At 41.9% G+C, this 71,808-nt stretch overlaps 4 protein-coding genes across 5 annotated transcripts; 2 read left to right on the forward strand and 2 right to left on the reverse strand.

Moving 5' to 3' along the window:
- The first annotated feature begins 699 nt into the window (after positions 1-699).
- LOC144706622 (Mo25 family protein) lies at positions 700-25,798 on the forward strand. The gene is made up of 11 exons (XM_078579615.1): positions 700-1,097; positions 2,574-2,738; positions 2,818-2,936; positions 9,863-9,937; positions 22,135-22,228; positions 22,302-22,361; positions 22,440-22,505; positions 22,584-22,682; positions 23,373-23,417; positions 25,135-25,237; positions 25,601-25,798. Exons 1-11 carry the CDS (start codon positions 972-974, stop codon positions 25,663-25,665), a joined length of 1,017 nt encoding a protein of 338 aa, XP_078435741.1. The 5' UTR covers positions 700-971; the 3' UTR covers positions 25,666-25,798.
- An 8,076-nt stretch (positions 25,799-33,874) lies between these two features.
- Positions 33,875-36,706, forward strand: NDF5 (NDH-dependent cyclic electron flow 5). Its single transcript, XM_078579877.1, has 3 exons — positions 33,875-34,513; positions 35,290-35,742; positions 36,417-36,706. The coding sequence occupies exons 1-3, from the start codon at positions 33,959-33,961 to the stop codon at positions 36,609-36,611; spliced, it is 1,203 nt and encodes a 400-aa protein (XP_078436003.1). The 5' UTR covers positions 33,875-33,958; the 3' UTR covers positions 36,612-36,706.
- Positions 36,707-39,051: 2,345 nt separating this feature from the next.
- On the reverse strand, positions 39,052-41,303 carry LOC144706387 (fructose-bisphosphate aldolase 1, cytoplasmic). The gene is made up of 2 exons (XM_078579306.1): positions 41,146-41,303; positions 39,052-40,220 (listed from the first exon to the last, which is right to left on the reverse strand). The coding sequence occupies exons 1-2, from the start codon at positions 41,171-41,173 to the stop codon at positions 39,172-39,174; spliced, it is 1,077 nt and encodes a 358-aa protein (XP_078435432.1). The 5' UTR covers positions 41,174-41,303; the 3' UTR covers positions 39,052-39,171.
- Positions 41,304-48,389: 7,086 nt separating this feature from the next.
- Positions 48,390-53,320, reverse strand: SFGH (S-formylglutathione hydrolase). Of its 2 annotated transcripts, none has more exons than XM_078579670.1 (8): positions 53,182-53,320; positions 52,839-53,047; positions 52,001-52,118; positions 50,937-50,984; positions 50,553-50,749; positions 49,363-49,461; positions 49,223-49,288; positions 48,390-48,681 (listed from the first exon to the last, which is right to left on the reverse strand). In XM_078579670.1, exons 2-8 carry the CDS (start codon positions 52,998-53,000, stop codon positions 48,499-48,501), a joined length of 873 nt encoding a protein of 290 aa, XP_078435796.1. In that variant the 5' UTR covers positions 53,001-53,047; positions 53,182-53,320; the 3' UTR covers positions 48,390-48,498. The 2 variants fall into 2 exon arrangements, with proteins under 2 accessions (XP_078435796.1, XP_078435797.1); XM_078579671.1 differs by having other exon boundaries at positions 53,134-53,244.
- Between the last annotated feature and the right edge of the window lie 18,488 nt (positions 53,321-71,808).

Below are 71,808 nucleotides of genomic sequence, written 5' to 3' on the forward strand. Positions count from 1 at the left end.
TCATCATAATTCACTAAGTCCGATCATGTATTCATGGACTTCATTATGAGCATCGCACGTGCACTATAATGAATATGTTCTATTAATGAATATGGAACGAGATGCGGAATGTGTGATTGGCTTGCCGGCCACATATATTTCCATCAAGCGGGAGGGATGTTGAACTAGATGTCACAAACATGCTATTTGATATTCATCATTACCGATATCCAGATACCGAATGATGATATCAGATGTTGGTTGCAAAAGTACGAGTACCTGATATTGTTATCCATACTGATATCCATATCCGTCTTTGTGTCAAGGGTTGCAAGAAAATTTTGGATATCTTTTTTTAAAAAATTAGACATATAAATAGAAATACATTTTACATAATTTACAAATGCATAATTAAGCTATAGGGAGAAGTTTATATATTATGCTGAAGCATTTTTTATATTTCTTAAAGGTTTTCAATGAATATTTCGTACTTAGTCTAGCCTGGTCCAAGATGGGCCCGATAGCATATATAGTGAGGTCCAATATATGTCTGACAATATGTGTACAATATGGTCCCGCAAGAGAAATAGTGAGGGAAAGAGTGGGAAAGAGAGAGAAATAGCAAGAGAGAGAGAGGGAGAAATAGTGAGAGAAACAGCGATAGAAATAGTAGAGAAAGAGTGGGAAAGAGAGAGAAATAGCAAGAGAGAGAGAGGGAGAAATAGTAAGAGAAACAGCGATAGAAATACTAGAGAAAGAGTGGGAAAGAGAGAAAAATAGCAAGAGAGAGAGGGAGAAATAGTAAGAGAAACTGCGATAGAAATGGTAGGAGAGAGACATTAATGTGGTCTTTTGGCGAGTTACAAATTGACACCGCAGAGGGGGTTAAGTTGTGCATGGTTGAATTGTTTCTGACGATCAGCAGCGGCGAAATTTTGCGTTTGGAGAGGAGAACAGGCGGATTGTTACGGCCAGATTGGTCGGCCTAAACCATGTCTTTTTCGTTCTTTAAGCCCTCCAAAGCGAGAGTAACGCCGGTGGAGCTCGCGAGGGCTTTGAAAGAGAGCCTTCTATGCCTCGACCCCGAAACTGCACGTGATCCGAAATCGCGCGAGAAGGTTAGCCGGCGTTTTTTTCGGCTTAAGTTGATCCCCAGAATTCGTGATTCTCGCCGGTTTCGTATTGTTGCGTAGGATTTTTATGATGGGTATTCGAATTTCCCATAAAAAATGTAGCTTTTGGTTTCTCTAATTTTGTTTATCATGAGCATTTTTTTTCGTCCACCGCATGGTGTTGTCTTACTCGTTGGTAATTTTCTCTTCATGCATCTTAATTTTGAAAATTTATTCATCACTGGAGTACCTTTCAACGATCACCATTAAAAATACAACTTTTATTATCTATTGGACTTATTTTATAGTTGGTTACTCTCCTTAGTGTAATTGAACTATTGTCTCATACAGATTTTCCTACCAGTGAAAAAAATGTTTTGGGCGTTCAGTTTCGTCTGTTTCTATAAGTGGAATCAGTTTGAAAATTGGATGTGAAGAATAATGGAAGCAAGGCAGACAGTAGGACTTACAAAGTTCTGGCAGATAGGTGAATCAGATCCAGATCAACTTGCATGTCTTTTGCCGAAATAGAATTTTGTAAAAACATATGCCACTGATGCAGTTTTTTATCAGTTCTTTCATTGTCCTATTGCTGATATAATGGAATGACACACGAAGGAAGGGGCTGAGGATGGAAGTTTCTAGTTTTTCCCTTCTTTTTCTCTTCATATTTTCATCCATGATTTTTATTTTGCTTATGCTCTGTATCAATCACCTGCTTTCGTTCATCCTCTGCTAATCTCGATGCTCAACATAAAGAATTCTGTCATTCATAAACAGCTGAATCATCTAAGGGAACTGTTTCCGTTGTGCTGGCTTCATCAAGCAATGGAAAATGTAACCGGATTTGATTACCTTTTTATTGGGATTTCAAAGGACGATGCATCCAGATGGCATATGATATCTGCATGCCATCAGTAGTATATTTTTTGGCCTTTTTGACTCATTGAATTCCGATTCTTCTTTTATTCCATTAATTTATTTTTCCTGGTTATTATTTGCCTTTTTAAAAAAGAACATGGGAAATTATGTATGTGTTTATGCACTGTGGCAGTAGAGTACCGTGGTGTATTTCTAAAAATTATATTATGTGTTAATATTTACTGATATTCCAACTTCCCATTAAAATTTCTTGCGAAACCTGAATCTCCCTAACTGCACTTAAACATTTGGTATATTATCTGTTCTTAACTTTTCTCGATCCCGTGGAAGAAAGATGCAATTTTTTTCTTGATGAGATACTCATCCATATCTCTGAAATGAAAAAAGTAAAGGCTTAACGGAGGATCCCTCATATCAGATAATTAATTTGGTTCATTGCCTCCATGGCCTAATCCTGGACTCTATTAAATTAGTCATAGCCTTCTATCATTTCTTTCCATGTAGTTTGCTTTGAGTCTCCTCTTAATTAACTTTATTGCCTCTTAAGGTTGTCAAATTGAGTAAATTAATTTGTCTTGGCATAACTTTCTATTTCATAAGGCCCGTGAAGATGTTGACAAGATCATTGTAACGATGAGGCACTTTCTCTCTGGGGATGGGGATCTTGAACCTAACCAGGAGCAAATTTCACAGTTTGTTCAAGAAATCTGCAAGGAAGATATCCTTTCTCTATTTGCTTTCAAGCTACCAGTTATAAGTTGGGATGTAAGTCTCTGCTTGTGAGCTTATTAATGAGTTTACTAAGAATATATCTCTAACATCAGAGATACCACCTTGGAAACAGGCTAGGAAAGATTTAGCTCATTGCTGGGGAATATTTTTGAGGCAAACGGTTGGTTCTCATCACTGCTGTGTCGACTACATTGTGGACCATGCTGACCTGTTAGATTTTGTTGTGGGTTGGTGAGATCTCATTCTTTTGGTTAATGACTGCCAGGAATTTTGTCATTTCTTTAAGAAAAAACTACTGCGTATCTCAGTTAATTCCCTTCTATTGCCGTATGATGTTTCTTTAATACCAAAAAATATGTGCGTAAGTTTTTATATTTATTGAGAGCCCACAAAAGTCATTCTTGCTTGGTTCTCGTCACTTGTCTTCTGTATTTTCACTTCAATTTTTTCTTCAAACCTTTGGATTCGTCATTTCATCTCTGACAAATCCTCCATTGCTTCCACTCTTGCTTCAAATTACTCGACCGTCATCGTGTGCCAGAACTGTGCCTCTGACACCAATGATACATCTCAACCAATAAAATCCGAGTATCGTAGAAAAGAACCACTCACTGTGTTGCAAAATCAGTTTGCCCCTCCAAGAACAAGCCCAATCCTACAGTATCTATTGGCCGAGATCTGCAGTAAATGCAGCTACCGCTCCTGGAGTCATGTTCTCATGAAACGGCCAACATCCCATTCAATCCTTTTTCTTTCCACTCTCATTCGTATCTGTTGACAGGAAGTTAGTTAGGCCTCTTTTTCTCGTCAGATGACTCATGATCCCACATGTGACTGTTTGCTTCCTTTTTCTGAGATTTAGGGTGCCTGCTTCTTTCTATTTTTCAATCTTTTCGTATGTTAGGCAGACATGGCATTGTAACATCATCCTCCCCCAAGGCTTGCGTTGACTGATAAAGGGTAGAGACTACACTTGAATGATGCTGAATATCGAGCAAGATGGGATTTAAGGCTTCCATTTCAGAGGGAATGAGGAATTTGGCCATGGGCACCACTGCTATAGTGAACTCAGCATCATGATTATATGAGGACAAAAAAGGATCAACTCTTGAGCAAGGAAGAAGTCACCTGGATGCAAGTTAATGAACCCTTTGTACCCACCGGTCCTTGGCTGTGTTGCAATGTCACGGTCGATGAGCTATTGGACACATTGCATGTGTTGAAATAGGCTGTAGCCTATTGATGTCTTATTCTCCTACTTTGCTTAATGGGCAAATCGTTAGAACTTTGTTGGCTTCAACATCGTCTGTTGTCTCGTTCTGTGCCATCCACCATGTCCCAACTACAAGCTGTCTGTAAGTACCAGCATCACAGACTGTGCGCCTATTGACGCTACCTGCCCTGCCTCATCCGCTGTTTACCAGTTCCCAGGTCTTTTGTTTATTGTTCATTTATACCATGGTCTTCACTGACTTGAACGGCTCTTCTGACATTCAGGCTCCTGCAGCTCCAGCTCCTGGTCAGTCTAATTCGTTTGTATCATCGGATTTTGGTGGTTGGCGTTATCCTCTCCCATGGATTACCCCTGAATTTTGACTCGTGGGATTGAGTCTACTGCAGTGGCATCAATATGTGCAGTGGATTACAGGGACGCCCACTTTATGCCATCTGATCCATCCTTTATTGATCAGGGATATATACTCCAGCTTCAGGTGTATAGTTTCTTATGAGACTTAATCCAGAGTACTAATATCACAGGGGAAGTTTATTCATTGCCAAAAAAGCTTAACCTTCAAAGATGCTCTCAGTATTTTTGATTCTGAGTCTACATATTGTTCATTCCAATCTGAGGAGTCACACCTGCATATTTTCATTCCTAGTTTTCATCGGCTATGGCAACATCACCATCCCTCACCTGGTCAGGTTGTTCCCTCAGCCACATTACCGTCCCCTTTGAAGTGTGTGGCTCATGGACCAACCGTCAAAAACGATCTCTCGTTATTCTGAAACTACTGCGAGACACAGGGCACTACACGGAGGAATGCCTACAAGTTGTAAAAGAAGGCAATTCATCAGGCTCGAATTGCTGCTATTGTCTCACCCTCTGCAATTCCACCACCTGCCTTCTCTACTACGGAGTCTACTCCGATGCTTCTTTGGACACTTTTGCCTCTGACGATTATTTGAAGCAGGACAAGATTGAGCGGCTTTGATGTTTATTCGACTCCACTGATGTAGGTTCCGCTTCCTTGGCTCATGAAGGTATGAACCCACTTTCCATTGAGATGCTTCTTTGACTTCTCCTCCATCATGGATTGTCGACTAAGTTGCAAATGTGCATATGGCTCCCGATTCCTTCCATTTTGTTTCCAATGATCATTCTCCCTGCAGTCTTAAACTCCACATCACCTCGGGTGATTTACATACAATGGTGGGGTTGGCTTTGTCCGCCTCCCTTTATGTACCATTATCACACACATCCTCCATATCCCTTGGCATACAGATCGTCTTGTTTGCAGCTCTTGTGTAGTCGAGGACTTGGGTCGCAACCTTATGTTTAACCCTAATGCCTGTTTTTATCATGACAACGTATTGGAGAAGTCCACTACACTTGCTGAGGCACATGGTTTTCTCCACCATATCCGGTATTATCTTGCTTTTAATGTGGACCCCACTTCCTTATCTGCCTCTCAAGACAATTTGCAGCTTCTCCATCACCCTTTAGGCCATCCTTCTTTTTCTATACTTGAGTTGATGTTTTCTCGTCTCTTTCATGGGTGCTCTGCGGAGGGTTTTGTAAGTAAACCTTGTTGGCTTGTGAAATATTGTGAAGACCCTGATCATTGGAGCAGAGACGGTAGATCGTGGAGGCATTGTGACTTACAAGCAACAGACTTCCTTATTCCTTTTTCCACTTTTCTTTTGTTTCTATTCCTCTGTGCTACTGCCTGGGACATTTGCCTTGGATATGTCATTGAGTTTGATTGTTTGAGAAAGGAGAAGGGTCTAAACATATCATCACATAACTTATCCCTCTTATACTTCTAATTCTTGCAGTACTCAATTTTCAACTGCTATTCGATGTGTCCTCTTCACCAACGTTTGAGTCAGTTCCCACCTCTCTCATTTCTTTTAACTCATGACATTATTCATGAGACTACCTGTGCTTATACACTACAGAAAAATGGGGTGGTAGAGTGTAATTTTAGCGCATCTTTGTTATGAATATGTAATTTTACCTGTATCCTTCTTTTTCATATGAATATGTCAAAATATTCTGGGGCGAAGCAGTCTCTGCCGTTGATCTCCTCAACCACCTCCCTTCTTGGATCGTTCATATTTTAGCCCCCTTGGTTGTCCCGTGCATTCTTTTCCATCAATTTCCTTGAAAACTCATCTCACCCCTTTGGGTGCGTCTGCTTCATCACCAACCATCACCTTGTCGAGATAAACTTGGTTCTATGGCACTCGGGTGTGTTTTTGTGGGTTACCCTCTCCCAGAAAGGTTATTCATGTTACCATCCCTCTACTCTTTGCTTCTATTTTAGTAAATCTCTCTTCCAGGAAAAAAACCCCTTTAACTTTCCTTCCTGCCCCTTCCACACCTCAGGAGTTCTCTTCAGATACCCTTGACTTTTTTCTCCCTCATTCTCCTTTGGAGCTCATTTCTTCTTCTTCTTCTTCTTCTTCTAATTCTTCTTCTAGTTGTCTTGGCGGACCCAACTATGTTTGGCATCCACAATACGTCCTCCAAGTCCTGTCCCTCGTCCACTGCCCATTAACCTTCATGCTCCTATGGCCTTCATCGCTTCTTCTTCCCTTGATCTTCCCATTGTTCTTCACAATACTACTCGTTCTTGTACCTCCACACCTTTTTAGCTCCTGGCAACTTCATATCTCCTCACCATCTTTCTTCCTTCAATCGAGCTTTCCTTACTTGCCTTGATTCCAATTTCCTCACTAAGATGGTGAATGAATCCGTAGCTTCTCGTGGCTGATGCCTTGCCATGGAGGAGGAACTTCAGGACCTTGCCTAGAATTGCACTTGAGATCTGGTTCCTCTTCCTCTGGGAAAACATTCAGTGGGCTCTCTTCAATGGTCGAAGCCTCAATTATTGGTGAAGTGCCATACAAAGAGGTTTGGGGTCGTTTATCTGGAGAAACACTGTCTGGGTCCTTCCTCTTGTGGCCCACCACAGTTGGCTTCTGCGATAATTTGATTTTAAGAATGTCTTTTTCTTTGGGGATCTCAACAAGGAAGTTTTTATGACTGTACTGCTGGGATGTCTGCTGCTATAGTCCTCTTCTCATCCTCTGGTTTGCAAACTAAAAGAGCTCTGTTTGGATTGAAGCAATCTCCTTGGACTTGGATCGGCTGCTTGACCACTTTCATGAAGCTGTTTGGGTACTCTTGGTGCAGTGGTGAGCATACCCTGCTTTTTGTCATTCCCCATTGGGGGGAGTGACCATGCTGCTTGTGTACATGAATGTAGTATTGTCACCAGGAGTGACTATTCAATTTTGTCATATCTGTCAAATATCTTATGAGTAATTTTGACGTCAGGCATCTCAGACCACTGCATTTATTCCTTGGTATTTAGGTGGTCTACTTGTGTACTGTGATATTTCAATGCTAAAAGAAGTAAATCCTTGAGCTCCTTCACAACTTTAGGAAAGAAGACTCACAGCCACTCCCTTCTCTGAATTAGGCCAATCATTAGTTATCCTCAGCTAGTGAAAAAAATCAATCTGTTGACCAGGCATGGTATCAGAGGTTTGTTGCCAAGCTCATCTATCTAACTTATATGCACCCTGATATTTGAGATAACACAATTTTTCTCAGTCACTTTATGCATGCCTAAGGAGGATGTCATATGCATGTGGCTCATGGGGTCTTCGTCATCTGAAGGGTACTATTGGCCACGGCCTCATGTTCAAACGTCCAGGTGGTCTCTACTTGGAAGTTTATACATATGCAGATTATGGTGGGTCCCTCGAATTATTGCTGTTCAACAACTGCATTGAGCCCTGTGGATTGAGAATCTCCAGGCTGAACTGCATCTGTCCATGGATCCTCCTGATACAACAAATCTACAGTTATCATTGCTTGTGATCCAGTGTAGCATGATGGCACCAAGCATATTGAGGTGGACCATTAAGCTGGACTCAAGATAGTTCTGTACTCCATATATTCATTAAGGATCTCTCATCGGCAAGCTTCCAGGAGTTGTGGCAAGCTAACTCAGGACCTTCACATTCTGTTTCATGTTTCCCTTTCTTCTCCTCCTGCAGCCCTTGGCTTCTTCAGCATGCAATGACTTGTTTGTCCAAGTTGAATCTTAAATCTGGCGACTCTGATGTCTCGAGTAGGCTTCATAAAATGACATTATCTACCAGTGCAGGATAATTCCTGGAAGAGTGTATCCCAGGTGCAACAACAATTCTCTGACTTTCCTCTTGCAGACAATGAGAATACGGATGGTGGCTGTAATGATATACTTCCATGAAAGAAGGCACTGCTGAAAGAAGACTTGGGGCCACATGGCCCATATAGAGATACCTATCGTAAGCAAAATCAGATAGGGTTATGAGGTGGAAAAGTAAAGAACTTGGCAATCTTCCAAGGCCCTATAGAGCCAATCTGGTATTGGGTAAAGTGATTCAAACCTCCCTAAGAGGTACCTGAGGAGGTTGAATGACAGGAAGACGGCACACATAGGGTCCTATTGGGGGGGGACCTAGGCCTTTCAAAAAAGAGGAGAATAATCCTCTAGTGGACATTGGGTATTTTCGTACCTGAGTTGGTGGGAACAGCTGAAGCAGAGGAGACCCTCCGAATTCCAGAGGGGAGTTAGCTGATCAGGCGAACTCTTTGCTTAGGGAAAGGCAAATTTGGAAAATTCTGGTCATGTGGCATTTTTACTTTCATTTTTTTGTCTGTAGAGAATCCTGTCCACATTCTTGAACTTTGATTGGAGCATAAGGCTCACCAATTTGGATTTTCAGTCATATGGTTTGAAGTTTCATTCTCTGGACTTGATACAATTGGGTCGGATTTTTGGGAGATCTGCACCATAAAGCTCTCTCTCTCTCTCTCTCTCTCTTGCCCTCCCTCTTTGTTTCAACCTTGTGCCAACGTGGTATTTTGGTGATTCATTTGAAGGAAGTTTGATCTCATCAGGTGTCATCCATTGTGCATTTAAATAAGAAAGACAGTAGATTTTTAATGCTGATAAATAAAAGCGCCATTCTTGGAGACATGTCGTCTCATCCTAGGTGATAATATTATTCTTATAGCTATGTCCTCCAACATCATGGTGTTAAAACCATAATTCTCTGACTGAAGATTGTCAATAACAACGCTGATGTTCACGAATACCCCTCCGAGAGAGAGCGAGGAGGGGGAATGGTGTGGAGTGAGGAAGAGATGGAGGGAGAGAGAGAGGGAGAGAGAGGGAGGGAGGGGGAGAGAGAGAGAGACACAGAGAGAGAGAGAGAAGGGGGGAGAGAGAGGGAGGGAGGGGGAGAGAGAGAGAGAGAGAGAGAGAGAGAGAGAGAGAGAGGGGGAGAGAGAGAGAGAGAGAGAGAGAGAGAGAGAGAGAGAGAGAGAGAGAGAGAGAGAGAGGGAGAGAGAGAGAGAGAGGGAGAGAGAGAGAGAGAGAGAGAGAGAGAGAGAGAGAGAGAGAGAGAGAGAGAGAGAGAGAGAGAGAGAGAGAGAGAGCCGGCGGAGTGGACGACGCCGGGATGGAACGATCCTTGCTCCTCGCGTGCAGGGACAATCAACTGCGAGAGGAACAGTGAGATGGAGTTGAGGAAGAGGGGATGTGCGGTAGCACTCACCTGGGAACCAAAACTACTCCATCCCATGTTGTGGGCGCCCTAAGAGCTGTTGTGGCCTGGCCTGTCGTGGGCTGGGCCTTTGACCTCGTGTTTGGGCCAATGCCGTCTCTCGTAGATGCGCTTTAGGATCGCATCACATGGTCATGTTTCTATCTTTCAATGCTCTCTATTTATGCTTTCTTATTAATTATGCATTATTGTTCTTACGTCTTCTTTCTTATCTGATCCTATATTAATAATGTTTTCACTCAATTCAAAAAATTGATTAATTCCGATTTCTGTATTCTAATATTCTATCATAAATTCATCTTGTACAGCTACAATAACAGAGATGTTGCGGTGAGTTGTGGAAATGTTTTGAGAGAATGTATCAAATACCCAGCACTTGCGAAGTAAGATATCTCCTTTTTTATTTGCTTATCTATGATATGCTCTATCTATGTTGACTATATTCTGAGCTTATAAAGGATTATGCTTCTCCTTAATTTTAAGTTTTTTCGGCTAAAAATGGTTCATATGTTGCCATCTCTCCCCTTAGAAATATGATGCTAGCTCCACCCAGCTTGAGAAGAAGGAATTTCTCTTTAGGGATCCTGAGACATGGTTAAGGGAGAATGAAGGGCAATAATGTCAACACTCCCCCTCAAGCTGGAGCGTGGATGTTTTCCACACCCAGCTTGGAACAGAGCTCCTCAAACCGAGGGGCATGAAGCCCTTTGGTGAAGATGTCTGCAAGCTGTTCAGCTGACGGAACATATGGCGTGCAGAAATTTCCCGACTCAAGCTTCTCTTTAATGAAATGTCGATCGATCTCAATGTGTTTTGTACGATCATGCTGGACGGGATCATGAGCAATGCTGATAGCCGATTTGTTGTCACAGAACAGCTGAACAGGGGAAGAAACCGGACATGTTGAACTCCATGCTAGGGCTTGGAGGAAGGAGAGGAATGAATTCCTTAACTAGAATGTACATGAGGAGGGGTATATATACCCTAGGAGAGAGAGAGAGGAGAATATGAGTTAGTGATAAGTGAGGGGGCCTAGTGGGTTTATAGAACATGACCCACTAGGAGAGGCCTCTCACTAACAGCCCCCCGCAAGCGAGGTATGGATGTCATCCATGCCAAGCTTGGAGGTAGCACGAACAAGGAGAGGATTTGATAATCCCTTCGTGAGAACATCGACCGCCTGGTCGGATGACGGCACGAAAGACAAGTCGAACAAGCCCTCGTCCATCCGCTCCTTGAAGAAGTAGCGGTTGATCTCCATGTGCTTGATGCGACCCGTCTGGCCCGGATTTTGAGCCAAGGCAATAGCCGATTTGTTGTCACAATAAAAGTGGATCGGACGGGTGTACTCGGCGCGAAGTTCGCGGAGCACCCGTGAATCCACTGAGCCTCGAAGGCCCCATCCGCAAGTGCCCGGTATTCCGCCTCTGCACTCGAGCGGAGACACGATCCTGCTTGCTGCTTTTCCAGCTCACAAGGCCCCGAAGACAAAGATGCAAAGACGGTGGTAGACCGGTAGTCCACAGTCGAGCCTGCATAGTCAGCGTCTGTATATACCTTCTGATCGGCTCTGAGCTCCGGGGAAGAGTAAACCCTTCCCGGGACAGCCCTTCAGTGCGCGAGCACCCGGTGAGCTGCCTGCGATGAATCTCATGCGGAGCATGCATGAACTGACTGAGAAGGCTAACTGCATAGCTGATGTCGGACGCGTGTGGGTCAGATAGAGAAGTTTCCCCACCAACTGCTGATATTGATGGGTGCTGACCGGCGGAGAGTCACCCCGGCGCCCAACTTGAGCGTCGGGGTCGATGGGGTCTTCACAGGAGCACAGTCGGTCATACCCGTCAAAGTCAGCAGGTCCACCGTATATTTCTGCTGGCTGATGAAGATACCACGAGCGAGTAGGCCACCTCGAGCCCCAAGAAGTACCGGAGCTGACCAAGGGCCTTGATCCCGAACTTCGCGGGCAAGGGAGCGGCTGAGGCGTGAAGCCGGCAGTGTCCGACCCGGTGATCAGGATGTCGTCCACATAAACGACCAGGATAGCGACCCGGCGGGCCGTGGCGGAAGAAGAGTGGCTTCCCCATTGCTCTGGGTGTACCCGCCACGCGCCAGCGGAGCTGAAGCGGCGAACCACATCGCGGTGACTGCTTCAGTCCATACAAGGACTTCCGCGGTCGGCAGGCGGTCCCGGAGGCCGAGAGGGTAGCCGGAGGATGATGCATGTAGACCTCCTCGGTAAGATCGCCATGAAGGAAGGCGTTCTTAACGTCGAACTGGCGAATCAACCACCCATGATGGCGGCCAGCGCCAGGAGGAGGCGGGCGGTGTCCATCTTCGCGACCGGAAAAGCGTCTCGAAGTAGTCGGCGCCGTAGGACTGAGTGAAGCCACGAGCCACGAGCGCGATTTGCGGCGTTCCAAACCATCGGCATTGTGCTTGGGGTGTGAACCCACTTGCACGAGGCGGCCGTCTTCCGGGCGGGAGAGGAACCACATCCCACGTGTGGTTTTGAGCAAGCGCGCATCTCCTCATCCATCGCCGCTTTCCAATGAGGACAAGCGATAGCATCGGTTAGCGGCGTGGAGCGAACAGAGTCGATGCGGGTCAAAAACAGGCGGTAGGGAGTACTCAACCTGGCGAAGGAGCGATAGTGAGAGAGGGGGTAAAGGGGAGTGCGGGTGCACTGGCGGACCCCTTTACGCAAAGTGATAGGCAAGTCAGGGGAGTCATCGTCAGCAGGAGAAGAAGACGACTCGGAAATGGCTGGCGGAAGAGAGGAAGGCGAGGACTCAGCAGACGGGGAGGAGCGGAAGCAGGAGGCGAGATTGGGGAGGAAGATAATGGAGTAGGCGCAATGGGTGAGGAAGGAAGGCCGACCGGTGGAGGAGAAGAAGAGGAGGGTGGAACGACTGTGGAAGGAGAGACGACGGTGGGAGGAGAGACGACGGTGGGAGGAAAGGGAGCAGCGGGCTCCAGAACCAGATCCGGCTCCAAGTGGGGGGCCGGAGGAGATGAGGGAGAGAAGAAGGGTTGAAATTCAGAGAAGGTGACATTGGCGGAGACGAAAAACCGGCGAGAAGAGGATGAAAGCATTTATACCCTTTCTGAAGCGAAGAGTAGCCAACAAAGAGCGCATTTGGCGCCGGGCATCCAGCCCGGACAGGGAGAGGCGTCGTGTCATGAACATATGCCGTGCAGCCAAAGACGCGGGAAGAAGGTGAGTGCGGAGCTGCGGCGGGAAAGGCAGCCGACAACCGGTCAAGCGGAGGCTGAACTGGAGGGTCGGGGTGGGCAGCCGGTTGATGAGATGAGTACTCGTCAGAACGGCTTCCCCAATAAGTCCACGGGGCGTGGTAGTCCAGCAGAGAGTGCGGGCGGTCGGCGTGACATACCCAATACGCCGCTCGGCAAGGCCATTCTGCTCGGGCGTCGCCACGCAAGACGTCGTGGAGAATCCATGGGCGGTGAAATCGAGGTCAACTCCTGGTTGGCGTAGTCCGCGCATTGTCGGACCGGAACCGCTGAATAGTCCGGCCAAACTGAGTCTGAAGCATGGTGCAGAAGGCTTGAACAGTCGAGAGCGGCGCTCTTGGGCGGCAACAAGTAGGTCCACGTGTAACGGGTGGCCTCATCAACAAAGATCAAGAACCACCGGTGTCCCTTCACGCTGGCCTGTCGCGGCGGACCCCATACATCGCTATGAATGCGATATAAGGAACATCACTGTGAGAAGTCGACGGAGGGAAGGAGGCCCGGCGATGCTTCGCCAGTTTGCATGCATCACAAACAACAGAAGAGAGGTCCAAGCCAGTACACAATGTCGGAAAAAGTCTTTTCAAAACATGGAAAGACGGATGCCCGAGCCGCTGGTGAGTGAGTAGAAGCCGCTGCCGGCGCTGGTCTCGACCGTCAACAAGCACCGCTGCACCGGGGTCCCGACCGCCCTCTCGTCCAACAACAGTAGGCCATCCGGCGCCTAATTGCAAAGTCTTCCCCACCTTGTCAGTCAAAAGATCCCATCAGACTGAATGTGGAGCGAGCAATGGACCGCATCAGCAGTCGCCGCGGTGACATAAGTAAGGTCTGAAGGGACGGAACATGAAGGGCGTTGTGAATGATACCAAGGCCATCCACATGGATCGACCCGATACCAGTCACGCGGTCGTCCCCACCAGTGTGGACAGCTCGACCACCAAGGTGCCGCTCGTGGGACAGAAACCGGTGGTTGAGCGGGGTCATATGCTCTGTGGCCCCGTGATCAAGCACCAGGTGGTATCCGAAGCGAAGGGAGCTTGGAGGGCGAGTGTCCACAAGACCACTGATCTGACTTGGGAAGGAAGAACGCACGAAGTCACTGAAGTGAGCCACGGTAGGCTGCGAAGAAGCGCGGTCTGCAGGGCAGCCAGCTGGGAGCTGATACGGGCAAGTTCGGCAGTCAGCTGGTCATTAGTCATGGCTGGATGGCTGGAGCTAGAGGCGACGGGGCGGTGCCTGGGCAAGGTGGGCTCTGGCTGCGGGACGGCGAGGCGGCGAGGCAGGAGCTGATGGCGGCGAGGCGGCCTCGGATCCCGGGTACTGTCCAAAAATTTCTTGATGCACCGGGCCTCAAGATGATTGACTTGCCGCAGTGAGAACAAACCACGGTGCGGAGCCCGAAGAAGGCTTGGGCAGCAAGGAGGTTGCTCCGTGAGGGCGGGACAGGAGGGCAGCACTCTCGCCGGGGGACTCGGCAGGCAGGTCCAGCAGCGGACGTTGACGACGAAGGCTGCTTTCAACCTCCGTCAACTCCTTAACCAGACCATCGAAGTCCGGAAGAGGAGTTTGGGAGTGAAGAGCCCAGCGCCGGACATCCGCATATTCCGGATTCAGCTTGTCGAGAAATGACATGTAACAGAGCTTGAGAGCATGGCGGCGATCGACGCAATTCGGATCCCCCACCGGCATGTAATAGTCCACCTCGCGCCACAGGGTTTGGTGGGCAAGGCTATAGTCCATAATGGACATGGTGCCATGTCGGAGTGCACTCGCCCGCTCGGCCAAAGTAAAGATCTTCCAGTCATCAGCATCATGCCCGCAGTAGCGACGGGCGTGCTCCCAGATCTCCCGCGGAGTCGTCAGGTGGAGGAACTTGTCATAGACCTCCCGAGAGAGAGTGTGAGTCAAGAGCCAGGAGTGGACGAAGTACTGCTTGGCACTCCAGGCCGGGAAATGCGGGTCCGTGACGGGGAGGGGCTGGCAGGTGAGATGTTTCTGGAGCAGACGGCCGCGCAGAGTGTACTCGACGAACTTCAGCCACGACATCAAGTTCGGAGCATTGAGACGGCAGTTATCCGGGCGGAGGAGAGGAACACCGATTTTTCGGCGGCCGGGAGTTCCCCAGGCAAAGTCAGCGCGGTGAAATCTGCTTGGGTTGACGTCGGGACGGTGGATGCAGACGGATCACTGCCCATGCTGGAGGTAGTCGACATGACGGCAAACAGCAGCAGCGGCAGCGAACGAAGAACCGAACACGGTCCGACACTGCTGGCGGACAGTAGTTGCTGGCGGGCGCGGCACGCAGGCGGGAGACAGCTGCTTGCAGGCTGCTGGCGGGCGCGTCGCGCGGGCGCTCCGTGCGGGCGCTGCTCGCGAGCGGCAGTGCGCGAGCGGGTGGTGCTGGCGGGCGCGTCACGCGGGCGCTCCTTGCGGGTGCTGCTCGCGGCGCTGCTCGCGGCGCTGCTGCGGCGCTGCTCGCAGGCGGCTGCTTGCGGGCGGCGGTTCGCGGGCGCTCCGTGCGGGCGCTGCTCGCGGGCGCTGCTCGCGGGCGGCTGCTTGCGGGCGGCGGTTCGCGGGCGGCTGCTTGCAAAGAGCAGATTGAGAGGGTGATGGTGAAGAAGAAGGGAAGAAGAAGAAGAAGAAGAAGCCCGCACAAAGGCTTAGGGCTAGAGATGGGGATCAAGAGCTTGCTCTGATACCATGTTGAACTCCATGCTAGGGCTTGGAGGAAGGAGAGGAATGAATTCCTTAACTAGAATGTACATGAGGAGGGGTATATATACCCTAGGAGAGAGAGAGAGGAGAATATGAGTTAGTGATAAGTGAGGGGGCCTAGTGGGTTTATAGAACATGACCCACTAGGAGAGGCCTCTCACTAACAGGACACCTTAGTTCACGAAGCAGTTGGGTAATCCAAAGTGCTTCACAAAGACCATGCGCAAGGGCACGGAACTCCGCTTCAGCACTTGATCGAGAGACCACTTTCTGTTTCTTACTCCTCCAAGTAATAAGATTGCCTCCCAAGAAGGTGCAGTACCCAGAGGTCGACCGACGATCTACCACAGATCCTGCATAATCGGCATCAATGTAGACTTCTAGACGCAGACCACTGTGACGACGAAACATTAATCCACGGCCAATGGTGCCCTTCAAGAAACGGAGGAGGCGATGGGCAGCATGAAGATGACTCATTCGAGGGTTCTGCATAAACTGACTTAGAACACCCACTGTATATGCAATGTCGGGACGGGTGTGGGTGAGATAGAGCAGTTTGCCCACAAGTCTTCGATATTGTCCGGGCTCAGCCGGATCTTCATTCTCATCCGCACCAAGTTGATGACTCACATCAATCGGTGTCGAAATAGACTTGGAGTCTTCCTTTCCCAGCTCGCAAAGAAGATCCACTGTATATTTCTGCTGACAGATGAAAATCCCACTCGAAGAATAAGCCACCTCAATACCAAGAAAATATCGTAATGGGCCAAGATGACGTATGGCAAAGTCCGACGACAGATACATAGCCAGTTGAGTAATGGACTCCGTATCATCACCCGTGATGATAATGTCATCCACGTACACGAGAAGAATAGCCACTCCCCCGGACGTGGAATGACGGTAGAAAAGCGTGTGATCTCCATTACACTGACGGTATCCCCGGTTCTTCATGGCCATGGTGAAACGGCCAAACCAAGCACGAGGAGATTGCTTCAAACCGTACAACGCTTTCTTCAGGCGACAAACAACTGAACTCGGAGTAGACGGCACTAAGGAGGCATATCCAGGAGGTAAGGCCATATAGATCTCCTCAGTCAAATCACCATGAAGAAAAGCATTCTTGACATCATATTGCTGCAATATCCAGCCCCGATCTGCGGCAAGAGCCAAGAGAATCCGGACAGTGTTCATCTTGGCCACAGGGGCAAACGTTTCCTGATAATCAATGCCATACTGTTGGGTGAACCCTTGCGCCACAACACGTGCCTTGTGCCTTTCAATAGAGCCGTCGGAATTGTGCTTTACAGCATAAACCCAACGACTGCCAACCAAGTGCTTGTCCGGCGGTAGTGGAACCAGATCCCATGTGTCATTTAGGGCAAGTGCTTGTAGCTCCTCCTCCATTGCCCGGCGCCAATGAGGAAGAGAGAGGGCTACGTCCACCGTCTTTGGAAGGGAGATAGTGTCAAGGGAGGTGAGAAGAGCGTGGTAGGATGGGGAAAGACGATGAGATGAGATGGATGCGGCTAATGGATACAATGGAGAAGGATGAGGGCAAGACACAAGTGCTAATGAAGGATTTTCAAGAGGAGTGGATGAGGAGGATGAGGGAACTTCAGGGGTAGGAGGAACACGAGGCTTGCGACGAGCAAGAGTGATACCATAGCGTTTTTCTGGCGGGCAACGGCGTATAGGTAAAGGGGCACAACATAGTGGGATAGAGGGATCCGATGGGGACTCTGCAGGAGGGTTCGATGAAGCAGAGGATGGATCTTTAGTAAGGACAGGTGGATTTGGGATTGGTGCAGGCAGAGGATCAGAGGACAAGGTGTTCATGGGAATATCAGATGGAGGCTCTTCGAGAGGAACAGGCAAGGAAGGACTTGGGACTGGTGGCGAGGAGATGAGTTAGGAAGAATAAGAAATTCAAGGGGATCTGATTGAGGTGGTAAAGAAGGAGAAGGTGGAGAAGAAGAGGGTAATACTGAGTGAATTCGTCAAAGGTAGCATCCTTGGTGACAATAAATCGACGAGAGGGTGGATGATAACATCGATAACCCTTTTGAGTAGAAGCATAGCCGGCGAAGACACATTGGATGGCCGAGGATCAAGCTTGTCACGACCAAGATGGTGGTTAGGAGCAAAGCAAACGCACCCAAAGACACGAGGGGTAAGATTGGTTCGGAGAGAAATGTTGGGAAGGAATGCTGGAGACAATCAATGGGAGTAGAGTAGTTAAATGCGAGACGGAAGACGGTTGAGAAGATGAATGGCAGTTAGGACAGCTTCAGCCCAAAAATACTTTGGCACATGCATGTGAAATAAGAGGCTCCGAGCCATTTCAAAAATGTGAAGAAATTTTCGTTCTGCAACTCCATTTTGCTGGGGGGTGTAAGGACATGTGGTTTCATGGATGATGCCTTTTTCTTGGAAGAAAGTACTTAACGTGGAATTGACATAGTCTCGGGCATTGTCGGAGCGGAAGCGACGAATAGAAGTGCAGAATTGAGTTTGAATGAGAGAGTAGAACTGAGGAGTAACAAGGGAGATCTCTGATTTATTTTTCAAGAGATAGGCCCACGTGAAACGAGTAGCGTCATCAATGAATATACATAACCACCGAGCATCGGACGTGCTATGAACAGGGGAGGGTCCCCACACGTCGGTGTGAACGAGAGCAAAAGGAGTCGTCAAATGGGAAGAAGAAATAGGATACGTAGTACGATGATGTTTAGCAATTCGACAAGCATTACAAACAAAGCGGTCCACAGAGTGGCCTTGGAAAAGTTTTGGAAATAAACGATAAAGAGTAGCAAAGGATGGATGGCTGAGGCGTCGATGGAGAAGCCTGGCAGCTCATGAGGCGCCGAAGGGGAACTGCAGCGGCAGCAACAGCGAGGAGACAAGGAGATCGAACAAGATAGAGGCCCTCATGCTCCTCAGCAATGGAAATCGTCCTCCCCGACACCTTATCACGATAAAAACAGGTATTAGGAGTGAATGTAAGATCTTGGTTCAGATCACGAACAAGGTGGGATAAAGAAAGAAGATGATGAGCAAGCCATGGAACATGAAGGACTTTAGTGAGGTTCATCGAAGGAGAGAGAGACACGACCAATCCCAGCCACAGTGAGAAGATCACCGGAAGCTGTTTTAACTTTGGAGGAGCCGGAAAGCGGGTTCATAGGTCACAAAAGCTCTAGGATTGGGTGTCATGTGGGCAGTGGCACCAGAGTCAAGAAGCCAATTGGATGATGATGACAGCGGAGATGGTGAAGGAGAAGGAGAAGGAATGGTGGACATACCGCGTTAGCTAGAGAGCACGAGCCCACGACTGGAGGGTCAAGCAATCGCCGAAGACGTTCCACATCTTCAGGTGTAAAGCCGGGAAGAGAAGCACTCGCCGAAGACGCTCCACTTGGAAGAAGACCATAGGACAGAGGCACTTGACCAGGCATCGGTACTTGGTTGACAGAAGGTGCAACCGTAGCGAGATTGCTCTGTTGTGTTCGCTTCCGTTGAAGCTTAAAGCACGTCTCCTTGGGACCCGCTTTTGCAGTAATTGCAGAAAGGAAAGGATCACCTTTGGAGGATTCCTCAGTCGAGTAGATGGACCACGAGGCGAAGCTCCTGCTCCAGTCGATGTGGTCGTCACCGAGGAGCGCGTGGAGGAAGACGAATGTGCTACAAGTGCAGAAGCCGGGGTCTGGGACTGCTGAAAGCGAGATTCTTCAATTCTTGGGCTGCGAAGCGCATCCTTGAAGGAAAGCTCTTTCTCCCGGTGTATAAGCTGAGCCCGTACCGCTTCATATTCCGGGTTAAGTCCTATAAGGAACTGAAAAACCCGAAGTTGAAGAGTGTACTTGCGATCCACCGAGTGAGGGTCCGGAGGCATGTAGTGATCAATCTCATTCCACAGAGAAATGAGTTCTGTGCTGTACTCCATGATCGTCCTGTCTCCTTGACGCAGATTGGCGGCCCGATGCACTAGCTCATACAGTGTGGCAATATTATTTTTCTTGGAGTGGCTGTCAAGGGCCGCTTCCCACACGGCCCGGGCAGACTCAAGAGACAGAAATTCACCCTTGATACTCGGTGAAATACTATCCAAAAGCCATCGATGGACCACCCCTTCAACGTCTAGCCAGTCATAGTACTTGGAGTCTGTCTTGGAAGGCCCTTCTTCAAGTAAATGACGCATCAGTCGTCCCTTGAGAGTAATCTGGACATATTGCTGCCACTGAAGAAGGTTAAAGCCGGTGAACATCCCATCTGGAGGCATCCGAGGCAGAGAAAACGGTCCAGGTGAAGCCGACCAATTCCCCGACTCAAGAGGTGCCTCCGAAGCATTTGACGTTTGACCCACACTGGGTGGCGTCGATGCTGGCGTTGATGCTGGCGTCGATGCTGGCGTCACACCGGAAACCGATACAGGCTCCGTCATCTTGATCACAGAATGAAGTGTCGCACGAGGAGCACACGGCTGCAGGAACGCCCGCGGCTATTGGCTGCGTGCGCGGCTGAAGAGTCGAGGAGGGAGCGCGGCCGCGACCGAGAGGAGAGAGCGCGGTCGAGAGGGAAGCGTACGCTGCCGAGAGAGGAGCACAGCCGAGGAGGGAGCGCGGTGCGGGAAGTGGGAAATGTGGCCGGAAAGAAGCTGCGCCGCCAGGAGCAGGTAGCCAACCGGAAGGAGAAGGAGCTCAAGATCGTGGCGAATGTAGAAACGCCAGAGATCGGAGCTACGGTCGAGCCCAGGAACCCGGATTAGGGTTAGGGTTAGGGCTCTGATACCATGAAGACAAGAAGAAAGAACAATTCTTGATACTCAAACAAAGAGATTACAAGGGGTTTTATAGGGAGCCCTAATGGGCTAATAATAGAAAGGGCCCTTAATGGGCTAATAATAGAAAGGAGCTAATAATAGAAAGAAGAAAAGAAAAAGGGAAGGAGACAATAATGTCAACAGATTCGAATATCTGAAGACAGGGAGAGAGATCTATTAATAAGCTGAAGTAGGGACGTGAAGGCATAGGGACTTATTCTTGATTTTTAGGATGGAGCTGTGATAAACGTCCTCTACGGACATACGAAGCCAAGAGGAGAAGAGCTGAAGGATCCACACGTGCGGAAGGATCCACTCGTGCGAATAGTTGAATTGAGGCGGGAAAGTAGCAGCGCGAGGGAGTCCAAGATCCTTATAAATAAGCTCGAGGGAGGATGGACGGGGGACACTGGGAAGATACAAGATTTTCTTCCGCACAAGATCTTCCTCGGAGCAGAAACTGTCGCCGATCCGGCCGGCCGTCGTCATTTCTACCTCTCGATCTAAGTCTGCTTCTATCTTCTTCCGATATATTTCTCTTCTTCATCACTCCAACCTAGATCTGGTATCGCAACTGTTCTACTCAATCTGTGTTCAACTCTCAATTCTGTGGAGGATATTTGAATATAAAGGTTTACTTTGTTAGAAGTATTGGTGTTCTAACAAGCTGCAGTTTTGGGCAGAGCAGAGAAACCTTCTTGACTCTCACAACAGGAGAAAGAGTCGATGAGACTCACATCTCACATCTCTTTTATTGTTCGATTCTGATCATCCTCCAGGATCTTGACAGTTCACTTCCACAATACTTCCATGAGTTCCCCAGAACGGGCCAAAGATGCCTAAACTTGGTCTTTGCTCCATAACTTGTTGCCTGAGTAGAGTCAACTTTCTGGGGCAATCCAGATAAGTGACAATTGGGACCATTCCGAATTTATATTTTAATTCCTTGAATTTCTGGATTATATTCTTCAATGTACAGTCAGGAGAAAAAGAACGCTGATCATATAAATTTCATTCTTGTTGAACTTGGCAAGGGTCTCTCGCAGTGAAAAAGTGTCATCATGCCTTCTTATTGGATGAGTTCCATAATCCTTTCTGAAGAGTACATTGTTGGAACTGGAATGCCAATCCAATCCAATCCAAACGATGTCTCCTCAATGTATCTTGCTTGGATTCTGTTATAACTTAGTGTATTTCCTTCCAAAAACGAAGAAAATTCCTCTTTGAATACACAATGTGCACTCCGTTCAACGTGAGGGCCCAAGGCAAAAAGGAAAAACCAGGGAAATTCGTGGATACTGAAGGGGGTTCGCCGGTGCTTGTGGTGGGATGGTTCTCCTGCGTGGTGTCTTGGTCTCTGAGTGTGGGCTCACCTGGAAGGAGAAGGTGGGGGACTATCTAGGGGAACAATGTTAGGGTTGAGAGAGAGGAAGGGTGCAGGTCAGGGGAGAGAGAGAGAGAGAGGAGATTCCACTGTCGCTCATGCGATATCCACCCTATTGGGGTCCCGACAGATTCCTGACACAGAGGCCCAGAGTATTTTAATCATTTGGGCTTCTTCTCCTGGGTGCTAAAGCATACCACAATACTTTCAGGATTTATACTCAGCTATGGGGAGAGCGGATTTCCTTTTGTTAACAGTGAACATTAATTATCCATCTTTAGGTTTACATATGTATGAGTGAACTTTTTAAAGACTTCAATATTGAGGGTTACTGCTCTTGTGTGATTTTGAAACATAAGTCTATCAGTTCTTTTCTTGTATATGATGAATAATATTTCCAGATACATGCTGGAGTCTAAGAGTCTTGATCTATTTTTCAAGTATGTCGAATTGCCCAATTTTGATATTGCTTCTGATGCCCTTGCGACGTTTAAGGTCCGCAAGTCTACTAATCTCTATCATATTCCAATGGGCTTTGCTTATCACTTTACAAATACATATTTTTTAGGACTTGCTTACCAAAAATCCAGTGGAAGTCTCTGAGTTTTTGAAAAATCATTATGACAAGGTAGAAATATGTTCCTTTACTTTTCAATGAAACTTATTTTTATCCAAATTTCCCATTATCTAATGGCATTCCTTCCAGTTCTTTGGTCTATATGAGAGGCTTTTGACGTCTAGTAATTATGTCACACGGCGGCAATCTTTAAAGGTGTGATTTCAAACGGTGTTTCCTCTCAGTTTGTTCTCTTAGCTATTTTATTGCTTTCTGACTTGAGTCCTCGTGTAGCTGCTCCTGGAATTCCTTCTGGAACCTCCAAATACACAAGTTATGAAACGTTTCATCCAGGAACCGCAGTACTTACGAATCATCATGGGATTGCTAAAAGTAGGCACATGTCTATTCCTCTGCTCTTATCCCTAGTCTGTCAGCACGGTTCAGCGCGTCCTGATGATGTCAACATTGGTTGATGATTTGCTGATGACTTCGTCACTGTCAACCATCCACGCTTGAAGAAAACTTTCTTCAATGCCATCATCATCATCAACTAGAACCACACGGGTTGAAGTTGATGCTGACATTTTTGTTGGCTGGGTTGAACCATCTGTGATGGGTTATCACAGATGGCTTCAACCATCTGTGATACCTCATCATTGTCAATGCTAACCTTGTCAACATCATTGTGATCATAAACCACTTAGAATTTTCTCAATGTCAACGAGGGTTCACAATGAAGTTGATAATGAAGTTTATGAGTGCTAAACTCATGAAATTTGCATCCAAAATTTTAAAAAATGTGAACAAATGTGCTGCTTTTGTCCTGGAAGATTAATTTTTTTTACTGTGTAGCAATCAGGAGTATTTCTTCCTGTGCACAGTTTTCCAAAAACTTGATGTCATAATTAGAAAAATCCTGCATACAATCAGGCAGGGCTGTGGCCATATGCCGTGTAACGTATCGCCATATTAAAACATGAATAGATCACAAGGAGAGATCTCTATGTTGCGGCAAATTATGGAACTTAGATTAAAGAAGAAATTGTTTCTGATTAACCTTAAAGCCCTCATTTTATGCAGGATAAGAGCAAAATCATCCAGATATCATCTTTTCATATTTTTAAGGTACGCTCAAGGTCATCTTTATGTTCTGATTGAATCCGAAACCCTTATCCAGGGTATTTCCGTCATTTTTTTTCTGTATAGCAGTTTATCTTGTGTCAGCAGATGTCTATCCTTTTTTTTTATATTTACTCTCTTTATTTTCTTATAACCATGTACTTATTGTTATTGGACATCTACCCTTATGAATCCGGTTATACCGGATCCACCATATCGGGTCAACAAGACCTGATCTGTGTAAACCCAGTATAAGTACTGCGTTATTATGTTAAATCTGTATGAATAATATTATAGGTTGAACTTCCCTTCTTCCTGGAAGCTAGGTTTTGGACAGGTGGAGAAGAAGCTCCAAGCTGCTTCTCTCCAAGATCAGCTGAAAGCTGACACCTTGAAGTGCATGTAGCCCTTCCCTATGAAGGGTAGATGATACAATCCCTGTCTCCCTGTTAGGACTAGTTTAGTCTCTGCAGCCCAATAGGGGCATCTTAGTCATTTCCAATATGCGTGTATTTTCCTTAAAGTAGAGTAGCCCTGACTTAAGGAGGAAGATAAGAAAGTATAATCAAACTAGTTCATTCCTATCTTCTCCGGAAAACTCCATCCCGCTGCTATCTTCTCTCTGGCGACTTCACCCCGTCAGACCTCCTTCTGTGTGAGGTCCATTCCACTTGCCTCTTGTCTTGCTGATGCTCGCCAAGCATTCTTATAGGATCCTTGATAGAATCCTCAGCCTATCTAGGGTTAGGCTTGTCGTATTAGCCCATAAGGGCATTTTAGTCATTTTTCTATTGTGTAATTCCTTTAAATAAGGATGCCCTCCCTTTAGGAGTGCAGCCAACAGAAGAAGATTGAAGTAAGGTCTCCTGTTTTCCCTCTCCAAGTCTGGGTCCTCTCTCCCTCCCCCTACGATCCCCGTCCCTCGTGATCGTCTCTACCTTGCTGTATCTTCAGGCGTCTCGTCCCCGGCCGATCCCTACCCCTCAGCTTGGCCTCTCCTGACCATTCCCGTTCTCTTCTTCACCCTGGGAACTCTCCTTATCCTCTAATTACATCAGAGACGATACATCCATAGATGGGATGGTATCACATTCCCTGTCCTTGGCCAATGACCATTCTGGCAACTTCTCCCGCCTTACTGTCCTCTCTCTGATAGGAACTTTGGGGTTCATATCAGTAGGGCCTTCCCAAGGACAGGGATTGATCATTGATCAGTGCCTGAAGCCATTCTCGTCATTCTATCGTTCTTACTATCATTCTCTCTTTATTTCCAAGATCCTACCTCAACAGAGAATTATACCAAGGTTTCCATCATCTTCATATACACCAATAGCAGCTATTTTCAAATAAAAACCTTTTGAATTCTGGTTGAAAAGCTTCTGATGATATCCCTGAAGGATCAAAAAAGAAAAAAAAGGAATAATAAACATCATGGTCTAACTGAAAGTAATAAGATAATCCGGGGAAACTACTTAAGAGCCCCACTGATCCCTCTGAAAGCCCTTTCTGTTTCATGTTAGGATTTGTGACCCGCTGTGAGGAAGAGAAGTAATGATCGGAGTTGTATCACAAAGGTCTTTGATCGCATGTTTTTTTTGTAGATTGAGTGGTCAATATATTTCTTTCCTTGAGCCGACATACTCTTATCATTCTTATAAGTTTTTGCTGTATTGTTTTCTGATTTTCAGCTTAACCTTGTGGATTATTTCATTGTGTCAATCAGGTGTTCGTTGCAAATCCAAATAAACCACCTGAGATATTTCAAGTCCTGGCCGAGAACCAAGAGGAATTGTTGATGATCCTCCATGGCCTTCCAGCTAATAAAGGTTAAAACATTATTAGATCTTATTGTGTACCTTTTTTATGCATTTTTTTCATATGCTTGAAAGTTACTGTCGATTTTTCAACCATTTATATAACTTCCCGTACAATATTATATTTGTATGATTGCAATTCCATGTTCCGTTTCTTTTTGGCTTCATGGAAAAATTGAATTTCAACGTTTGGACTCGAATTAAAGATGATTCAATCATTTTCGCGGGGACACTTAGAGTAGGCCTTTATATAGAACTCACTCGGTGTAGATTTTTCCTGAATAATGATGTAGAGAGTGGTTTCAAGTTTGGAGATTAAAGCACTTGCATTTTTTTATAATCATGGGTTCATCTCTTTATGTTTCATTTGCCCAGGTGGAGATGATGATCAATTTGAAGAGGAGAGAGATATAGTCATCAAGGAGATCAAAGAACTTTGATGTACGTTGTGTTGGTGCTGATTCGCTTGTTCTTTGTGTGTATAGTGAGTTTTGAGGATGTATGCAAACTTCAATACCAACACTATAGAGAATGGAGTTTTATAGTTTGTTACTAAGAGTTAGCTTTCGAGGAGATTTGATTTTTCTCTAAACTTAAAAATAATAGGCGGCAAATCTCAGTGAGAATGTGCATTCTACTCAGTTAAATTGTACTTTATTTCAAATTTCAAATTTTTGCATCATGCCATAGATAGCGAGACATATAAAATATAATGAAAATTTCGATCTTGCATTGCAGAGTCAGGCTTATGAAGATTTTTTTAACTGAACATTTGAACTTATGAAGAGTAGAAGGGACTGGACTCATCAAACGTGAGATATTTACTCACAAAGGAGCAGTTAGTAGGTGGATATAAAGCATTTGCAGGTTTTTTAATTAGGAGAACAACCTACAAAGAAAGGAGAACAATAGTTTGCTTTACAATTGAGCTTTTCTCAGTAAGAATGATGATTGATGACATAGAAAATACATTAGAATGCAGGTAACAAGGCTAGTTTGCAAAGAAACCAATGAATAGGCCTAATGCAGGCCATCAAGATGAGGGAGATGAGAAAGGACGGTGAAAAGAAGATGGCTGATTAGGTGAACACTTAAAAGAGATGCCGCAACCCAGAAATATATGGGCTTGTTCATGTAAAGTAGAAGGTTGCAGGTGGTATCAAAGTTGGTAACCATCACACACCCACATGTCCAAAGTGCTATGGATGGGGCAAGACCCCATGTATCACCTGAATGAGGGAGAAAGGAGCAGACGGAGCGTGAATACATATTAGATGGGGATGACGTTGTCCTAATATGCTTTGCCAAATGGCATGGTTCACAAACGAACTTGTCCACAAGATGTCTATGAAGTAGATGAGGAAACATCAGTTTCAGAGTAGAGAAGGTTGCCCTAAGCAACAGTGAAGAAACCAAAGATGATTGTGTGTGGTCGAAGATAGATCAGCTCTGATAGTAGAGATTGAAGGAGAGAAATTAAGAACGTAGAGGCCACCACGTTCTTCACAAAGTTTAGTCATCTGGCCAAACTTATCATCATGGTAACATGTATTAGGTGTGAATGTAAGTCCTTACCCAAATTTTGAACAGATATACAAAATGAAAAAATATTAACTGTAAGCAATGGACCATGTAGAACATTGGTGAGAGTAATATTGGAAGAGAATTAGGCACACCCCACCCTAGTGATGGTAAGGAGGTCACCTGATGAATTACCAACTTTATGAGAACTAGGAAAGAAAGTACAGGGATTCAACAGTCATATGGGTTGGACATTTGTGTCAGTGACCCATTGCACCCAAGAAGAAAAGGGAGAGGACATGACACGACTAATACCTCCATGAGCCAGTGAAGTAGAGCCCGCCGCATTTGACAAAAGTAAGCAGAGGAAGTTGGTTGAATTGAGAGATAAGAATTCATCAGTGAAGGCTGGATGGGTGCCGTGAAGTATTCAGCTGTAAACAACACCCTCAACATCTATCCTGTGATCATAATCAGGAAGCAATGGGAAGCGGGGGCTCTTCCAAATGATAATTCACAAGCTTTGTTTTCAATGTAATTTGAATCCAGTAACACTACTTAGTAAGTTTCAATCCTCTTGATGTAACACGACGAAGGCCGGGATCGGACGGCTCGTGTTACACCACAGTAACGTTTAAGAATGCACTAACTGCTAGATGTTATGATTTCAATTTTCAGAACAACGACAAGTAAAACGAATTTCACAGTCAAATTCAACGAGTAGTTAAATTGGCGAAGTTCGATTGAGCACAATCGACTTTCCAATGTCCCTTTTGACCAATCCAGACGCGTAAGGCGAGAGGTAGTATTGCTTCCCGTAAGCGTCCAACGTCCCACGTAACGAATTAATGTGTACCACATGGAAATTTTATCTATCCACTCACTAGGGATATGTTGACGTGGTATCAAGACAGAGGTCCCTAACTCTCGAGGCTCAGAGAATAACGAGACGAATACTGAAAAGAAAGTAATGATCTGAAAATAAGAAGGGTAAGAGGAGTCGAGGTCGTTCCATCCGAATAGCTGACAGGAACGTGGGCCTGCACCAGTGGTCGATGTAGGGGCCGTCTGGAGACTCGGTCGACAAGTAAGTCTCCAAACGTGGTGCATGCGACAGGCGTGCAGGGGTGGTGCGCGGCAACGGTGTGCAGGCGTGAGGAGTGCATGGCGTGAGGCGACAGCGTGCGGGCGCGCAAGGGGCGTCGCACGTGGGTGCGCAGAGGCTGCGTGCGGACGCGCGGGGCCGCACGGTGGCAGCGTGCGGGGCGCGTAGTGACGGTGTGCGGTGTGGCGTGCGGTCGCGCGTGGGCGCGCGGAGACGGCGCGCAGTTGCGTGGGGCTTGCGGTGACGGTGCGTTGTGCGGCGCGCGGACGTGCAGGGGTGCGCGGAGACGGCGCACGGTCGCGCAGGGCGTGTGGCAGCGGTGCGTGGGGCCAGCGCGCGAACGCGCGGGCACGCTGAGGTGGCGCGTCCCGGTCGGGGCCGATTGACAGACGGCCGAGAACGGTGGCGGTGTGATTACTTCTGGCGGTCGTGGATAATGGCGGTGGCAGGCGGAGATGACAGCTAGGGCGATGGAGAGGGACGTCGGAGGTTCAGGAAGCGCTCCAAGATTCACGTTCTTGACCGCCTTCTTGAACTATAACTACAAAGAACTGGGCTTCTTGCGAAGAAACATGACTATGAACAAGAGTGGACAAGGGGCTCTACGTTGATTCTGACGTGGAGAGACGGCCACGTTTCCCACGATCTACGGCGAAGTCGAAACTCTAAAGAGCTACCTTCTAGGCTAAGGCTAAAGAAAGAAACAACACGATCCTTATATAGGGCCGGGGGCATGCCCAATTGGGTGCAACTGGAGAGAACCGTCTCGGGATGAGGAGTTCTCTCCCAAGCAAGGATAAAGAAAATACAAAAGTTCTGAGAGGACGGGGCTACAACACAATGGGCCCAGTCCAAGACATAACAGAAATTACAACATTAAAGAAAACAAAATAAAACGACGATTGACGGCTTCTCTTTAAGCAGGATACTTGAACGTTGCGTCGCGGGCGTCAGCTCGTGCTGCTCGGTGCGGTTGTCGGCGTCGTTCTGTCTTGGTGGCGAGATGGTCCCCCATCACCTCTAATGCAAAATTCAAGAGGTATGTGAAGTAGAATATAGTTGCAATTACTCAATTCAGGTGCAGACAGAATAGATGGTCCCAATGGCCAATTTGGCAGATATGTTTCAGTTGTTTTTGTCCCTGTGGAAAATTGAGAATGATCAATGTAACAGTTCTGGCAAGCACAATAGAAAACAGTAGGGCAGACAGGAGAGATGGTAGAGCAGGCATGATGAACGACCGAGCCAGTGAGGATGGAGGCTGGGATGAGCCAAGGAAGAGCTGGCCTGAGTGGCAATGAAACCATCACAAACAGTGTTGGAAACTTAAATGGAGCTGACAACTGAAGAACATGCACATTACCAACAGATTGGAGATCAAATCTGGAGGAAAATTCCAAGATTTGACTTTGATACCATTAAGAAGTCAAGAATTAGGAGTGGGACAGGCTCCAAATGAATCAAAAAGGTGCTCAACCCTCATAATATGTTTTAGGGTTCATTTATAGAGAGGAGGGGAGAGAATCTGAATTTACCCCACGTTAAAGGCCATTACAAAGAAATATAAGAGATAATGGAATTAACCCATTCAATAAGAGAAAAAGATGCACCATTACTAAGATGAGTGTCTTAAATCCATTTACATACTGGTATTAGTCATTTTATTTTTTTTATACTCTTCCAATAGTGTCTGTAAACATGATTGTCTGATGTTAAAATGATATTTCTACAATACCCTAACAAAGATGCAAAAAAAGAATGGATACAAGCTTCTTGGGATGACAAATTTATACAGCTATTTTCCAAAAAATATAAAACTATTTATTTATTTGGCCTTCAAGGTTAGATTGAATCTCCATTATATTGAACTTGATCATGAGCTCTTCAAAGGTTGCATTACTGGACATTTGTAAAAGATATCAGTAGTGTTAAGAGTTCTAATGTATAAAATATGGATGAGGCTTGGCTCCAGCTTCTCCTTATAAATGTTGTGCTTACCTATGATATCGTACTAACAATTCTCCTGGATTTATATTGAATATGGATCATACAATATGGACCAACACTTTTTGGAAAAAAAATTCTTCTGGATTTATATTGAATATGATCCCTGAATTTTTTATGTAGATTTGTATGAGTACATTGTATGATCCATCATTATATCTAATTTTTTGCTAAGGGGAATCATGGTCATGAATTTCCCAGACGGTCATCATCCCAAATTGCTCCCCCCTTGACACACTAAAATGTGGGTCTCATATCCTTGATGTCCACTCTAGCAACCCTAGTGGATTTGTGGGCCAATTTTAGAAAATTTTGTAAAAAATAACTTTATTATTGTGATCTATTCATCTTTAGATGTCGTAAGTTCAATGATTTCAGACATTGCTAGATCTGACAAACTGATTTCCTTGCACCATGCCCAGGTATAATTTTAGACCCAGTGATTGAGTAATACCCACTGAATGAGCTCAAAACTGACACTATATAAACTGCATAATTATAGATATATGATACAAGTGGAGCATGGAATGTAGATAAGTAAATAAATGGTTTTGGAGGATGAATGAATTGGGTGTATAAATTCATATGACAAGGGTTTGACGAACTCTACTTTGATAGGCCAACCCACGGAAAAAGGTAAGTCACAAATAAGAAGTGTAAAATAAATTTAGTTTACAAATTGTTTTTACCAAATTAGGCCAGTAATTTAGCATCGGTAAAGTATGTAATACATTTAGATATATGATGGTTATTTAACTGATGTCCAATAATTGTGAATGATCCAATGCTTGAAGAATCACCAGCCCATCCAAATTTTATCAAATTTTGATAGATTGATATATACTTAGTTAGAGAGAGAGATAGCGAAACATAGGTAGAGAGAGAATGAGATAGGCCGATTTATTCAGATGTAGATAGATAAAGAGATAGAGAGAGATACGCCGATAGATAGAGATATAGATAGATTTTTTTGAAGAAATGATATAGAGATAGATAGATAAGAAGATATATATAGGTAGAGAGAGATGCAGAGAGATAAATGGAGAGAGATGCAGAGTGACAGAGAGATAGAGAGGGAGAGGGAGAGATATGCAGAGATAGATAGACCGAGAGAGATACAGAGTGAGAGAGAGAGAGATATGCAGAGATAGACCGAGAGAGATACAGAGGGAGTGAGAAGAGGGAGGGAGAGAGAGAAGAGGAAGGGAGAGAGAGAGAAGAGGAAGGGAGTGAGAAGAGGGAGGAAGAGAGAGAAGAGGAAGGGAGAGAGAGAGAGAGAAGAGGGAGATAGAGAGAGACTGAAAGAGAGAAGAGGGAGATAGAGAGACACAGGGCGAGAAGAGGGAGAGAGAGAGACACAGAGAGAGAAGAGGGGGAGAAGAGGGAGAGAAGGAGACGGGGAGAGAGAGAGAGAGAATAGGGAGAGAAGAAGGAGATAGAGAGAGAGAAGAGGGAGAGAAGGAGACAGGGAGAGAGAGAGAGAGAAGAGGGAGAGAAGAAGGAGAGAGAGAGAGAGAAGAGGGAGAGAAGGAGATAGAGAGAGAGAGAGAAGAGGGAGATAGAGAGACAGAGAGAAAAGAGGGAGAGAAGGGGACAGAGAGAGAGAAGAGGGAGAGGAGACAGGGAGAGAGAGAGAGAAGAGGGAGAGAAGGAGACAGAGAGAGAGAGAGAGAGAGAAGAGGGAGAGGAGACAGGGAGAGAGAGAGAGAGAGAGAAGAGGGAGAGGAGACAGGGAGAGAGAGAGAGAAGAGGGAGAGAAGGAGACAGACAGAGAGAGAGAGAGAGAAGAGGGAGAGGAGACAGGGAGAGAGAGAGAGAGAAGAGGGAGAGAAGGAGACAGAGAGAGACAGAGAGAGAGACAGAGAGAAGAGGGAGAGAAGGAGACAGAGAGAGATAGACAGAGAGAGAGAGAGAAGAGGGAGAGAAGGAGACAGAGAGACAGAGAGAGAGAGAGAGAGAGAGAAGGAGACAGAGAGAGACAGACAGAGAGGGAGAGAGAGAGAGAGAAGGAAACAGAGAGAGGCAGAGAGAGAGAGAAGAGGGAGAGAAGTAGGCATCGGGGATATAGTCCAGGGATGTGGACAGGACAATTTTTTCGTCCCGGGACGAAAAAATCGGCCGTCCAAGGGTTTTGACGAAATTTGGGACAAAAATTTGTCCCGGTGACCACCGGACAGGACGGTCTTTCGTCCCATGGGACGAAAAAATAGCCGGACGAATCTGGACGAAAAACCGCCGGATTCCCATCTGACGGTTGAGATGTAGCCATGTGGCCTCGCTATGATAATTTGCATCAAACTCCCTGTATTATTATGCGCGTGCAAACTAACGCCGCTCAGAAATAATTGTACATATGTCCCTTTGCATTCTCCTCCGTATTTCCCTAAAAAACTTAGAACAATCTAGATTAATATATTAAAAATATAAAACGGGTTTTTTCCGTCCGGGCGAGGGACGGGACAATTTTTTCCCCGGACGGAACGAAAATTCGTCCCGAGAGAACTGGACGGGATGGTTTTAGTACCGTCAGACAAAAAATTTGTCCCATCTGTCGTCCCTGCACTGAATCCGGACGTCGGACAGGACGAAATTCATCCCGTCCCATCCATTGTCCACATTTGGGACGATCCGGAACTATAATCGGGAATTTGGACAGATCGTTCGAATGCTCGATTGGATCGGGCATTCGAACGATCGAATCTGAATACCAATCTGTATATTTCAGATCTGATCCGAACCCGATCGGCGCATCGGGTCGGATCAAATTGCCAGACCAAGATGGATGTTCGGATCGAGTGTTCGAATTCGAACCGAATGGAACACGTTTGTATCAGATCGAATTGAATGTTCGAATCCAAATTTGGTGTTCAGTTTGGCTCCTGCAGTCCTGGGTCAGCCATAGGCGGCGAGCGACTTCCAGCGACTCCTGCAACCGCCAGCAGCGCCCGGCAGGCTGCCAGAGAGAAAGTCGCTAGCGGCCGCTGGCCATTTTTCGAACTTGTTCGAACAGTTTGAACAAATGGCCGATCGAACACGAACAAACCAAATTGTTCTTTCAAAACTTTCGATTGAACACGAACAAAGGGTCTGTTCGATCGAAAGATTCGAACAGATCAGTTTGAATCGGCATTTGTTTGTTTGAATCTTTCGATCAAGATTTGAGCAATCCGATCCGATCCGATCCCCGATGCCTAGAGAGAAGAGGAAGAGGAGATAGAGAGAGACAGAGAGAGAGAGAGGAGGGAGAGAAGAAGGAGATAGAGAGAGACAGAGAGAGAGAGAGAGAGGAGGGAGAGAAGAAGGAGATAGAGAGAGAGAGAGAGAGAGAAGAGGGAGAGAAGGAGATAGAGGGAGACAGAGAGAGAGAGAGAAGAGGGAGATAGAGGCAGACAGAGAGAGAGAAGAGGGAGATAGAGAGAGAGAGAGACAGACCGACAGAGAAGAGGGAGAGAAGGAGATAGAGAGAGACACAGAGAGAGAGAAGAGGGAGAGAAGGAGGAGATAGAGAGAGACACAGAGAGAGAGAAGAGGGAGAGAAGGAGGAGATAGAGAGAGACAGAGAGAGAAAAGGGAGATAGAGAGACAGACAGAGACAGAGAGAGAGAAGCGGGAGGGAAGAAGGAGATAGAAAGAGACAGAGAGAGAGAGAGAAGAGGGAGATAGAGAGAAACAGAGAGAGAAGAGAGAGATAGAGAGAGAGACAGATAGACAGAGAGAGAGAAACAGAGAGACAGAGAGAGAAACAGAGAGACACAGAGAGAAACAGAGAGACACAGAGAGAGAGAGAGGTAGAGAGACAGAGAGAGAGATTGAGAGAGAGAGAGAGAGACAGAGAGAGATAGAGAGATAGAGAGAGAGAGAGGTAGAGAGACAGAGAGAGATAGAGAGAGAGAGACAGACAGACAGACAGACAGAGAGACAGAGAGAGAGAGAGAGAGAGAGAGAGAGACAGACAGACAGAGAGAGAGAGAGAGAGACAGAGAGAGACAGAGAGAGACAGAGAGAGACAGAGAGAGAGAGAGACGGAGAGACAGAGAGACAGAGAGACAGAGAGAGCGATATTCTTCCTTCAAATCAGGCATCAGTCCAGACAAGGGTCGGCCATGGCCAACGCTTCCCTCCTCCCCCTCACCCACCTCCCCCTCTCCGCCCAACCAAGCCCCGCCTCGACCTTCCCCTTCTCCATTCATGGCGCAACCTTCCCCAATTCTCCCTCCGTCTCCCCCGCCAATCGCCCCACCATCACCTCCAATTCCCCTCTCGGAAGACCTCGCCGGACCAACATCTCCTGCCAAGCGGTCTCCCCCCTTCCCCGCATCAACGTAGACTACTTGGAGCGAGAGTTCGGCGGCAACGGCGCCCAATTTCGCGCCATTGGCGACGGCTGCGTGGTCGCCCTTCGGCTCGAAGCCGGCGGCACCGCCAGCATCGTCCTCCCCGCCGGCCTCCTCTCCTCCTACAAGCCTTTGATGTGGCACGGAAGCCCTGTCGAAGTTCTACACACCACTGTTTCCGAAGCCGCGAATCGCGGTGCTGCCATTTGTGGCGGGGTGTCCCTTGATTTTTGGTTTGCACGAGTTGGGGAGGAATCTGGCGGCTGGTCTCCGAGGGTTTGGGACCTCCGTTGCGTGACGGGAAGCCCTGAATCCTCCATCCAGGTTCGTCTTCGATGCTTGGTAATTTGATGAAACTTGTTGATTTTTGTCGGGGAAATAAGATTTTATTGGGCTGATCGACTTTGTAGTGTGTAGATTTTTATGATGAACGCTTTTTGATTTCTTTGAAATTAACGTAGGATATGGTGTCTCACTTAGCAGGGGAATAAATATTTCATCAAATTGCCTTAGTCCTCAATCCGGGTTTATTTTTCTCTATATCACTCTTGTACTTACCCAGGTGATTTTACGAAATACGTAGGTTTTATTAGGCTGATCGACTTTCTCATTTGTAGATTTTTAGGATGGGCGTGTTTCTTAGATTGTTTAAGATTTGAAGATGAGCATGTTTCTTACAGATGTTTCTTGGAAAAAAATTCATACATAAATTTGTCTTTAATGAGTTTGTATAGAATATTTCTTAGAAGTTAACAAAGGATAAGGTGTCTGGAAGCCATCAATCCTCCATCGAAGTTCATCTTCTCTTCATCAGTCTTTTACTATTACTTGGTAATTTGATGAAACATGCAGATTTTATTCGGAGCTCGAAATTTTATTAGGCTGGTCGACTTTGTCGTGCATAGATTTTTGTTTTTAGGGACTAATTCTTAGAAAAAACAAATCATACGGTGTCTCATTTAGCATGTTAGTAAATAACTTTTAAAAATTACATTGTTTTTAGCCAAGAATCCTGCATCATGAGCAATAGAATATGATACAAGTCCTGTTAACACAAACCCAGTTGAAAAATTCAATATTTTTGTTTGACCCATCTGTAGGTGGAGCTTGTCTCCTGCGACCCAAATGGCGATGCAGAGATGAAGCATCTGGTGACCTTTCGGCAGGATCTTCTTGCCTCGGAGTTCGAGATAACGAACCGAGGTGGCTCTCATCTCACAATGGAGGGATCAATGGTCAGCCATCTAAAAGTGAGCACACCAGATGCTGCTTATGCTGTTGGTCTTGAAGGCTCTAGTTTCCACCGGTGCCCGCCATTGGGAGGCTCTAAAGCCTTCATAATTCCTCCAGCTGTCACCAAAGGATTGGCCGCCGATGACAAGAAGACTTTGATTGCCAACGCAGTACTTGGGTTCTTTTCTGGTGGGAGGACGAGAGCTGAGGAAGACATAGATGAGAATGAGGGAGAAGAAACTGATAACTACGCCCAGCTCACGGAAAGGATGAGTAGGATTTATACCACTGCGCCTAGGGTCTTCACCATAATTGACAGGGTAATTACTGTTTTTTGTCATTTTTCATGCACGTATTTCCAATTTAACAGGGTAATTAGTGTTTTTTGTCATTTTTCATGCACGTATTTCCATTTTAACCCAAGCCGAGCATAGCCAGATGAACTTACGATCAATGTTTGTGAGAACACCGCTAACTTGGCATTGTTCATTTGATGATACCACGGTAAAAAATAAAATTTTCCCCCACGAGCTTTTTTGGAGGACTTTTGCCACAATAAGAAAAATTGTTGCATTTCGAATTTTTTTGGGATCAAGTTTTCAAATGGGCAACAGTATCTAGTAAAAGGTGAATTTATTACATTACCCCTCTGAGTGTAGCAGAGAAGAAGGTACCAAGAGGTTAACTATCGAGTAAACAAACTAGAATAGGAATGTATCTTTCGGGTATCCTCCCTGTTCTTGATTTTCTAATTAAACTAGTCTGTCTTTCTTGCCCATATCAGTATTTCTTTTGGTAGTCATCTAAAATGAACTGGCCTGCAAAGAACTTTCCACCCTTCCTTCAAAAAAAAAATCTTCCTCCTTTACATCTGGCATGCATGGTCAGGTATTTTGGATTCTCTTTCATCCTCATATGTAGCTGACATCATTTCATACTCATAGATCAGCTTACTTCTCTAATTCCAGGAAATGATGGTCTTTTGTACTTTCAGGGAAGAAGAAATTCAGTTGTGGTGGAAAGACGAGGATTCGAGGAGCAATACCTCTTTAGCCCTGGTTCAGAACACGAATATTACGACAAGTATTCTTATGTCAGCACTGGTCCATCTGCCACCCTGAAGCCGATAGTCATCAGCCCTGGTGGCGTTTGGAAGGGTGGTCAGTGCCTTTATAACCCAAATACATGAAACCAATCATGAAAATTGTAAAATCTTCTGAGAAATGTCCAAGATTGTAGATTTTATCCTCTTTAATGATACCATTCTATTTCTCATTTCAACAATGTTAGTGCAAAGATCTGTCCAATGGAATCTTGTGGATAAGAATGCTGTTGAGAAGCACAGAGAGTGAAAAAGAGCTGAACCAGGTCGGAACCATCCATCGATGACGGAAATAAGATAGCCCTATTGTGAAAAACATCAAATTCCCAAACCTGTCAGGAGTATCTTTGTTATTTTCTATTAGCAATTTCCCTTTTAATACGTGTCGCCCTCTCCTGAGAATGGATACAATCGTTACGGGCAATAACATGTGCATGTAGCTATTGTCTTCTATCTTCTCTTTCTTAGTTATTTCTTTTCCTTTCCAAGATCCTTCCGTGAAAGAAACCCACTTTGTGATCTCAATCAATAGTATCATAACAAAGACCTGAGGCTGATCGTAGATTCTTGATCAATAAAAGAATGGAGTCTCTGGACCAACAATTCCATGTGATGGAGGAAATTCCATGTGATGCGGCAAAGGACACAGCCGCTGCAACTGCTGCTCCTCCATCCGCTGCGTCAGTCCCAGCTGCCACAGCTACCGATGTTGCAGCTACCTCACTTGCAACCCGAGGGCGCCGCTGCAGAGACTGGGTTCTACTGGAATTTGCGCCACCAAACTGCATCGCTCGCCATCTTGGGATTCTCCACTGCCCACTTTCTGGCGTCTTCTTAAGAGCCCAACTGCCAACTGAGATTGGCTGTCGATTGCTGGCTGCTGACAAACATAAATAAGACTGAAGTTTTCAACCTCTCTCTTCCTGGATGGGTTGCCTGACCAGCCCTGACCCAAAATCTTAGGCCTCAAAAGTGCTCTTCGGGATTGCCCCAATCTCTGCCAACCTAATGGGCTGACCCCCAAGCCACCTTTGGTGGTCCAGCAGCCACAGCCCAGACCGCCACAACTCAGCCAGATAGGGTAAAACTTTTGTTTTACAACAGTTGTCTGTAAAAGATCATGGGTAAAAATTTTAGTTGTTCAAACTATGGTTTCCTCGCAATACAACCAGGGTCAAAACTATGGGCCAACTGCTATTCAACTGTGTTACGATCCACTAAGCCCACTAGGGGCATTATCGTCTTCCTGCATTTCCTTGGCATTTCCCTTTAAATATGTAGCCCTCCTCGTTGGAGGGTAGGACATGAATTATTGAGTTGTTTCCCTCTAGTAGTCTCTCATCTCTCCTGGACGACGTCCACTCCGTTGAGTCCTCCAGCGACGTCGGCTCCGCCCTCCCTCCAACTGCTCTTGACCCTTCGGCGACGTCCACTCCACCCGGGTTCACCCGTCTTCGATATGATCCTGGCCGGGATCCTATCAAACTGCGACTCAGCCAAGGTCTAAGCTGCAGTCCAACTGCAGTCCAGCTGTGGTCTGCCTCCACCACACAACCCATCATTTTGCCTGCTATCACGTCCACAGTCCCTCCTGATTCCGCAGTGTTGTTTGACATTACCACGGCCTCGTCCAGCAATAGTATCCCTTCATTGAGGCCAAAACAGACCGCTGGGAGACGGTTCTGTGAACCGTTGAGGAACGTTTTGGGTGACCATCTATCCCTGCGAGGAAGGGCCAAAGGAGCCTACCCAAGGCGGGCCCTCCTAATGAATGGGGCAAGCAGGTCTAGCCCATAGTCCAGCCGTGATCCAGTTGCTGCCCAGGGCCTTCCAAATTTGAAATTTAAATGTTCATTATGTTGAGATGTGTTCAATATTTTTAGTTTTTTAGTACTAAATTATTCTTGAAAGATTGGAGGTTCAATAATATTATTCAAGTTGACTCTAAATAAAGAACTGGAATACAATGTTTGTTTTAGTCAACGTTATGATTTATAAATGTCGCACTATGAGGCCAAACTTTTGATAAAATACCCTCTTCCCGTATCCACAGATTGTAACAATAGAATAAGTATACTTTCAAGAATATCACTAGAAGCTGATAAACACTCTTTCAATAGAATAGAATAGAGAGTCTGTATCTGTGAGAGAGAAGAGAGAGAGAGTCTGCATCTGTCTGTGAGAGAGAGAGTTTGTATCTGTGCGAGAGAAGAGAGAGAGAGAGAGAGAGAGAGAGAGAGAGATAGTGAGGAATACAGAGCTAGCATTTTAGTGGCAAATTTTTATAATTTCGCAAGAAAAAATCTGTTGCGTAAAAATCTTGGATAGATGCCGTTAAACAATATTTTATACGCCCTACTACATTTTACGTTGCTTCTAATTTTTTCGTTTGTTTTTTCCCATCCGTATCTTATTATCATCATATCTGATGATGAATTTGATAAATGATGAAATCATCATCAACCTGAATTCCTAGAGGGATCCATCCACCATTCAGACCAAATATAGAAACATGCATTAGCTAATATTTATAAAGCTCACATCCAACGGAGATGAGCACCCCTCCGTATTATTATTAAAAAAGTTCTCCACAAAACTCATAACTTAAGAGACAGTTTCTCAATGTTGGAGGGGGGGGGAGGGTAGCTCAATACTTGTAGTCCTTCACGTGGAGGTTCTCCGAGACGCCCTCGCCGGCAGCGGCGTCGCCCTTGTAAGTACCCAGAGTGGCTTCCGAGTTGGCCTTGCACCTCGCCAGGAATGCCGCCTGCGCCTTCCCGAGGTTCTCCTCCTTGCCAGCCCACGCCTTGAGCGTGCTCTGCTGCAGAGCCCTCCCAAACGAGAAGGACAGGCTCCACGGCTTCTTCCCCTTGAGCTGGTTCATGGCATTGAGGTTCAGCGTCGACTCCTCCTCGCTCTGCCCACCCGAGAGGAAGACGATGGCGGGGACGGCCGCGGGGACGGTCCTCAGCAGCGTCCTCACTGTGTACTCGGCGACGACCTGCGGCGTCACCTTCTTCGCGTCCGACCCCGGGGTCACCATGTTGGGCTTCAACAGAGACCCCTCCAAGAGCACGTGGTGGTCGTTCAGGGCCTTGTAGCAGGCGGCGAGGACGACCTCCGTGACGGCGGCACAGCGGTCAATGTCGTGGGTGCCGTCAACGAGGATCTCTGGCTCGACAATCGGCACGAGGCCGTTCTCCTGGCAGATGATGGCGTACCTAGCGAGGACATTCGCGTTCTCCTGGATGGCGAGCTGCAACGGCTCGTTGGCAGTGATTTTAAGGACGGCACGCCACTTTGCAAAGCGGGCGCCGGCGGCGTAGTAGGCAGCGCATCGCTTGCCAAGGTCGTCGAGGCCTTGGGTGGTGGTCTCGCCGTTGGTGCCGGCAAGGGTAACGGTGCCCTTGTCAACCTTGATTCCGGGGAGGACGCCGCCCTCGGTGAGGACGTCGACGAAGGGCTTGCCGGCGGCGGTCTTCTGGTATAGGGTCTCCTCGAAGAGGATGACGCCGCTGAGGCACTGGAGAGCCCCTGGGGTGGTGAAGAGGAGCTCGCGGAGGGCGCGGCGGTTAGATTCCACGTTCTCCACGTTAATGCTTGACAAACGCTTGCCGATTGTGCCGGTGGACTCGTCGGCAGCGAGGATACCCTTGCCGGGGGTGCCAATGTAGGCAGCGTTTTTTATGAGCTCATCTGAAGCCACAAGGTATACCATAATTAATTAATAGAAGTGATGGCCACAATTACAGAGAAAGGAAAAAATTTGGACAGAAAGAAAAAAGACAAAATAAACAAAGAAGATGAAATGAGACTTGCGTCGCACGTATAATAAAATAGAAAATTTCAAATATGTTGAACAGGTATAATCCCCAGCGGTTCGCACGGGGAAAAGAATGTTCAAAACTTGTGACTGATAAGCTACTCAGAAGAAACGGGTAAAGAAAATATGGCTCAGCGTGGATTAAATCAGAAAAGAAACGGGTTATATGTCACTGGCTAAGAATGAAACTAAATCTGACTATGAATGTAGGAGGAACGTGTGTCGCCGCCGTCATAATGATACAATTAAAGCCAGTTGACAGGAATATCAAAAATTGAACTGGAAAAGAAAGAAAAGATGTAAGACATTAGGTATCAACACAGAGATGAGAGGAATCAACAGATACAATAATAAATTTTCAAAATAACTTGCAAGTTGAAGAAAAGCTTCTTGGTCAGCTAATTGAGATCTAAACGACCCCAGCCAAAAAGGACAACATCAAGGCTCGTCCTATCAGAGATGGTTCCTAAACCAAATGATGCAGGACAAACTTGTTCTAGCAGATAATATCTAAATACATTTCAACTGAGGAGATAAAATAGAAAACAAAGAAAATAAAAGAAGAACGTGCAAGCCATCAGCACGATATCCATGAAACTTCACACAAGACACATGCTATGCTCGCCGGAGAGTAACAAAAAAATAACAACCAAAAGATCCACAGATCAAAAAAAAGTTGATCGAATGGGAGCTCAAATCAGGAAAAAAAGCACGAAACAGGACAGATCCGCATGCTAAATCATCAAGAAGAGTGAAAGAAATCAAAACAGAAGCAGGATCAAGTCTAGGAGTCTTTACCGGCGTACTTCCCACGGTAAGCAGTCATCTTCGATAGGCTCAAGAACAGATCGACGATTCAAACTACAGAAGCGGCCAACGATCTCGATAGGGCTTCTACGAGGAAATCTAACCTGCCTTTTATAGCATCAGCCACCTGTCCTTCCCTCTGAAACGGACCAATTTTAAATTTTCATTCAGCCCGCCACGCCCAAGCCCAGCCCATTTTTTATCATTAGTATATCTATTTTATGTTTATAAAATAATCTAAAAAGGAATCTAAATATAATAATTAATCGAATAAGAATCTAACGGCGCCACATCGACCTTTTTAATATTTTCAAATAATTTCGCGAAAATACTTTTTTACTTGGAATGTTCTTTTTAATGATGCCTTCAGCAGAAATGACCGTCGAATTCCTTTTTAGGGTCCACTTATTTATTAAATTATTAGCTAATTTACTGTGCCAGGCGTGAAATCCCACGCCTGGGATAATAAATTAGCTAATAATGGTATAAAATAAAGGCAAAATATGTTGTCCCCTCTCGAAATAAAATAGAACATTTCCAACGGAGTATAAACATAATTATTACTAACCTGAGGTGAAGAAACGATAAGGACAATTAATAAAATATAAGAGATTCTAATTAGCAGGAAACAGGTTAATAAAAGAATTAGTTATTTTACTTCCCACGTTGGATGGAATAAAATAAAGGAAAATTATGTCCCCATAAAAAACCTCCAAAAGGGTGTTATCACAATAATTACTGTGCAGAATGCCAACAGTGAGATGATGAAATCAGAGGGACTAAAAATACAATAGTTTCAAAGAAAATCACTATACATGAGGTCCACAGCCAATATTAAAATGCTAAAGATGAAAATTCCTTTCATCCCCCACAGATTTGTTGCAATTTCATCTGCCAGGCGTGGGATTTGCATTAAGTGAGTTGAAAATATAAATAAAGTCAAAATATATGCATCCATAAAATGTGATTCCAACGTCAACAAAGAATGGGAATCACAACTATTAGACCCTCCAGAAAGTCAACAGTGAGATGAAGAATAGAGGGATTAAAATAATCATTTCCTACAAAATCACAGGTCAAAGGTAACACCCATTTTGTCTACTGGTGAGTCATCAGACTAACCACTATTTGAAGTATGCACGCTACACGGGTAAAGTTGTGCCACTTGGCTTGGAAAGGCATTAAATAAAGGCACAACTAAAATACTTGAGCATGATATCGTTGCTCATAAAAAACTGTTGTGCAACAAGGGGGAGAGCCCAATCAATATTTTGCCTGGAGCTTTATTCAAAATATTGACAATCAATTACTTGAAGTAGACGGAATGTAATCAAGCATATAAGTTTAGATCGTCATGTGCATTACAACTAAAATGCATATCGTATAAAATATTGTTCAAGATGACACCAGTGGCATGAACTTCATACATACAAGTTATTATCAATTTAGTGTTGGATTATGGATAATGATATTAATATTATTGTGTAGTTAGTGGTATCTACTATTGGAACTAGGGTGTTGCCCCTCAGATGTCAGATCTGAAAGTGGATGTCAAATGTCAATATCGATAAGGATTTATTTTTAAACTTTGTTTGGTATATGGGTATCAGTTATCAATATATGTTATACAACAATAATATCACAATAATAGTTAATAGGAAATTTTATATGGTATCCTTCATCAGAACCATTATGTATCACCATTTAATATGTTAATTAGTTTTCATGTTTTCAAAACCAACATCGGAACAAACACTGGATGTCAAAATTTAAAATCTCTTAAAAATGTGATACTTAGAACTCCACTTCACGAATGCATATGATGACTCTGTAGATTATGATGATGTCATAATACAGTGATCCTTGGTCTTTAATATGTATTCTAAATATTCCTATTCAGAATATTCTCAAGATGGACATCAAAATATGCAAAAAGAATCACACTATCTAGTCCCAATTATGTGATGAGCATGGTTGATCCCTTAGCCATTAGTGTGAATACATGCAAGGATAGATAGTGGGTGCTTATTAGGGAAAGAATTCTCTGAATTAATCCATGTGAATCCCTAATTATTATTATACCTGGTGTCAATCAGGTTGATTCATATCATTGTCGCATAAGTGGTCCTTAGACCTGAGATACTAAAGACACCTTATGCATGGGCGGTTGTGTTTTGACTATGAAGTACAAGTCTCTAACCTTGATATTCTAATTGTCCTAGCTCAGATGCAACAATAATACCATGAAGGTGATTGTGTGGCTATTATGGAATCATCTGCCTTAGTATTATAGGAGATAAACTCAAGGAAGAACATTGACGTAATTCCCTCTTCATGATTGTGGTAATATCACAGAAGGTATTCTCCAATGATTTTTTCATGAATTGTTATTTATTATAATGACTAAGTGGACTTTGAAAATTAACTATACTCTAGGTCAGTCAAGAGTATAGTGCAAATGAAGGTGTTGATTTCTCAAGCTATGATTAGTTGTTTGAAAATAGTTTTCAATGCAACAGAAAATAGAGGATCAATTCACAATTGATCTACAAAGCAAAGATAATCAGATCCCTGGTATGGAACTTTTTCTGCCCTTGAATTTCTCTCTTTAAGAGTGTTTTCAAGTCACTCATGTCCCCCCCCTTATGTGCACGATCAATGGGCTATTATTTTTATTTTTATTGTTGTCCAACTTTTCTTGAAGCTTTGCTTGCTCTTGTCACCATCAAAACCTTCTAATGGAGCGAGTGAGTGGAAGATAAACAAGGGGGGTCAGGTATGGCTGGCATGGGTACCTAAAGGGGGGAACATCTATTAACACTTATTTAAGGACATTTCATAAGACTCCTTATGATTAAGTATATCCACCAACATACATTAATCTTATGCATGTAATCTTCAAGGCACATGTATCAATGTAGTTAATTAACAAGAAGAAGGAGGTGCCAAGCTACACATTGTGATCTAGAACATACAAATTAGTATTTGGACTCTCTCATAGAAGTTTTAATGTTATTGGTTACCAATATGTATTATCCTTCTTCCAAGCAAGAGTCCACAATGACTTAGGGTTGCAATCGGATGTCTGCGGCACTATAAGTGATCGAGGGGTCGTAACTCATATCACAGGCGTAAACTTTGCACAGAGTTCCACTACTATTAATGGGTGGCTTGGAGACTTTTTAGGGGCACAGGCAGCTCAAGTAATTCAGTCTTATGGTTCTTCATTATTTGCATATCGTCTTTTATTCTTAGGTGCTCATTTTGTATGGGCTTTCAGCTTAATGTTTCTATTCAGTGGTCGTGGTTATTGACAAGAACATATTGAATCTATTGTTTGGGCACATAACAAATTAAAAGTTGCTCATGCTGCTCAGCCTATAGCCTTGAGTGATTTACAAGGACATGTTGTAGGAGTAACCCATTACCTTCTGGGCGGAATTGCCACAACGTGGACATTCTTCTTAGCAAGAATTATTTCAATTGGATAATGGCTCATAAGATTTGAAAGGTATTATGGCAGTAATATATCCAAGGCTTAGACAAGGTTTAGCTCAGGAACCCACACTTCGTTTGGTATTGCTATCGTGCACGACTTCGAAAGTCATGATGATATTACTGAGGAACGTCTTTATCAGAACATTTTTGCTTCTCACTTTGGTCAGTTAGAAATAATCTTTCTATGGACGTCCAGAAATTTGTTTCACATAGCTTGGCAAGGAAACTTTGAGTTATGGGGAAATGAGCGCTTACATGTAAGACCCATTGTTCATGCAATTTGGGATCCTCATTTTGGTCAACCGGCTGTAGAAGCCTTTACTAGAGGAGGTGCTCTCGGCCCATTTAACATTGCTTATTCAGGTGTTTATCAGTGGTGGTATAGAATCAGACTACGCACCAATGAGGGTCTTTTTACTGGAGCTCTTTTCTATTATTTCTTTTTGCTATCTCTTTAATAACAGGTTGGTTACACCTACATCCTAAATGGAAACCAAGTGTTTCGTGGTTCAAAAATGCCAGATCTCGTCTTAATCATCATTTGTCAGGACTTTTCGGAGTAAGTTCCTTGGCTTGGGCAGGACATTTAGTTCTTGTAGCAATTCCTGCATCGAGGGGGCAATATGTCAGATGGAATAATTTCTTTTTTTGTGAAGAAAGAAATTTCTTAAATGTATTACCATATCCGCAAGTGTTGGGCCCACTTTTTACAGATTAACAAAATCTTTATGCCCAAACCCAAATTCTAGTAGTCAATTATTTGGTACCTCTGAAGGAGCAGGAATGACTATTTTAACTCTTCTTGGTAGATTCCTTCCACAAACCCAAAGTTTATGGCTAACTGATATGGCTCATCATCATTTAGCAATTGCATTTATTTTTGTGATTGCTGGGCATATGTATAAAACTAACTTTGGGATTGGACATAGTATTAAATATCTTTTAGAAGTGCATAACCCACCGGGAGGTTGATTAGGATGTGGTCATAAAGGTCTTTATGGTTAGTACTAATGTGTAATGGGGATCATTTGAGAAAGCCGTCTCCAATATTCCCATTAATGAAACCAGCGATTTGATGGATCTTATTCCTCCAATCAATCTAATCCTATACTGAAGGTAAAGAATTTCATCTTGACTGCACGATCACCTTCATGTATTTCTTGCTTTATGTGAACTAAGACACATTTGAGTCTCGTGATCATATATTCCTACATCTTACTCAAAATATAACCATTCATGCACAAGATGTCCTTGGCGTCTCAAGTTGATGAATCGCTAATATATTAGTGACATGAATCAAATCGATGGAAAAATATGTATGATATCATTGAAGGATTTCTACGGACCAATTCATTGAAATATATGCTTGTTGTCCCGCACTAATGGCCACTGGATCAGCCATATCATATAAGTATGGCCATATAAGGCTATTTTATGTGAGTACTTTGATGTCCATCTCGAGTATCTATCAATATACGCATTTTTAAATTATGCTTATAGGCTAATGATCATTGTATTATGATCACATCATAACTGGCCAAGTCATTGCACATATTCAGGGATTTGTCGCATTATAATAATGAATAAATATTTATTTTGATTAACTCAAATGGAAGTGTAATTGGATTGATGGCTACATAATATCCATCAGAAAGGTGGTATATACACAATAATAGATGATGTTAGAGGTTCCATGAGAAAGTAGACTTACTCCTTTATATCTTCTAGAGTACAATATGTAGCTTGGCACCTAGGGGCGCACGACTTAATAAATCTTTTGGCTTAAATTGATTCGTAACTAGCTAATCTATTTGTAATACAATTAATTAATAAGGTCAGCCCAATAATGATGATTGGGCCATTGAAAATATTAATTAAACTTATGCATGGGTCTTGAGGTCATTAAAATAAGATTTTTGGACGTTGGTGGATATAATATAAGGTTTGGGGGTTTAGTAAATGTTCTGTGAGATGGGAACTTTTGAGAAAATTTTGTAGAAACTTTCATGAAAACTTCTCAAATCTTATAAATAGAGGGGGACAACCTTATTTGATACCCATGTGAGTAATTTTGAGCCCTCTTTCTTGTCTTCCTTTTCCAAGGTATAGCTTCTAGTGAGACTAGATGGAGAGGAAATATGATTCCCAACAGTTGAGTTTGAGGGGAAGAAGAAGAGATCTAGCACTCTAAAGATAGAGTAGATGCATCTAGAGGTTAGACATCCCAAGGACATAAAGATGTTTTTGGTTTTTAGATTCATTTTTTATTTGATAGTCTACTTTGTGATTGAATTCGGGTCATTGTCGTTTGATGAATCACAGTGGCATCAGGGTCTCAATCTGAACTCAATTATGTAGCAGAATATTAAATAGAAGGGGGATTTGAAAACATGAAACATATAAAAAAACCAACTTTTCACAATCAAATATGTGATTTATTAGATGCTCGAGTTAGCATCTTCAAAGCGTTCAAATTGGTGACCTTAAAACATATAAATGTGATCTTTATATTATTGGATATCAATATATGTTTTTCTCATTAGAAGCAACAACAAGGAACATGATGTGAAGAAGGGGGGGAACTCAAACTCACATACGTATCAAATGACTCAAATGTATTTAACTCTCTGTATTTTAGTTGTCTTTTGACGTCCAATTGATGAACACATTAGTGCTAACTAAATGATAAATTACAGTTGATGAATGACCATTAGTACTAGCTAAATGATGGGTTGCACATATGTCTCTCTTATCTCTCTCACTTATCTCACTTATCACAATTCTCTCTTTTTCTTGTCACTGAGACTTTTTGGGTTTTACAATAATATTACTTATAACAATGTGTAATAAAGGTCTGATATCTACAGTATTGAGAGTTGCGTAGTGCAGATTTCCACCCCAAACTACTCCACACCTCGTGCAGTTGGAAATTTGCACACCTTATGCAAATAACTACACCACATCACATGACCATCTTTGATTGTTATCATATACTGTTGTTCTCCACAATAACTACTTCTGTCTTTTTGGAAGAATAGCTATGTGTTAGGCATTTTTTTTGCGTAATACTACCGAATAGGACTAAAATTACAACTATTACTTAGCAAAACCTCCAGAACAAGTTGAAGTAATTTAAGCAATTAAATTCAAATTTGATAGAGTTCATGAAAATCACATATGAAGGCATACATCAATAGAGAAAATCACATAGGAATATAACAACCATTATTGCTTTGCAGAAGGTCAAAAGCCAATTGAAGAAATCAGAGGGACTAACTAAAATACAATAGATTTCATGAAAATCACATCTGAAGGTCTACATCAGCGAAGAATAAGAGAAAAACCACAATCATGACTTTGCACAAGGTCAAGAGCCAGTTGAAGAAATCCGGGACTAAATAAAATACAATAGATTTCATGAAAATCCAATCTGAAGGTCTACATCAGCGAAGAATAAGAGAAAAACCACAATCATGACTTTGCACAAGGTCAAGAGCCAATTGAAGAAATCAGAGGGACTAACTAAAATACGATCATGAAAATCACACCTGAAGTTCTACAGCAACAAAGAATAAGAAAAAAATCACAATCATTACTTTGCAGAAGGTCAAGAGCCAATTGAAGAAATCAGAGGGACTAACTAAAAATACGATCATGAAAATCACACCTGAAGTTTTACAGCAACAAAGAATAAGAAAAAAATCACAATCATTAGTTTGCGGAAGGTCAAGTGACAGTTGAAGAAATCAGAGGGACTAACTAAAATACAATAGTTTTCATGAAAATCACATGTTACAAGGTCTACAGCCACTATTAAAGTGATGAGTTCTGAAGATTAAGCGTAAGTCAATTCTCCCTGAGAGCTTTGGCATGGTGTGCGATATGCTCATCGATGAAGGTCTGGATGAAGAAATAGGAGTGGTCATAGCCAGGTTGGAGCCTCAGAAGAAGGGGCGCATTGACTTTTCGGCATACGGCTTCGAAGTTCTTCGGCAAAAGCTGATCTTTCAAGAAATTGTCTTCCTCACCCTGTGATTCAAAAGTCAACCCCCACAGAGTCAGTTTATCTTGAAGGGAAATCAGAATCAAAATTTCCAGGATAGTTATTTATTACATCTTTAAAACCCACATTAGAGCAGATATGTTTAGCCTTAGCTGACCGGACTCGATTTTATTTCTATGATGGAGGAAAACTACTGTTGAAAGAGCTCTACCAACGTTGAAGTTTCAGAGAAATACTAAAATTATTGTGTGACGATGAAAAATCAGTGATTGTAACTGTAAAATCCGGGGTTGTCATAGCATCAAAAGTAATAACTTTTTTTTTCTATCGCATAAAAAACGAATTGAATGCCTGGTGAAATAATTATTATTAATTTATTGTTTGATGTTTATCTACCATCACTTCCGAACAAATAAATAACCCTGAAGGAAATCTGTTCTCATCTTCTTCAAAAAATACCCATTCATTCAAAAGAGAAAAAATATAAAGTAGAGAAGAAAAAGATTGGCGTCTGGGACAGAAAAACATCAAAATTCATAACTATCTCCGTATGAGATCCTGATTCACCTGATCAATAAGGATAGTTGATGAAATCCCTACGGACTTTTCCATCAGAGCAGTCGCATCATATTCCTGAAATAATAACAGTTTAATATAAATAATATACCAGAAAACCTAATTTTGGAATAAATAGGCGATTATCTGACCTCCCAATCAGAGTTGCAGTTGCCAAGATAGTTGGAGAAAGCCTTTTGGCCCCAAGGGCAGTTCACAGGATTACATATTGGAGAAAATGCAGAAACCGACTGCAAGAAAAGATGACAAAGTCGAAGACTCCACCGGAATGGATGGTCATGAAAATAAAATATGTTAAGACCTCACGCATGTGTTGTTATGCATGCGCTCCAAACATGCTTTTACTGATTTTTTTACCATGACAAATAGATTGTAAACTCGGGTCTCAAGAGACCCATCCATCACTGTACAAGTATAACCCAAGACAACAAAAGTATAAATGTTTTCATTGTCTTGTGTAATATTTATACATGAATAGATGGATCTTTAGAGACCAGAGTTTACGATCTGTTATAAGGATTGGAGATTGATCAGAAATGCTTATCTGATCTGATCAGATTGGCGTCTGATCAGATCAGATCATGATCAAGCATAAGTGATCTGATCGGATTGGATGATCGATCACAATCTATGGCTTCGTAATCGATCTGTTTTTCTGATCATGATCGTACATGATCAGAAACTCCCACAGTAATGCTGTCTACCCTCCTGTGCCAGTCTTCCCTCTTCCCGATGCCATCTGCTCTCCTTGCATTGCCATGATCTACAACTTTCAGACTAATGCCTGGTCACCACCCCTTGCCACCAACATTGTGGTCACTCATGGGAGTGGAGGAATAGATTGATCTGATCAGAACTGGGTGGACAAAGCTGGCCAGATTTGGGCGATGGCAAGAAGGCAATTGCTCCTTGCCTTGTGATCTTGCCTGGACCAAAGGATAAGCTTATGATTTTTGGATCTGCAGCAATGGACAGATGTCATCTGCGATCTTCAACACTTCATGATCTGCAATGGGTCACTCATGGGAAGAGTACGATCTGCACAGGGGATTCTAGTGGTACCGCTATTGGAGAACCTCTGATGTCATGATCAGTCTGATTATGATCCATCCTCATGTTCAGATAGGATCGGCCACAGCAATCATGATCTGAGGGGTCATATTGGTCGGTACAACTGATCGGATCATGCTCAAGAGGACAGACTGGATTGTGATTGCAGAGTGGAGACCAATCCAATTCGATTAGATCGCCGACCATTAGCCATTTGCGTTATGTGTATTGCAGCGAGATCATATATTTAAAGCCAAGTAGAATGCTCCACCTTGTATGTTCCTGGATTCTTTAGAAAAATAGTTAATGCCCCATGACCACCCATCGAATGACCAGAAATTGATGAACGAGAAATGTCAAGTTCTGGAAAGTTCACGCTGAGAAGCTTGGGAAGCTCTTTGACAATGTAATCATACATGCGCCAGTTTTTCCACTTGTCTTGAGTCGCATTTAAGTAAAAACCAGCGCCTGGAGAAAATAATTAAGAGGCAATTTATAGGACATTACTTTTTCTAAGAAGGATGGTAAATTAGAACTTTTTTCAAAGTGATAGCGTCTGGAGATAATTCGGGAGAGTGTAGTATATGTAGAAATTAAATATTACGAGATATACATCATTATGTTAAATTTAAGAAAATACGTTTTGTGAACATACCAACTCCAAAATCCCAGCTATCAGCCTCTCCTTCCACATTGAGACCTCCTGAATTATCACAAAAGCTAGAAATTAAAATAAATCAAGTCACAATCTGTATAAACCATAATTAAATGTATAGTGGTATTACATTTTTAGTAAAAAAATTACATTCAGGATATTCGAATCCTTGATCGGAAATAATTGAACTTCTTCAGGATTGACAGCAGTGTTTTTACAGAATTCCGGAGGAAAAAAAACAGATTGAACAGACAAAAAGTCTTTCACAAAAAATCATTCATAATAGCTGTAGAAGTTCACTCGAGGAGAGAAGAGAAAAGATATGAACGGAGAGTGTAGAAAAGATACAAGAGGAGAGAGTAGAAAAGATAGCAGGCCAGGAGGGGCCTTGCCACTCTTGGAGTTAGGCAAAGTTGGACAATGAAAAACCTAACGCAATTGCATTAGGGGGTTAACTGCTCCTTACATAGAAGAGGGAAAAATTACATGAAAACCTTATCTCTGACAGTAACATTTTCCCAAGAAAAATTGATCCAGAATCGATGAAAGATTTGCTATCATATCCATAGCATCCAAAAATGGCGCAAATCCCCCAGATCATAGCAGCATAACGAGTCATTACATAGAGAGGGCTAACGAGAAAGCACTCGAACATGTGACAAGAAATTGAAGTTGAAGTTCCTCATTCACAAAACGCGACAGGGTATATTTCTATCGAAAATGGGCGAAAAATCTTATAGCAGATGTAATAGGTGACGAGTACTATAACGAAAATGGGAATGAAACTTGAAGCAGATTTAGGCTATGCCTTCTTCTTTCAGGCCTCCAGATATCTCTTGCTAAGGATCCTCAATTGAAGCTAAAATACATAGAAATAACCCCAGTGCCAGAGCTGGTGTTTGGACAATACGGCCAAGCTAATAATCCAAGCTTTTATGGATATATCCGCGCAGATAATTCTATCCCAAGAGGATGAATAAAAGTACATTATGGAAAGATCAGAGAGATTAAAATAATAATTAAACTACAAAATAAATTTTCTATCTCTAGAGATAGGTGTATACTTGGCGATGTATCAGGAGCAACAAGGGCGATGCCCTCTCGGGATGCTGATCGCTGACCGCCAGACTTGATTATGAAATTTTCATCTGTGCAGGTAAGGCCAGAGAGCCAGTAGAGAACCTATGAATACAGTAACTTATGAATAATTTTCATCAACTGATTTGATTTGATTTGAGACGGTAAAAATACAAAGAAATTGGCATTTTAGTGGACAAAAAATCTAAACATGAAAGGAAAGCATCTAAAGTCGAACACGTTTTCACCTGTTCATCGATGATAAGTATTCGCTTTTCAAAATATGGATGTGGGGCCAAAATTTGAATCATTCAGACGTAGCATTGAATAGAATAAAGGTGGCGTGTTCAAGTGTCTAAAACAGTCGATTTGATTCTTTAAATTTCCAGCAAGGATACATTCTAAAATTTACCTCATCCCCCTAGCCCACCGTTTCTCGTTGGATTAATTGTATTTGCGAAAATTACGTGAATGTTTTCTAAGGTTTGCGATAATGCAATAATTTCATCTCTCGTGCTCAACCTTAGTGCAATAATTTCATCTCACTTTACTATGCTCCAAAGGACATTGCAAATTCCTACAGGATTCGCTCGACAAATCGTTATTGTCCTCAGCATTTGTCCTTTCCAGGATGGCTATGACGATGAAAATCTAGTCTCATCATCGTTCCTACGTTAAACTCGCTCAGATGACGAAAGAAGATGATGAAACCGGCACCACCACGCAAGCCGCAGACGATGTTGATGATGATTATGAAGAATTTTCAGGATGAAGATGAAGATATGAGGGAAAAAGAAAGAGGCAGAAATCGAACAAATGACTCACAGGAACGGCAGAGGAAGTGGAAGATTTCGGCGGAAAGTAGACAGAAAAGGTCATGGAGCAGCCGAGGGTTGGGCTGAAATGCCTGTATCTCCGATTGAAACCATCGAACATCTTAGTGCTACTGATCAGCACCACCGAACACCCAGAATCTTGACCTTCCATGGCTTCTACTGATCTTCCGGAATTTCAACCTCGTTCAATAGAAGGCACTGGGCATAATATCAAAAAATGGCAATCAAATAAAAAACTGGAGAAATCGCAAGAAAAGAAGAATTTCGGGGAGATGAAAGATCACATAGAATAGCCGTCGATCAAAGCTTAATGCGATGAACAGAGAGCTTACCTTCGGCAGAGAGCTTCGCCACGATCTTCGAGGTGGAGAGATATGGCTTTGTCTATGTGGAATTGTGGACCAGAAGTTTAGAGGAGTTTGGAAATGGGTTAATATCACGGTTCAGCCTAAACTTTTTCAAAAATTCGAGTTACAGCTCTAACTTTTTTTTCGCCGCGTCACAGCCCGAACTGCCCATTTGGTCCGCCGCCGCAGCCCGGCCGTGACGTGGACTCGACGTGGCTGCCAGGTGGATTTCCGGCGGAGTCCACGTAGGCGGAATCCACCTGGCAGACACGTGGAATCCACGTCATAACGCGATTTGAAGAAAGTGAGAAAGATAGGAAGGATTAGTCCGTCCAATGGGAGTGACCCGGGAGAGAGCTCAGAAAGGTGATGAAGGAGAAGGAGACGAGAAGGTGGAGAAGGAGGAAGAAAGGGCGTGAGAGAGAAGGGGCTTCCGCGCTGATCAACGCCTTCGGCCACAATGGCGACCACGGTCGTGAGAGAGAAGCGGCCGCCCGACTCTGTCGCGCCGACAGTCCTCACCTACAACACCGTCATCAACGCCTGCGCCCGGGCCACGGAGGTGCCCTGGGAGAAAGAGGAGATGGGCAAGCTAAATTCATGCTCTTCCATACCCATTTGCCCATTTGCGCTTGCTGTTCTAGGGTTCGTCGAAAAAGAGGATATGGGCAGAGAAGATGTTCTACGGACGTGCCTGGTTAGCTTGGGAGCGGCTGTTCTTGCTGTGGCTTTCTTGACCTTCTCCGTCAAGAAGATGATCGCCACTTATATCTTCGGAATCCTTGGAATCTTTGGGATTATGCTTCCGAATTGGGAGTATTTCGATCGTGATTTCTCTCAGTGGCTGACTCTCATGCCTGCTGATAGCCACTGTGGTACCGTCGGCGCATTCGATCAGAGCTCCAGGTTTGATTGATCTTCAATTCTTCTTCCTCGTCGATTCTTTTCAGCTTTGATCGACGAGTGATTATGTTTTTGGCGGTGCGAGTTCTTCAATCCATGGTTTTAGAGTGAATTTCTCTTGAATTTGGGGAGAGTTGGTTGTTCTAGAATCATGGTTTCTCAGGCAATATTTCGATCAATTGTTGAATTTCTCTATTTATTGGGTTTAAGATAAAATTTCGAACAATTTATTACATGCTTGCTGAGATGAAGTGTGAATTGTCATGAAATTTTACTGATTCTTGGAACTGATCGGACGTGAGAGGACATTTTCAATGAATTTAATACTTTAAACGTGGATGGTGAAGTTCCAGTAATTTATCCGTGTTCTGGTGGCACAGATGATGATTAACTGCTGCATAATAGTTCTTAGAAGTGTCATGTGACTAGATTCATAGCCCTTATGATATGTGGATCTCTTTCTCTTCATCTGATGAATTTAATGATCTGATTAGAGTCACAATTTGCACCAATTCATTGATTTATCTACATTTTTGGTTCGAAAGATTCCCTCAATCTATCTATCGAAGGGAAATATAGAGATAATGACCTTATTAAAAAAAAATAATCAGAAACTTACCTATCATTTTTAGTTGCCATTATCTTTCTCTATCGAGGTCTCTATCTCACAGTATTCTACTCTCTACCTCTCTCTGTGTCCATCTTTTCTTTCTCTCCCCCGCCATGTCTCTCTGTCCCTCTAAATTGGAATTTAGTCAGCATAACTGAGTTGCTATTGTTTACTAGGTTGTCTGTTGGTGGCGCTTTGACTGCTCTTTCCATGTGGGTAAATGAGGTTCAGGAGAAACTTGGCGTGGGAGATGATCTTCTACTTTAAATTTATTTCATAATTTAATGTCAAATTTATATTATTGTAGGTGTCTCTAAATATAAGAAATTCTTAAACTGGGATTTGAGGCTTCAAATTGCCATTGAATCCGCTCAAGGTGAATCGCTGAAATTATTTCTCTCTTCTTTCCCATAAATTGGTTTATGATGAAAGCATTTTCTGAATATGATCATCTAAAATTCAGGACTTGACTATCTGCATTATGGATGCACGCCACCCATTATTCACAGAGATGTGAAGGCTTCTAACATTCTATTGAATGAGACGTTTGAGGCAAAACTGGCAGATTTTGGGCTATCTAGGCCTTATACACTTAATGATGGAAATGTAGCCCCATCGACAGTTGTAGCTGGCACTCCGGGATACATCGACCCTGAGTAAAAATCAAAATTTATCTTGTTTTTACCTTATTCTACAATGAATAATATCCGCGTTTTTTAAAATTGTTAACTTGAAATTTTCTTTTGCAGATGCGTTCAAACAAATAGAATGTCTGAAAAAGTGATATTTACAGTTTTGGGATCGTTCTGCTTGAGCTCGTTATTGGAAGGCCAGCAATTGATGTGGATAGAACCCACATAACTCAGACAAAACTGGAACAAGGAGATGTATGCAGTAATGTGGACCCAAGAATAGAAGGCGAATATGAGTTGAATTCAGTGTGGAAGTTCATAGATATTTCTCTGGCTTGTACATCACTCAACTCCAATGAGAGGCCGACCATAACTGATGTGGCTGTGCAACTGAAGGAAACACATACAACTAATGAAATTAACTTCTAAATGTTTGATATTATGCCACCTGAGGAAGCAAACACATACAAATTTCAGGACATATTTAACAGGAATTATTGATACACATCTATGACGATAAAAACAATCACATTAAAAGCAAAATCATAAACAGCGGTTTGAATTGTTTTCACAAATCATTACGACCACGAATGAAGGATAAATGTATAAATTCATTTCTTGAAGGATTATCATACAAGGACCCATCTAATATACTAAATCATAAATTAATGGTTTTGCTTTATTCCTTAAGTGACAGTCCAAAATGAGTGTTACAAAGTGCTCTTCCAAAAATTAAAATCAGAATCAAAATAAAAGAATATAAAGTAATGGAGATCTAAATATAACGAGTGTCAAGTTGGCGTCCTTACCCATTAGACATCCCCATCCATAGTGATATTTCTTCCATAATGCCTGCTAAAAGTTTAAATATCTGATACTTTTTCGCTTCTATATTTAGTAGTCATGAAACTGTTATAGGCACAAATTTTAAATAAGCCCCATTGAGTTATATCACCATTACATAGGTGGCAATAAAATATCTCGCATAGAGAATAATGATTTTAAAACCAGTCCCCTCAAATATTTTAGGACACAAACTTTGAGAACAAGACATAAATAAAAATAGATAAACAACAATATATAAAGAGGTAAAGATAGGGATAGAACCATAAATAATTTAAAAGAAAATCAACCTTTTCAAGACAATTATTCAATGTTATCATCATTCGTTCTACAGAGGATCGCAATCATCAGAAAAAACAGAGAGCCCGACCAAGAACGATATTGAAAGGCCTAAACAATACAACAAAGCTTCAAAACCAACATCAGAAAAGATGAGGAAAATCTCTCGAATTGGAGATAGGGATGGCATAATTTTCGTTCGTTCAAGTGAGTAGCATTATCATCAGAAAAATAAACAGAAAATTAAATATAACAGACAGATCAGTCCAAGAACTAAGCAAAAAATCTCTAAACAAGTAAAGAAATCTCGACCACCGAGAATCCAAAGAACCAAAATGAGAAAAAGATGAGTGAAATTTAAAATGATAAAAAAACCGCAGAAAAAAAAACCAGAGAGAAACCAGAAATCCGCCTAGGGTATGATACGAACAAAGTCACACGTCGATATCTTAAATGAAAAATCGATTCCTCATACAGGCAAGAGGATCTCGAGAAGAAAATGATGGACCATACGTCGCAGATAAATATAACACAAAAATAAGAAAACCAAGTCACTGTACCACAATACATATTTTATGAGTTTCAGCCAACATATTTAGACTCAACATGAATATAAGTAACAAAAGGATGTTCGCATTGAGCCTAGGAGTTAAGTCAATTAGGATTCCAAAACATCTGGGTTAAAAAGGAATAGTTCATCAAGGTAGATATGTACAAAGATAGAAAGCTACGTAGATAGATAGAAAGACTGTAGATATGTACATTGATAGGTAAGAAATCATGTAGAAAGAACACATTAATAAACTGACATAAAGATTGAGAGATACAGTCCACAGATATCCTCTGCGGTTTAAAAAATACAGCAGGTCATCACACGATGAAACAGTCCACAGATAGAAAGATGGTTATATCTAACAAATTATGTGAGTGGGCCATTGAAAATTGCAACACAATATGTAATGCGGAAAACCGCCAGCCCTACATTGTACACTCATATTTCTTGTTTACATTGTACACTCAGAAGACAACTGAACTCTTCCAAATTATAAGATCATTTAAAATCGATCTATCCCGACTAAAGATCACCACGGATTCTGAGGGCCGGTGAGCAACGTTCATCTTTCTCTGATCTCTCTTTATTGTTACAAAGGTTGATCGATTTTTACTGCAACATTTCAAACTCTGTTGAATAGATGTTCGCTCTGGTTTTATACGACTTTCCTCAGATCAATATCACCTTGAGGAATTTAACATTACAGAGTGTGTGTTAAAAAAAAATTAATGTTACATAGGTATATCTTAGTCCTCTAATTAGCAGATCAATGGGCCTGAAGGGCTACGAAAAGTGTTTTAGTTGAAGTGGCCTCTGATACGAACCTAGGTGTTCTATTCGGGAGAGAAAGGAAGAAGAGAAAACTGGCTCAATGTATTTGGGAAGAGGAATATGCAGGTGGAATGTGCATAAAACGGTAAGTCTAAATGCCCTATAGATCGCCAAAGTGACGCAGCAAAAAGGAACGAGCTGCCTAATAAGAAGCTTAGTAGGGACACAGAGCCAAGAACCCTACCTCGTGGAACTCCCGTAGCCAAGAAGAAGCTCGCAACGATTCCACTGCCCAAGGCGTTGATCAGCGCGGAAGCCCCTTCTGTCTCACGCCCTTGCTTCCTCCTCCTCCACCGTCTCGTCTCCTTCTCCTTCACCACCTTTCTGAGCTCTCTCCCGGGTGACTCACATTGGACGGACTAATCGTTCCTATCTTTCTCACTTTCTTCAAATCGCGTTATGACGTGGATTCCACGTGTCTGCCAGGTGGATTCCGCCTACGTGGACTCCGCCGGAAATCCACCTGGCAGCCACGTCGAGTCCACGTCACGGCCGGGCTACGGCGGCGGACCAAATGGGCAGTTCGGGCTGTGACGCGACGAAAAAAAAGTTAGGGCTGTAACTCGAATTTTCGAAAAAGTTTAGGCTGAACCGTGATATTAACCCTTTGAAAATCATCTGAACAGTAGTGTTTGAGGACGATGATGAAAACCATCATCATCCAAAACTAATCATCTTCATCATCGTCGTCATCGTCATCATCGTCGTCCTTATGTTAGAATGATGGTCTGTTTTTTCACTATCTCTTGCCATCATGTCGAGGATAAGATACGATAATGACGACAATTCTGTCGATGTCATTGTCGTTGTCATCATCATCATTAGGATCAATTAAATATAGAAGACATGGTCACGTAAGACGATCATGATAACACTTTTGTCACTGTCACCGTCATCATCATTGGGTCAGATCAGCGAAATAGAAGACAATGGAGAGGACGATTCAGTTGGTTGATTTGACATGGAAACCCCAAATTGCATATTTAAAATGAATTACTAGAGAATGTGAGATTATTAAAAAACATTGCATGTATTTTTGTAAAGTTTAAAGGAAGATCACCCCAGGTTGGTAGTCAACCCAATTGTGGAAGTTTTAAACAATAACCTCTCTATAGATGCCCGTCTAAACCAGCATGAAAGAAATCCCTCTAGTTGGTGAGTGGCATGTCTATCGATGGTGTCCTCCCTTGAAAATAATCTCATTACAATGCAGACAGACTCCCCATGGCACCGTGAAGCACCTTCCCCATTTCATCTCTCTTAAATATTCCACCACTGAGAGAGGCCCACGTAGCCTCATCTAAAGTAACAAGCACTCAAGTGAAGTGGCAATCAAAGGAAATATGAAAGCAGTCTTCTACACCAATTGTGCACACAACACACCTTGATAAAGTGTTTGGGAATAGGCTCATCTCGTAGGCATCTATCACAAGTCTTCGCCTCAGTAGCATGTAACAAAAAATCCGCTTATTTAACATAACCTTCTTACTTTCATATGTGCATGTACACATGAATGGTTGTTGACTCTTTCTCAATCTGTCCATCACTAATCTTTGTGTTAGTACTAAAAAAAATGAGTTACCTTTCCACTCTTAGTCATCATATGCCTTGTCTAGGGGTCTGATATGTCGTACATAATTCTATATGCGCAAATAAATTCTAACCTTTGACTCTACATACTGTTCCATGTCCCATCCCCAAATTCCAATGAGAGTATATGTGCCCAACTAGCTGTTCATACATTCCATATCTCATTTAATGTTCATTAGTATGATGTATATTATTTGATAATTTTTGTACATTATTTAATGTATTCTAATCCTACGGTCATTTCTATGGGTACATTAAGGACAGATGGTGGGTGCTCTTTGAAGAAAGAGTTCATTGGATTGATCTGTATGAATCCATGAATGATACTATACCTAAATGTAAATCAGGTTGGTTCATGTCACGGTTGTACAAGTGATTTGTTGATGTGAGGCACCAAGGACATATCATAGATGGATGCCTATATTTTGACTATGGTTTACAAGTCTCTAATCATGGGATTTAAATAAAGACTTAGCTTAAATGTAGTAAGAATTATACGAAGGTGATTGACTGGTCAAAACATAATTCTTTGGCCTCAATAAAAGAGGAGATCAGCTCAAGGAAGATGATCCAAATAAATCCCTAGCCAGGGTATAGAGAATATTGGAGAAGACATTCTCCAATTATCCTTGTTATACATCAGTACAACTGCATAATGGATTTAAGTTTGATGATTAAACATACCCTTAGTCCTTAAGGAGTCTAGTATGGACTAAGGAGTATATGTACGGGAACTGGTAGCAAACAAGGTTCCATAAAAGAGATTAAAGGTTACTCTGCATCTTTTGAGGAAGAAGTGTAGCTTGGTAGCCTGCGACTTAGAAACTTAACATATCTTTTGGGTTAAACGGATCCTTAATTAATTAATGTATATGTTGATATAGTTAATTGATAATTTTTGTCAATTATTGTCATCAGAATCTGAATTTATTAACTAGAATGATATGTGGGCCTAGAGGGTCACATACATAAGGCTTAACAGAGGTTGCAAGATATATTTTATTAATAATAATTTCATGAAAGATTTTTAAATAGTATAAATAAGGGGGTACTCATTTCAGGTGCCCATGCCTGCCAGATTTGGGCGCCCCCTTCACTTTTTGTTCTTTCTCTGCTTTCTCCAATCACTTCACAAGCACTACTGGTGGTGAAAAAATCCATAAGGTCTTCAAGGAAAAGTGGTGAAGAAGGAGAGGAGATTCACCAACTTTCTTGCCACATGGACACTTCTAGAGGTAGGTCAATTAAATGACTTGAGTAAGCTCTCCAAAGAAGTTAGTCAAGGGTGGAAAAGGTTCCCACAAAGTACTTCCTATGTGATGTATTTTAGAGTTCAATTATGAATATCATTCTTTAGCTTTTGGTACTCTGAAATTCATTTTATGCACCAAACAATAGCCATATAACCCTACAAGAGAGTCACAAAAATAATATTAATGGACATCGGTGGATATACTTAAAATTTATATAGATTTTTATGAAACATACCTGAATTAGTATAAATAATAGGGGACACCAATTTTAGGTGCCCATGCCAGTCATAACATGCATTTCTAGTGCCTTATATTATTATATTTACATGTTTTTATGCATTAAATTACTGATATTTGCATGTTATAAAGCTTCAAATGATTAAATATATGTTTAGAATAAATTTCTGAATTTTCTGTATTTTTTAGGTTTTTTCTAACAATATATTCTAAAAGAATATAACTTTTGAGAAATAATATGATTTTTCTGGAATTGTTTGATATTAAACTTGGAAAGATATGAATCTTGTGAGTCAAAAAATATATTTATACATATTTTTTGGGCTTTTATTTTATTTAATATAAAATTTAAGTATTTTGGTTTTTTTGATGGCATAGGGTGTCGTGGTGTGCCGATGCGCCGCCACGTCAGCATCGAGAAAGAGATTTTTTCTTTATTTTTTGTCCTTTTGTCATGTACATGTGGCATGGAATGTGAAATGCCATGGAATACGAAAAGCCACGAAATACGAAAAGCCACGGAATACGAAAAGCCACAGAATACAAAAAGCCATGGAATACGAAAAGCCACGGAATATGAAAAGCCACGTAATACGAACAACCACAGAATACAAAAAGCCACAGAATACCAAGTGCTTTGAATTCTTAATAGGCACGAAATCGATGACATTAATGAGGAGAGAGAATAAATTAAAGGCTAGGATTGCTTCAACTTTCAATGGCCATAACTTTTGATCTTCCCCTCCTCTTTCTATCCATACCCTCTGATCTATAAATAGAGGCCTGGATCATTGTAAAATTCATCTTGAACTTGCATCCTACTTTTGTGGGCTGATTTAAAGAGAGTGAGTTTTGAGATCCATCAAGAGTGTTCTTGGTGTCTTGGGTGTGTGGGAAGAGACATAAGAGAAGAGGGGGAGCTTACTGGCACTCGCAAATCGTCGTGATACTGGCGAAATGTAAGGATCTAAGGCAAGTGTCTTCGCCTTACGTTGTTTCTCTCCCAACATCATTGGTATCATAGTTATAGTTTTTTATCAACGTTTCATTTATCACTTCACTTACATACGTCCCCATTCTCTCATCTCTCCATCCTTGCCATCGTACCACTCCATATCGAACCACTATCCTCGTTCATACTGTCGTTCATCGTCATATCCATCACAATCACTTGCTATTTTCTTTAAGTTAAATTAGCTTATAATTACGTGTCTTTTATCTATATCAATAGCTCACGTCCTCAAATCTTGCTTTCGTTGATCCTCTCGTCCATCATCTCTAGTATAAGAAAGTAATTCCTTAATCATTGTTCCCTATGGAGACGATACGTACTCATCACTAACTAAGTATTTTCAGGTATGGTTAAACATATTTTTATTGAATAACCTCAATCACCGACGACAAATTTCAACCCTAAAATTGAGATTATCAGCCATCCAGTCCTAGGCCCCCCTTTCTTTATATCTACTCGCTCTACTCACTGCATTAGTGAAACTTGATGGTGAGGAAATCAACTATGCCTTAAAGAAGAATTGGTGAAAAAAGGATATCCATCATTGCATTGATCACATGGATACATCTAGATTCCAAACACATGAATGACCTGAAGAGTCTCTCCCAAGGAGTGAGTCAATGGTGGAATTAGTTTTCCACAAGGAAATGTGATTATCTAACTCACATAGAATAGTTCTATACATATTCATATCTTCCACTACATGAACAACAGTTTTTAGCATTCAATCCAATCCCAATAGCCCAACACTTCCATCTCAAATGTACATGTTTAAAACTACATCCCAAGATTCCCGCACCATCCCTTTACATTCCCTTGTGATGGATATTATGTGGTTGACAACCAATGATATATTCCATATTTCGTTCACTGTCCAATAATATATTGATTTATGATGATATCATAATATAGGGATCAGTAGTATTTTATTTAATGGATATTTGTGATGTAGATAAAAATATCTATAAATAATAGCACAATTTTAAACTACCTATACGATAAGTATGGCCTATTGTCTAGCCATGAGTTTAAAGACACTAAGGACAGATGGTGGGTGGTTTTAAGGAAATATTTTACTCAGTTGATCTAAAACCCTGGATGTCATTATACCTACAATTAAATCATTTTCATGCATTTCTTAGTTGTATAAGTTGTCCTTAGACCTAAGACATCGAAGATGTCTCGAGAATGAAAGATTTTATTCTAACTATGACCTAAGAGTTTCTATTTATAAAATTGGCTCACGAAGATGATTAAGTGGATAATATGGGATCATCTTTCTTAGGTATAAGAAAAGGTTGATTTGAGGAAGAGTTTTCTGATGAATTTTCAATGTATGAGTTCTAACTCAGATGAAAAATTATGGTTTGATAATGGGTAATACCTTAAGTCATCCAAGGAGCATCAAGCATTTGAGGAACCATATATACATGATATCGATGATATAAAGGTTCCATGGGAGGTACTTCTTTGTATCTTCAGATTTAGCATATAAGGACTAGAGAAAGAGATGTAACTTGATACCCCATGGGTTGGAAACTTAACCTATGAACTAGGTTCAATCATTAATTAATTAATCTATATGTTTATATAGATCAATAGTTAGGATGGCCAGTAAGGTTATTGATCCATTAGAGTTGTTAACTAGACTATAAGATGGGCATAGAGGGTCACATGCAGATCATCTTTTGATCGTTAAGATTTAATTAAAATCAGGAGAAGGCTGTGCATGAAAATTTCCGGGCTATACTTCTTTAGATGCCTCTACTTCTTCTCCCTTTGGCTCCCCGACACTCCTAATGTGATTTAAATGAGGTAGCAAATAAAATGGATTGATAAAAAAGATCATCAAAATGAAGGACAATATTTTACATGTCTGAGATCCCATGGATAACTCTAGAGGTTAAGCAAATGAACAGCTCATTGTGTCTCACTCCAAGATTCAACTAATTGTGAATCATTGATGTTTTGTTAGGTATTTAAAATTTTTAGTTATGTTTTGTTATTTAATTCATGGATGATAGTTTGCCTATCTAGTGGAATTGAGATTACGGATTGACTCAATGATTTTTATCCAGGATAGGTCTGGTCCCTTACTCCTATCCCGGGGATATCCTTGCTAGGATTTCAATAAATACCTATCTTGAGTTCAAAGTCCACCAAGAAAATGCTTGAAATTGTGTTATACAATGATATCAAATAAAATAAAAGTTGGTGAAGAACTTGCCACTCCTCAGCCCCCTTATTCTCTCAGATGTGTCGCTTCCACCTCCTCTTCTTCAGACCACTCATGTAAATTCACTTGGTCCAAAGAGCCATAGTGAATGAGGTTACCAAACCTTAGTGTTGACGACACAAGTCACTGAAGCGGCCCCCTTTCCTTAGTCTAAGAAATCCTTACAATATCCTTGAACCTTCCAAGATTAAATAAAGTAGTAACAATCAAGACCCTATAAATGGAATCAATCTGAAGTACTTTCTAGATGTTTGATTTCTTGTCCTAAAGTGAACTGTCGACTTCAACTTTCTACCTCAATGTCTTTTGTGTTAGCTATTTAATGTGTTTGAATATCCACATCAACAACTTAATCCAATTTTCAAATGTCTTAGTTCTCTTTCCAAAGTATTCTTCTAGACTACACAATAGGCCTAATAATTCTCCTTTATATAGCTCCATAACTCTTTACCATGTCCACTATCCTGATCCAATAAGACCACAATAAATATTTCAGATTTTGATAAAAAAATTATACACAATATAATATAATTAAGTTTTGAAATCTCTTCACCGAATTTTCTTTAAAATCTATCTTCTTATTTTCTGAATTTCAATCAAGGGGCCTCCCTCTCTCAAGGATCAATCTGTATCCCCAAAGCTTTCTTTCTTGAGTCTCATATTCTTAAAATAAATCAACAATATTCTCATACTATATTTAATTTAGAAGGTATTCATTTGGAACTTCCAAAATTCAACCCAAGAATTTCTTGTTTCTCAGAATCAATGCCTTAATTTGGTCACAATAAATCTTTTTCTAGTGCACTTTTCTATCCAGTGAAATTTATTTCGTCTCTTTCATTAATTTTGCTAACCTTAATTTATCTCAATTTACCACTCCCTCGAGATTTCTGGATGATGTTTCCTCTTTTCAAATCTATGAATTTTGTCTTCTAATGTGTAAGTATTTGAAGTACAGGCTTAGGAACTTGCACCTGGTAGATGATTGCTTCTCATCGTTTTGATCTTCTCAACTTCTGACCTTCTCACTTACAAACTCCTTCTCTGACTTCCTTCAGATTAAACACACAAAACAAGGACAAAAATGGGCATGCCAAAAAGTAAGAAACTAATTTTTTCTTCCTTCTCTTGACATCCTTGGACAGTAGAAACAACAAGCAACGTTCTTTGTAATGAGGGATTATTTGCTTCACTTCTTTATTCCTTTATCAGATTTAAGTGGTTGAGGGTCAACAGTGCCCAAAAGAGAGCATCTAAAGTCTTAATTCTAAATATTTTATTTTTATAAAAAGACGGACAATAGATTTAAATGCACATTCTAAATTAAAGTAAAACATTTCTTTTTCTAAGCTGGCTCAAACTTTGTGAGGGAACCCTCTAACATCCCCATGAGGATGTCACGCTGTACATACAAGTATAAAAATATTATAAAATAATAAATTAAAAATATTATAAAATAATAAATAATTAAGATAAACAAAATTGCATGGTTGTAGACCTTCGTTTGATGTGCAAACCTACTTGCTTGAATGCTTGGCAAAAATATGAAATAAATATTTTTGAAATGTTTACTTAATTTATACTTAATTTATTTGATGTATATTACTACATAAATGTTGAGCAGATGATGATACACAAATTATCGGGTTATTTTTATGAAATTTACACATGTTTAGATTTAAAATAATTTATTTATATTATAATGATTGATTAATATTTGTTTGCACTTAAATATGCACCTTGCCAGGTGTTGGCATTAGATTCAATCAATTGGTGACCAATCAAAAGCATCCACAATAATTAGCTGTGCTAATCATTGCAAAAAGGTGCAATTATGGCATTGCAAATCACAATGCCATAAAGTGCCAATCATTATCTGACTCTCTTTTATATTTTATTTGGAAGAACAATGTTGACCAATAGAAAAAGAAGAGGTATAAATCACAATAAATGTGATGCATACATCGAGAAGATAAATAATAAAAGGAGAGAAAAAAATAAAAAATTGCGGCAGCACATGATTAAAGAGGAGACATATGATGATGTGGCATGGGGAAGCAGGTGCCATGCCAGGTAATGATTGTGGAATATTCCCCCTTTTCTGACTTTAATGACAAGTTTCAGCATGTCATTCACTAAAAAAGGAAGAAAACAGAGGAATCTTGTGACCTGATGCATGGTGATGCAACACCATGTCATACAATGATTAAGTAATAAAATGCATTTTATTTTGTCTTTTCCTATTCATAGTAACAAGAGGAAAATACAATTACATCCATGATTAACAGCTCAAAATTGGACATCTTAACCACAAACAAAAAAGGAGGAAGCATCAGCACCAATCATGAGGAGATAAAAAAGTGGATGGCTAGGATTGCTACAACTTCAAAACTTGGGATCTTACAATCTAGAGGTACAACTGAGCTCAAATTTTCAGGGATGCTTCATCTGCACCCCCTCTTTCCATACATACCTTATGAGATTTAAATACAGGTGTGGATCCATGTCACATTCATCCATAAACTTGATTCTTACTCATGTGGGCTAATTGAAAGATAGTGATTTTCTAAGATCCATCAAGTATGTTGTTGGTGTCCTTGTATGTGGGAAGAGACAACAGAGAAGAGGTGGAGCTTACATGCACTTGCAACTCATTGTCATGCTGGCAGAGTGTAAGGATCTATGGTAAGTTTTTGCGCCTTATGCTATTCTTTCTTGACATCGTTGTTAGCTTAAATTAATTTCACTGCCATGCCGCCATCAGATCCCCTCCATACACTGAGTCATGTCTTACCAACTTCATGCCATCATATTATTGTTAGCTTACTTTTCATTCACCTTATACAACTCATTGTCTATGTCGCTCTGTTTGTGCTATTATCATTTCATACTTTCACTCAATTTATCTTGTCAAATCTTAATGATCATGATCTACTGACTATTATTCTCATCTTTATATAACTATCTTGACCCACATTTTCTCATCACTTGATTTTATATTTAATTAAGGTCATCTCATCCCAATAATCACTATATTAAGAATATTAAATCCTTAATCATCGTTACTTGCGGAGACAATCCTTACTCATCAGTAGCTAAAATTACTAAGTGAGGAAAGGTTTATATTTTTATTGAATAATGTGAAGAATAGCAGTGGCAACAAACCCAAATTAATAATCCCAATTTTAGGGTTTTAACTCATAGTTGGTGATTGAGATAATTCAATAAATACATACCAGTACTTACCTTTGAAGATTTAGCTAGTAATGAGTACAGACTGTCTTCACTGTGAACAATGATTTAAGGATTGAATTTTCTTACTACAGTGTTTATCGACATGACAATAGATAAAGACGACAACTTACTAAGTGAGATAGAGGTATTGGGTAAAAGGTTGTAAATAGTTATAATTTAAACTTAAAATTATCAAAGAAAATTGGAAATGAAAGTAGAATTACAAGAATCATTACGTGAACGAGAATGATCTAGTGAATGAATGGTATGATGATAGAGAGGTGAGATTATGAGGACATAAGGAAGTGGTGTGATAGTAAATATGTGATAATAGAATCTAATTAAGCTAATGATGATGTCGGGAAAGACTACGTAAGGTGAAGACACTTACCTTGGATCCTTATGTTCCGCCAGAATCACAGTGATTTACGAGTGCATGCGCTTGCATTTTTTTGGAGTCGCCACATGTACCTGAAAGGGAAAAAGACCAAAAGGTGCTTTTTAATTATCATTTAAATAATATCCTAGCAGTTAACGTGGGGGCACCACATCGCGCTTCATGTTAATAGGAGGGTGACGCGTTTGCCACGTATACATGTGGCGCTATGTGTCACATGTCACATAAGCGCAACCACATATTTTGACCATTCCACGGAGAGAAAGGGAAGAGAAACATAATTTTAATTATCTCTCTCTTGATCCATGGAGCACATATATTGCAAAAAGGAGCTCTTTTTAGTGCTTCATCCACATCATCTTGCGCAATAAAAAGCTAAAAAAAGTAATTAGGTTATTGATAACATGCATATTGAGTATGTTAATATGATCATTGATAAGCTCAAAATGTACGTGTTAAATGTCATTATTAAGGGTTTTCAAACTTAAGCAACAATATTTATTTTATTCCTTAGTGTTTAAGTAAGAGGTCAAACCCTAGGGAGGCGATAGGGAACTTCAATTTTATCGAATTAGGGATTAGCACTCTAAATTTAATAGATATAAAATCTTTTTACTCAAGTGATGGTAGAGGCGTGTAAATTTCAACTACCCTTCTAACTCTTCCAATTCAAATTAATTCGGATGTTTTTTTTTTCAGCAGTACGAGTCAGATTAAAGATTAATTAGCAATTCTCGGTAAGAATTGCTAAGTTATCTACTAAGTATATTGACTATGTTTGATTGGGTCTTAGATTCTCAGAGTTTTTACCCAATTATTTTCCCCAAAACTCAATTCAGATGAATTAAGTTTTAGTATTATCTAGTGAATTGGGGGTGATTGAGGTAACTTTAATACTTCGAGTTTACTTCTCGAATTCACTTTGCAAAAGACCAATCACTGTTCTCACAGATTGAAATCCTAAAAATTGATCTAGGCATTTTGCAATTTTATCCCAAGATATTTTGAATTTGTAAAAATGCCCCTAACTCACAATTCATGGCGATGATTCCTTGACTCGGAGTGATCTAAAGCACACACTGGTGGGAATATTTAGCTCAATTAAGCTTTAGAATCTCACACTAATTAGTTCTTAAGCATGGCAAATCCCTAGTCAACGGATGGAACTTAGGGTTTTTTATTTTTTTATTTTTTTGAATTTAAAAGCTACCGTATATTTGCAATTCGTGAACACGATTTGCCAATTGAGGTAATTGGGATCAAATACAAATGGAGTAATAATCAATTTTGATTCCAAACTATTTAAGTAAGATGACTAAAGCTTAAACGATTTGAAAATAATAGAAATTTGAGAATTAATCAGAAATTAAATTGAAATTCAAGGCGAGACATTCAATGGAAGAAAATTACAAAATTGTGAAAATTAAACACCAAATCAAGTGTAAATTGAATTTGGGTTGAGCCTAGGAACACCCGGGATGATGTAAGAGCTAACTTGAGAAAAATCCGCGCACTAACAACCGAATTTCCACGATTTTATGCTTGAATTTCGGAAATATTTGTGGCACTAGATCGTCGAGTTTCTCTCAAAATTTACGCTTCAAATCTCTCTGAGCTGTCCTTGAGTCTTCGAGAAAGCCAGGCCTACTCTCCTAGAGCTTAAAAATCAAGAAGGGCTTCAAATGACTGGCCTTTGTATGTTTTGCTTTGTACCTGGGTCGCACGGAGCGTCCTGAATGGTTCCCTCTTGCTTTGCATGGCTCCATGTAGTGCGCGACACACACTGAGTTGTGTACGTTTGCGTTGCGTACCGAAGGAGCAAATTAGCCTTTTGATTGGTTTGCGCAACTCACGTACGCCCTGCGGCACTTAACAACTATTAAATGCTAAAACTGTCCCAATAAGGGCCAGTTTAGATAAAAAATAATTTAATTAAAAAAAACCTGGAATAATTTGTAAAAAAATGTTTGTTAATGCAAAAAATGTTTTAATAATTTCTAAAATCCATTTTATTATTTAATTTCTTTTTATTTATAGAAGTATGTCAATTAAACATTTAATTTCTTTTAAAATTCATTTCAAAAAATGTTTAAAATGTATCTATTTACCTAATTATTTATCAAGTGTATTATTAAAATTAAAAATTAAAGAAATTCTTATTTTAACCTAAAATCATGATAATATGCATTAAAATTTAATCTTTTAATCATCGAGAGCCCAAAAATGTGATGAAATTAGCACTTATTTAGCTCCTATTTGCATGTTATCAATCATATTTACATGTCTATTTGCATTAGATCACTCATATTTGCATGTTATCAAGCTTAAAATGATTAAATCTATTTATAGAATGAATTTATGAATTTTCTGCATTGTTTGAGTATTTTTTGTGATTTTTATGACAATAGATTCTAAAAAAATATAATTTTTGGGACAAAATATGATTTTTTTTCTGTAATTTTTCGACATTAAATGTGGAAAGATATTTATACATATTTTTCAGGTTTTATTTTATTTACTATAAAATTTAAAAGTATTTTTGGCTTTTTTTATTCCCTCCGCCACGTGGCGCCGTTCAATTCATCAAACGGTGACAAATCATAGTGCCTAATGATGATTGGCACCAGCCAGTCATTAGCCAATTTAATAATTTGCATCAAACAATCATTAACTAGGCAATCATCCTTTTGTGATGCGCGAAGCGATGATTGCACTAATGACTAACACATTCTTTGTGTTGTTTTAATGACTAACGCAGGGTGAAGTGGCATGATCGTGTCTGCTCATTTAAAACAGACAAAGAAAAAAGGAAATAAAGAAGAAAGAGGGTGATGTGGCGGGCTGACGCACCACCACATCAGCCTCGAGAAATGGTTTTTTATGCTTTTCCTTTTGTTTTTCTTCGTCCTTTTTTCAGGTACACGTGGCGCAGAATACAAAAAATGCCTGCACGAAATACAAAAAGCGAGAAATCTCAAGTGTTTTGACTTCTTAACGGACACAGAATACGAGGACGATGATGAGGAGAGAAAAGGAAATCAAGGGCTAGGGATTGGCTCAACTTCAAACGGCCATAACTTTTGATCTACAACTCTGATTGAGTTTAAATTTTCAGCATTTCTTCATCTTCCCCTCCTCTTTCAATCTGGATCTATAAATAGAGGCCTGGATCATTGTGAAATTTCTCATGAACTTACTTCTTACTTGTGTGGGCATATTGAAAGATAGTGTGTTTTGAGATCCATCAAGTGTGTTCTTGGTGTCCTGGGTGTGTGGAGAGAAACATTGGAGAAGAGGGGGAGCTTGCCGGCACTCGTAAGGGTTCCAGGGTAACTGTCTTAGCCTTACATTGTTTCCTTTTCCCGACACCATCGTTTGTTTAATTAGTGTTTTTTCCATCGTATATTCACTCACATTTTACACATTTATATTCTCTTATCTTGTCTCTTTATTCTCTCCATTGTACAACTCTATATCCAACCACTACCCTCGTTCATACCATCTAAAATCTTCGTGTCCTTCACATTCAGTTACTCTTTTCTTTAAGTTAAATTAACATATAGTTTACATCTTTTTACTCAATATCACTATCTCATATCTTCTATTATTGTCTTCATCTATTCTCTTGTTGATCATCACTATCATAATAAATTAATTCCTTAATCATCGTTCCCTGCGGAGACGATTCGTGCTCATCACTAACTAAAGTGCGATTAAATATATTTTTATTGAATAATCACAATTACCAATGACTAAATTAAAACCCCTAAAATTGAGATTTACAGTTATCTTAAATGCCATTATGGCATTGCTTTTTGCGATGCCATAAGAGAGTAGCTAAATGATCGACTAATGCCAAGCATTAACTGAGTTACTGATCACATGGTGCCAATCATTAATTGAGTTAATGATTGGTTGTCACCAATCATTATCTTTAGTTACGATTCACCATTGTTCGATGAATCGAATCGCAACATGTGGATGCACAAGATAAAAAAAATC

This window comes from Wolffia australiana, chromosome 8 (genome assembly GCF_029677425.1).
Source record: "Wolffia australiana isolate 7733 chromosome 8, ASM2967742v1".
Lineage (NCBI taxonomy): Eukaryota > Viridiplantae > Streptophyta > Magnoliopsida > Alismatales > Araceae > Wolffia > Wolffia australiana.

Excerpts from the sequence above, each read along its gene's own strand:
- NDF5 (XM_078579877.1), top strand. The coding sequence starts at position 33,959 with ATGGCCAACGCTTCCCTCCTCCCCCTCACCCACCTCCCCCTCTCCGCC. Across the intron at positions 34,514-35,289 it reads GCCCTGAATCCTCCATCCAG|GTGGAGCTTGTCTCCTGCGA; the intron begins GTTCGTCTTCGA and ends ACCCATCTGTAG. Across the intron at positions 35,743-36,416 it reads TCTTCACCATAATTGACAGG|GGAAGAAGAAATTCAGTTGT; the intron begins GTAATTACTGTT and ends TTGTACTTTCAG.
- LOC144706622 (XM_078579615.1), top strand. The coding sequence starts at position 972 with ATGTCTTTTTCGTTCTTTAAGCCCTCCAAAGCGAGAGTAACGCCGGTG. Across the intron at positions 1,098-2,573 it reads ATCCGAAATCGCGCGAGAAG|GCCCGTGAAGATGTTGACAA; the intron begins GTTAGCCGGCGT and ends CTATTTCATAAG. Across the intron at positions 22,683-23,372 it reads TCATCATGGGATTGCTAAAA|GATAAGAGCAAAATCATCCA; the intron begins GTAGGCACATGT and ends CATTTTATGCAG.
- LOC144706387 (XM_078579306.1), bottom strand. The coding sequence starts at position 41,173 with ATGACTGCTTACCGTGGGAAGTACGCCG. Across the intron at positions 40,221-41,145 it reads TTACCGTGGGAAGTACGCCG|ATGAGCTCATAAAAAACGCT; the intron begins GTAAAGACTCCT and ends TTGTGGCTTCAG.
- SFGH (XM_078579670.1), bottom strand. The coding sequence starts at position 53,000 with ATGGAAGGTCAAGATTCTGGGTGTTCGGTGGTGCTGATCAGTAGCACT. Across the intron at positions 50,750-50,936 it reads TAGCTGGGATTTTGGAGTTG|GCGCTGGTTTTTACTTAAAT; the intron begins GTATGTTCACAA and ends TATTTTCTCCAG. Across the intron at positions 49,462-50,552 it reads AGAATCCAGGAACATACAAG|TCGGTTTCTGCATTTTCTCC; the intron begins GTGGAGCATTCT and ends CTTTTCTTGCAG.